Below are 72089 nucleotides of genomic sequence, written 5' to 3'. Positions count from 1 at the left end.
CTTGGACAGAGGTTACGTCAACGTCAACAACGTCCTGCCAATGTCCAAGAACTTGCTGCTGCGTTGAAACAGGAATGGGACAATCTGGACCAAAATGAACTTAGACGTCTCATTAGGAGTATGCCACGTCGGATCAATGCTTGTTTGGCAAACAGAGGAGGATTTACCCGTTACTGACTTGGTTGTGATGCTGTGGTAACTTTGCTGTTTGACCCCGGGTATCATTTTACCCTTATAATGGTCAGTCTGTGCCTTACTTAGTCTAATGATCATTTAGAATAAATCGATGAATGTGAACTTCATTTCATTTTGTCATTTGTTTCTTCGTCAGTTTCATTAGGTGACTTTAATAACACTTAAAAATCAAATATCCCCTACTTTTTTTGAATAGTATATTATAAATCATAGTTTATACTTACAAACGTATGATCTTAAGAGTAATCATATCCTCCTCCTCGTCATCCATCTGATATTCTGGTTCCTCAGTGTTTGTATCATCATTATTATTTTCTAACGCGGCCATTCTTTCCTTCAGTTGCCGGACTTGGTCTTTTAATTCACCTACCTCTTCCCGCAGGTCAACTACCTCTTCTTGAAGTTGATTGGTCTGTTGGAAACTATTACCGTTTCCAATCTGTACCCCGACACCATCACCGTTAACATGGTATGTAATGTTTGAAGTATACATGTTGTTGGTTACGTTCTGAATAATATATTATAATATATACATAAAACATTTTATAACAATAAATACTATCAGTGGGTGTGATGGGAGAGAGAGAAATGGGGTTTAACGTCCACTCGACACAGACCAGGTCATCTCGGGACGAACATATGGTTTAACTTTATTTCAATAATTCGCTTGCGCGTAGGGGTCTTCAACAGTGTGGGGGGGGGAAACCGGAGGACCCGGAGAAAACCTACGAGGTTGGACAGACAATCCTACTCCTTGTCACGTACAACCTGGGATTCGAAACCGGGTGTGGTGGGCGTATGTTAGGTTCAGTCCCCACATCTCAGCACGCAGGGATAAGAAAGAAAATGTGGCTTGTCGTTCGAATGATGGGCCAAGAGGCTAGGCTACTCTACTTCTGACCTCTGTTCACGGACAAGCGTGGGGTCACGTCCACGACTTGCACAATTAACAGGTCTATGCGTTAGACAACCTCTTGCTTGAAGATTACTTATTTTGATCCTTGGTGTGATAAAATTCTATATTTCTGGATTTCTGTGTTAGTAATTCTGTTTAGACTAGACCGTAAACTCGATCTACGGACGTCAAAAATTTAATATAAGATGAAGGGGGTGGATGTCCATTGTGCAAATTTGCCCGTTCCTGCTATAATATTTCCAAAAACAGATAATGCAAAATACATGAAAATATATTGAAAATGTCATTCAAATTACTGTATTCTGAGCGAAGTTATCAATGTTTGTAGTTTTGACAAGTTGTGTGCATTCATTGTTTGTAATCGTAATTTTTAAATTAAATCATTAAATGGCAGAACCGTTCTAATCTACATAAACTCGGGGCCACCCGATGGTCTAGAGAATCGATTATGAACTTGTCATGTAAACAAATGTCTAATTAATAGTTTATATAATATTTAAGGCCCAAAGAAAGGCCTGCAATAAGCAGATATAACTCTGGAATAATGCCTCTTTAATTTTAAGTTTCACTTCACGTTTACGTGTATAATGTCATAATATAATTTACTCGTCAGACTGGTCTTTTTTATACATAATATAATCTACTGGTCAGACTGGTTTTATATATATATATAGTTAAACCTAGAGAGAAAACACATTCATAAATAATACATAACGGGAATTCCCACAACTTGAACTAGTTTCAACCAGTTACTGTGCAATTGATTACGTCATATTATAAATTTAATTCAATCTGTAGCAAGAATTGTTTTGTAGCTAACGACTTTATAATTAGATTAGAAAACCACGAGAGTAACATACGGTTTGTTTTTATTTACCATAGTCACGTGTGTGTGTGTGTGTCAGGAAAGGGGGTTTGGATGGCCGAATGGTTAGCACGTGCGTGTTGTATCATGAGGTCTGTCATTGAGTCAACTGGCGTGGGTGCGATTTTCTCCGGGTCCTCCGGTTTCCTCCCACTGCTAAAGACCCCTACGCGCAAGCGAATTTTTGAAATATAATTGGACCATGTGTTAGTCCCGAAATGGCCGAGTTTGTGTTGAGTAGACGTTATATACACCATATATTATCACAGTCTACAGTAGATATCGCATGCGTGGCAACTTTCATACCTTTACATGAAACAAAATCTACACTAAAGAATTATATTTATTTATTTATTTATTAATTTATTTATTTATTTGGGCGTGTAAGAAAGGGTTGCGTGATTAATAAAATCTTCTACTCATCGTTTTTTACGGAAGCGTATAGGGGTCACGCAAAATTTTGTAGAAGACCTCGAGATCCTGCGATCCTGTGATACTTTCTCGAGATCTCAACTTAATGTTCTCGAAATCGCCTAATAATTTTCTCGAGAATCTCCCATCCTGTGTTAACGATCTCGAGAATTCGAGTTAACTTTCTCGGGATCTTGCCATCCTATGTAAATTTTCTCGAGATCTCGGGTGTTTTTATGCGTGCGCGTAGATTTAACGTATTCTCAGCGCCCCACAACCAGTCGTTTCGTAGTTTACCCCCCCCCCCCCCACAACACTTTCCCAAAAACCTTAATAGCACGACAGAGCCTACAGATTTTAACGGATTTGTTTCAAATTTAGTGTAAAGCATTGGTGCCATGGGAGGGCGGTCCCTGTCGCTTCTAGCGCACCTTGTCGTTCTGGAGTTGTCCACCTTTTCCGAAAAAATTGTTAACCCAATAGAGCCTACAGTTTTTAACTGATTTTGTTTTTCAAATGTGGTTTGAATCACTAGGACCTCTCGATTTTCAGTACTTAGCAAACTTCTGTTCGAGTGTTACCCTCTTTGTCCGTATTTTTTTCAAATGTGACGATGAGAGGAAGGACCCTATCGATATACAGCATTCTTTGACTTTCTGTTCCGTAATATACCCCCCCCCCCCCCACACACACACACACACCCTTCACCTCCCCGGAAGCCTTGTTCACGTCATAGAGGCTTCGCTTTTACAATTTTGTGTGAAGCTTTGGGGTCATTCATATTCAATGGTTAGCGATCTTCCGTTCCGGAGTTATACTCTCCATTCTTTAAAAACCTCGTTTTTAAATGATTTTCGATATTCAGTGTTCCGCGACAAAGATGACTGACCCCTGTTGATTTTCAGCAATATAAGGTTTTCTGTCCTAGAGATATAACAAGCACGTGAACACGATAAAGATTGAATTTCTTGATGAATGCTAGATCCTTATTCAATTTATTAAACAACCAAGTTTTCCTTTGCATAATTTGCTGTTAAGGCATAGATGCTGCGTGGGCGTATCTCCACACTTTGCGTGGCTATCGTTAAAATTCCTATTTTCCGGTAAACCTTGTGAACGCGTTAGAGCCCAGAGTTTTTCAAGATTTTTAATTTAAAATCTGCTCCGAAGCAGAAGCTTTATTATAAAACAAGATATGGTCTGAAAACCATGCAAAAAATGACATTTTCAATTAAACGTCGCCCACACATTAAATTGGAATAATTTAACAAGCATGTCTGTAATTCAAAGCTTCACACATTAAATCTAACGTGGCGGGGTTTTGAATTTCATATTTGGTGTGAAGTATTGGGGCCATAAGAAGATGAACCCTATCGATTTTAATCATATTTCACATTTAGTGTAAATCATGGGTACCCTATCGATTGTCCGTTTATTCTTTCATTAGTTAGCAGTTTTCCTTTTGTAAAAAATGTTAAGAGTACTTTTTTTTTTATCAAATTTGGTGCGAAGTATTGGGCGAATGGTGGCTTCACAACGTGGAGATACTATCATGTAAAGTTTTATATAAACCCGGTATCTCGAGAAAATTTACATAGGATGTCAATATCTCGAGAACATTAACTCGAATTCTCGAGAAATTTTACACAGGATGTCAGTATCTCAGGAAAATTATCAGGGGATTTCGAGAAGATTAAATTGAGATCTCGAGAAAATTACCAGGTGATCACGGGATTTCGAGAAAGTATCACAGGATCGCAGGATCTCGAGACGTTCTATAAAATTTTGCATGACCCCTATACGCTTCCGTAGTTTTTGATATAAGAAAATATCAACACTCGTCGATAAATTTAAAAAAAAACCAAACAAACTTGGCACAGCCTCGTTCATTTTAACATATTTACTTGAGTTGATATTTTTTGATATAGATTCTTTATCTATCCCTGAAATCACCCATGTTAACACGGTTATGTCTAAATATTCGCACGCCAGATGCCTCTCATAACGCGTGCGCTTTAGATCAAAAGGTCTGTCGTTTAGTCACGTGGTGTGGTTTAGTTTCCCGATTGTTCCGAACGTGACATGGTGTAGGGTCGCCTGTCCAACATGAGCTTTTATCTTGAGAAAACGTGTGGTGCTGTCTATACAAGTCCAAAAAATGCCTAAACCGCTTGAACCGATCGTCACTACTAATGGTGTCTTTACTAGGATTGACGCTCGTTTCTTTAGAGAGAGAGAGGGGCGGAGGTAAGGTCCACTCGACTTTTCTTTCTCGTGTTGACAAAGTCAGGGGCGTACATAACGATTTTGTTTGGGGGGGGGGGGTGTTTAGCCAAAATGCGACCGACTGATGCCCATAATCCTAGTACGAGTGACGCAGTCAGGAGCTGAGCACCACAGGTGCGAGTTTTGTAGGGGCCATGTGCAGTAGTCAATTAGAAAAAATCTCGAGATCTGCCCCTGTCAATTCCGCCTGTTTTGCAAGAGTTGACAGAACTTTTGTATAGGCTGACGCCCCACAGAACAGTGCCAGTGGTACTACTAACATAACTAGGCAGATCAGTATAACCGTGAATATGATAGTGCTGAGACAGTATAAGACAACAGAGAAGTGGAACAATGATGTTATAATGGAATCGAGCGCCGCAGGCGCGAAAAAAATTCAGATGTGTAACCGAGCTTTTAATTTTTGGGACTGGGCCTGACAATTTTATTTAATGTCATGGCAAATGGATCCAAATTCTCGTTAACGAGAGGATAAGAAATGGGACAGAATCTTGAGGCCTATCTGTCAATGTCGCCTGTTTTGTGAGAGTAGAACTAACAATTCTACAGTCTTTTGAACCACGACTCACTCACTATTCGTACTACTAACTGGGCGATTCACTGTAACTGTGAATATGATAGTGATGAGATAGTATAAGACAGAGAAGAAGTTGAAGAATGGTGGCATAATGGAATTGAGCGCCGATATGTAACTGAGCTTTTAATTTTTGAGGACTGGGCCTGAGGGCACTTTACCTCAATGGGGCGCTTACTTGGTCTCTGAAATGCCCTGGACTTTGGGGAGAGATTTTGCAGAATTCTGATGGTCAGAAAACACTCCATTAATTCATTTAGTCTGAGACCGACTGCGGTGAGCACTTTGTTTTTGAGACCGACTATTTTTTTGCCATAGGGCGAAAAACATTTTTTTAAACATGATAAGTTGACAAGGTTATTTTATACTAAAGTTTTGCGTGAGTAGAGTGACGTGTGCAGTGAGCACTTATTTTGATACCGACTGCTCATATCTTACGACCGACTGCACTGATTTTGCGACCGACTAGTATTTGGGATCTTTTCTGGCATTATATGTTTATCTCATTAATTCATTAAGACAGCGATGCATGCTTTTGAGACCGACTGCAGTGGCTGCACTTATTTTGAGACCGACTATTTTTCCACCTGGGGGAAATTTTGTTCTTAGACCTACATACTCACAACAGAATAACAGTGAAACACATCATTTTTTCAAACATGATAAGTTGACATGGTTATTTTATACTAAAGTTTTGCGTGAGTAGCGTGACGTGTGCAGTGAGCACTTATTTTGATACCGACTGCTCTTATTTTGCGACCGACTGCACTGATTTTGCGACCGACTATTGTTTTTCCTGGGGGGGGGGGGGGGGGTACCCCCCCCCCACATTTACGCCCCTGGACAACGTTAATATCTGTACTGTAAATAATTGTAAATAAACACAGCTATATCCCCTAAATTACAACACAGCCGCCTTCTATCGATATTAGGGGGCTTGTATGGTTCTTAGAAAATGGGCGAGGCTGTGCTAAATAAAAGGTAAATAATTTTTTGTGGTCCCCATTATGGAAAAACCAATCTATTTATAGTAACTGACTAAGCGTGATAATATCGGGAATTCCCACAGTACGAGCTTGTTGAATGTCAAGGTAGATCTATACTGGGTGTATAATTTTATCAGTATTAGTGTTTAAACTAAACTTATAAACATGTAACGGTAAATCTCGTTCCAAGTTATTCTATGTCCTAAATAACTTGCGATCTGAAAGTTGAGGACCAGTTGCTATACTCAACTTTTCACAATAAAACAATGATCCACTAAAATATGGACTTATATTGCATTGACTGACTGACTGACTTATCTACAAAGAGAGAGAGAGATTGAGAGAGAGGAGGTGGTGGTGGTGGGGGGGGGGGGGTAACGTCGACTCAATACAAACTAGGTTATTTCGGGATTAACACATGGTCCAATTATATTTTAAAAAATCGCTTGCGCGTAGGGGTCTTTTGCAGTGGGGGGAAACCGGAGGACCCAGTCACCCGGAGAAAACCCACAAGGTTGGACAGGCGACCTTACTCCTTGTCACGTACCGGGAAATCGAAACAATGCCAGTTGACTCAATGACAGACATTATTATATAGCGCGCATGCGACTCGGCTATCCACCCGGGCGGGGAAGTGAGTGATTGGTCTAACTGGTACGTATTAGATCGTAAGGTCTGTCATTGGGTTAAGGGGCGTGGTTTCTATCTTAGAGGATTATTAATTAATGAAGATTATACCCATATATTATCACTGAAATGACTCATGTTAACTCTGTATTTACACGTCATTTTAGTGCTTGAATCAGGCTGTCCAACACGAACTTTTCTTTTGAGTTGGATCAACTTGTACATAAATGTACCTTAACCCTTATAAAAGGTCGTCACAACTTATGGCGTCTTTACTAGAATTGTGTGAACGGAAAATACGACTTTTCTATCGTGTAATGATAGTTAATATCTGTACTCACTTGATCAGACATATTGATTAGATAATATTGTATATGGTCACAGGTATATCTCCTAAACTATAACACAACCGTCTTCTATCGATGTTAGAGAGCTTTTAGTTCTAAGAAAAGGGGTGAGTCTGCGCTGTACAACAGGAAATAGAGAACCCCATTATTGAAAAACCCATTTATTTATAGTAACTGACTCAGTTATTTCACTCAACGATATGATATTACTATTGCGTATAAAATCAAATACCGTGAAATCCCACAGCACGAGCCAATCTCCCAAACAGAGTTGTCTACCCTTGCAGTTCACACTAACGAATGGGTAAGCGTTTTTTTCCATCCACTGGAGCCAGGTGTTATTACGTCATATGTGGATTGTGATTTAGGATAAGGGTTAAAATTTCGTGAAACAGGCCCCTGGTCACAGTATCGCATATCAATATCAACCCATTTCCATTCTGCTTTAATTAAACTATTTCAAAATTAAAAGTTTTAGATACTTTAGTATAATAAACTCGACGTATAAACAGTTGATAAAAGTAGATCATCTGCTCCACAAGTACAAACAGCAAGTTTTAAATATTGATATTTATATTTGATGTATAACGTTGTACTCACGTGATTAGACATCATTTATAATGTGATTTGGGTTGTTAAAAACGTCAACCAGGTGTCTTGAATTATCTACACTACAACCTTATAGCGATGTCTACTCGCTCTGTGACACTAAAACTTGGGCGACGCTGCACAAATCAAACGGGAAGTATTTATTTTTTGAAGCCCCTCATGGAAAAACCCATTTATTTATAGTAACTATTTCAGTTTCATTGTAGCCTAGATTGTTGAGACCTACAGTTCCAGATATAAAAAGTGTTTATATGATAATAGAGTCTACAATATGTATTACGTCAGTATTATAATTGATAAAGAGAAATGTCAAGGTTAGAAAAATGATGAGATCAACCCATCATGTGCATTTTGGACACGTTGGCGTAAACGTACAAAAGATCGAGCAGGTGAAAACTTTGCTATCCGGGCAAAACACAGCTGCATTATACCAGTAACCATAACAATAAACAATAAACAAAATTACCAAAGTATTGCGCTTGTCTACGAGAAATTAAACCCCATTTCCTAACCATTCATTTTACTCCATTCATTTTTAAATAATTTCCTGATGGTATTAACAAACAAAGTCTCGATTACCCAATCTTCAATTGCATTACTAACTGTCGATCAGGTTTAAATCCGTTGAAAATCACAATTTTTCCCTCCGATGTCCCAGAGAGTTGATGGACTTGGCATGTGAATACATGTCTACATGTGATTAATGTGAGAGACAGAGACAAATAGGGTTTAACGTCCACTCAACACAAACTAAGATATAGTTTCATTTTATTTCAACAATTCATTTGCGTGTAGGGGTCTTTAGCAGTGGGAGCAAACCGGAGGACCCAGAGAAAACCCACGAGGTTGGGCAGGTGACCCTACTCCTTGTCACGTACAACCGGGCATTCGAAACCATGCCAGTTGACTCAATGACAGACTTTATTAAAAACGCCCCACACGCGAACCATTTACCCCCCCCCCCCTTAGTGATTAATGAACCATTTGAGACCAAACTAAAGACCTGTAATAGGAAATTTTAGCTCCTACAAAATACATCTTTTATAGGTCTAGATCAACATTGTTAGGTTTGTTAATTGCTCACTGCCACACCAATAGGTTATTTTTGGTTTCCCGTCCGCTGAAAAACGACTATTGAAATAAACATGCAGCATATGTAAGTACCGAAGGGACCCGATTAGTGTCCAGTAAATGTTTTGTTCTCTCCCCCCCTCTCTCTCTCCCCCTCTCTCTCTCTCTCTCTCTCTTACAGGAGTTCATTCAATGGACACACTTGCAATGTATCCCAGTGCTTGAATATTCAATATTAGAGGCGGGGCGGGGCTGGATGGCCGAATGGTTAGCATGTTCGCGCTGTATCATAAGGTCTGTCATTGAGTCAACTGGCGTGGTTTCGATTCCCTGGTTGTACGTGACAAGTAGTACGTGGGTTTTCTCCGGTCCTCCGGTGTCCTACCACTGCTAAAGACCCCTACGCGCAAGCGAATTATGGAAATAAAATTGAACCATATGTTAGTTCCGAAATGACCTAGTTTGTGTCAAATGGACGTCAACAAGAACACGTAACAAATTAACAGAGGTTACCGATAAACTGGAGTTTTCACTTGGTGAAATAGAGATTCTCACCAAACAACTAGAACGAGAAAAGCTTTCATTTGAGGCTTCGTAAGTATAATTTGGTCATTAGGTTCCACAAAAACATGATATTCAGGAATCCATGATTCGTGTCCATAGAGTATCAGGGGGTATGTCACAGTAGTTACAGAACCCTTATACATTTCAACCATAGTACAATTTGAGAGGATGAATATGATTGGGTCTTGAATCTTGATATCATTTGAAACAATGAACATTGTTGAGTCTTGACCATTTGAAACAATGAATGTGATTGGGTCTTGGTATCATTTGAAACAATGAATATTATTGTGTTTTAATACCATTTGAGAGAATGAATATGATTGGGTCTTGATTTGAAACAATGAATATGATTGGGTCTTCTTGGTACAGTTTGAGAGAATGAATATGATTGGGTCTTGATTTGAAACAATGAATATGATTGGGTCTTCTTGGTACAGCTTGAGAGAATGATTGGGTCTTGGTACCAAATGAATATGATTGGATTTGTTTTCAGGTAAAACAGTACAGATGTCAAACAGACAGAAAGATATTGAATCAAAATGGACAGGTAAAAATATAATATATATTATAAATCACATGACTTACTTTGATTTACATCACAACACCTACATGTAGATAGGAGTTACTAGCTAGTTAACCCACCATACTGTACTACAGTAATTTGATTGATTTTTGGGAGCCGCAGTGAGTAAGGCGAAGACTCACTAACCTCAAAATCCCAGATGTATTGGTCGAAAAAGCTCCTCAATAACATTTGGTGTGCTGTAATGAGGAATTTCCAAAAGTTACCCGTAGTAAATGGGATGAAAACGGTTGGGAACCCTAGCCAGGCAGGATACGCCCACATTTTGCAAGAGATGGATAGAGAACAAGCAAAACAAAAAGCGATTTTTCGTACAATCAGGGGCCATAATTCAGGAAGTTACAGTCCGATATGCGCAAATATCGAAAGTAACCAAGATCGTTGGGTTATAAACTTACATTTCAAGTTTCATCACAATCAGTAGAAAATTGTGAACGAGGGACGGCCATTTTGATTGACACAAACTATGTCATTTCGGGACTGGCATATGGTTCAATTTTATTTCAGTAAATTGCTATCGTGTAGGGGTCTATAGCAGTGTGACGAAACTAGAGAACCCAGAGAAAAACCCATTAGGTTGGACAGGCGACCCTACTCCTTGTCATGTAGAACCTCTGTGATTTTATCAGGGGTGGCACCTGCAAGGCCAACAAAGAAATTATGTCAAGTCCTGCAGATGGGACATAAAAGCGTGGTCCATTCATGTACCTGGGGGGTTGGATGGCCGAATGGTTAGCATGTGCACATTGTATCATAAGGTCTGTCATTGAGTCATCTGGCGTGGTTACGATTCCCTGGTTATACGTGACAAGGAGTATGGTCTATCCAACCTCGTGGGATTTTCTCCGGGTCTTCCGGTTTCCTCCCACTGCTACAGACACCTATGCGCAAGCAAATTATTGAAATGTTAGTCCCAAAATGACCTAGTTTGTGTCAGGTGGACCTTAAACCCTTAAACCTTAAACCCTCTCATTTTGTGGACCCCTACAGGTCACAACTTTTATTAGATTTTGATGAAACTTAATATTTGTCCCAAAGATCTTGGTTCCTAACGATATCGACACAGGTTGGACAGTAACATTCTTCATTATGGACACTGATAGTACGAAATTTTTTTTTTTTTTTATCTATTCTCTGTCCATCTTTTGCAAAATGTGGGCTTATCTTGCATGGCAACCACTTGTTTTAGTTTGTATTATGTTGAGAAGATAATAATCTCCAATCTGTTTATTTATTTTCATTCTTTTACAGAAACAAAGACAAGGTGTAAAAATCAAGAAGTCAACATACAAGATAAAGATGAGGAAATAAAAAGGTTACGAAATCTGTTGATGGAACAAAGTCATAAATACAAACAGAAAGTCGGGGAAATTGATGTTGAAAAACAACAAGAACAATACATAGCTCAAATGATGGAAGAAAAAACAAGTAAAAAACTGGGAACTTCGAGGAAAATTGGATCGAAAAGATGATTTCAGATTTCCTCACAACCATAACAACCTCAAACTCTTAAATAAGTTATTTCACCATTGCCTTTATTACTATCCATGGTTCTAATGGTCATGGTAAATTACACTCGTGTTCAGTGTTTACTTGGAGAATACCAGCCCTAACCGTCCCTAACCCTAGAAGAAATGCTGCCATGCTGGGAAATGAGGTTTAATGTCCTACTGCACCAATAATAGAGATAGTCATACTCAATGCAGTGTGCTGTGAGGGAACTTTTTTGTCTTTGACAGCAGTGTTTCAACCATTTTCTTCAAACTGTTGAAGATTCATCAATATGTGCGCTGATGTGGTTTCCTGTCGAACGACTAGATGCATTGTCGTTGACAAGACTCACTGTCCTGCATCAGAGGATCTTTCTTGACCAATTTGAGGAGAAAACCAGCTGCTGACATACATTTCCTTTTCTGATGCCAGTCATTGTTTTTCTGCATAAATTATGATTGTAACCAGTCATATATGTGTAATGTACTGAATAGTTGATCACCCAGGATGTTTCTCAAATAGATAGGGTCTGGTCAAAAGAGGCTACAAACTGGTGAAATGAAATGGGATTTAACATCCCACTGTTCAGCCCCAACTCTACAAACTGGTAGCCATGTGAATTATTTTAAGATATATACATGTATTGCTATTGTCCAGTTTAAACAATATTTGATTCAAGTGAAACCCTGTGTATATTCTTTCAGTGGTGTCCTTCCTGGATATACCAGTGTTTCTTGTGTATACGACTGTGATGTGGTGTATACCAGTTTGTCTTGTGTATACCACTGTGCAGAAAAATAAAATGTTAAAACACGATTTCATTTCCTTTCTTGAAATTTCCATTGTGTGATGGATAAAGTTTTCTGTTCATCATTAATTAGAGTATGGTGATACAGCTACTTTAATATGATTATGTTTGATATACTGTGTGTGAGAATTATTGAATGGAAATTATAACAATGTGCCATGTCTTATATTGCCAGAGTTATTACCCTTTGTGCTTTGTCTCCTATTTATATTAGAGAAACATTGTACAGGTACTTGATTTACTGTGATAATTTATTAAATGGAAATTATAACAATATGCCTTGTCTCCTATTGTCAGAGTAATGGCCCTTGATTTTCAACAATTTCTGACACATAATCCCTGTTTATGCATGGCCGCGATAAGCGTGCCGAGAACGGCACGGTATCAGGACGCAATACATTTCAAGAAATTGACGCGTTTACATTACTTTAAAATAACCAGCCTCGGAACCGTGCCAGGCAAATGTGGAACTCTTCACAGAAAAGTATGACAACAATTATGGCGATTGATTTAATTTGGACATCCATTTTGACAGGTTCATTTGGGGCATGCACAGTAATCCGTACTAAAACCGTTCTCGTTCTCAGACCGGTTAGCGTTTAATTACACTATGAAAATTTAAGTGTGTCGTGCCTGGTACTGTGCCGAGACTACCTCACTTCAGTGGGCCAGATTGGTACGGTACCAGTCACGGCACGCTTATGTTTGACCTGTCTACACAATAAAAACAATGAACCGTGCCGTACCTGTTAACGGCTTTACCATACATTTTTTAGATGTTTTTACTATACAGGGTTTCGGGAGGTTTTACCATACAGGTTTTATTAGATTTAAACTAACAAGTTTTAACATGCATGTACCCTCTGGTCAAAACGGTAGATCAGAGGCCAGTTGGTTTTACACTATCCAGTTAATCTTAGGTCCCTTTCCAGGATTTATTTATGGGGTTACCCAAGTCTGGTGGAGGACATTTGTTGGGCAAGATAGTTTAAGCATCTACAAATTGTGCATATTATAATAGTGTTTTTTCTGGGTGGGTGGGGGTTCCCTTTTAATAAAATTGAAACAAATGTTAGTCTCGAAATGACCTAGTTTGTGTCGAGGAGACTTTAAATCCCATCCTCCTCTCTCTCTCTCTCTCTCTCTCTTTCTCTCTCTCTCTCTCTCTCTCTCGGGATACTCGTGTATTTACTATATAGATCAATGTAGATATTCTGAAGATCACGTCATATGTTTCAACTTCACAACACATCATTTTCGTCTATGGGTTTTCGTTTCTTCCGAAGAACTAAGCTCACTTTATATAATAACCATGTCACCTATGACAAACAGGAGCCGACTCGATAATCCCTAAAGTTCTTCTTCAGAGCCATTATCGTGAAACGTGTCTCAATTTAGTTCGATGACAAATAAGGAATAAATCATCTGATGTGAATCAACTTGGGTAAAATGGTAATATTTAGATCTATAAAGATTGCGGGGGGCCATTATGGTGGCTTTCAATATTTCATAAAAGACAAACAATAATACATACACTGAAACATTTATATTCAACACTTCTATATATCGTGAAATTCAGAATGTTGATAATTCGCACTCATTGTCTAAAGATTTTTTTTTTATATTCATCTCCTTTCGTTTTTAACAACCTCGTATACGAGATCACGAATTAGATATCAGGCGTGTTGCATTACAATAATCCGACCACACCATATCGCCCCATACCCACACATCCGCACAGTGCACCTGCTAAATAAGCCACGGAATAGTCATTAGATCAATTTTTAAAATGATATATAATAAAACTCGTAAGTTAGTCGTACTAACGCCTGTCACCTAGGACCAGATGTATATGAATATATGTATCGAATTATTCTTGTACAATCTCTGACATAAGATCAGGGGTCACAATCACCCGTCCATTAGGCTACCACATATATCTAATTTATTTTCTCTGACACCCCACCAAAGCCCAGCTTAACCGGGGCGGGGCCTTGGGTCTGACTAGAATCAAGGGGCCCCTAACGCAACGTGTAGATTATTTTACATCCTTTTGAATGGCACGCATGCGTAGCACACAATTAAACGGTTTGTAATACAAGAATAATTACATACGAAATCTATTCAGTTCCAAACGGCATACAATGAGCGGAAATGACATATAACGGCGATTAACGTGAAACTTTCATCTGGAATTTGAATTTGTTCTCTTTTTGCCATGAACCGCGGGGCCCTTGTCCTGCCCCCACCCCCTCAGGCCCATGTCTAAGCTGTGTTTTGCACCCCACACAGCTAGGACCACATGTATTGGATTATGTATCTAATTATTTCGACAACATATATGAGAATATGTTTCTAATTCTTTCTTTGACAACCCACACCCTACCCCACCCGACGTAAGACCACATGTACTGGCATATGTATCTAATTGTTCTTGCTGTTTTATCTGTGTTTTTTTGTGCAGTTCCCCCGGCACTCTCCAGAGAGTTCACAATAAACTGAATACAAAATATAAAATATCCATTATAATATGACATTGTGATTACGTATACATGGGATTGTATAAATATCAGTACATAAAACAAGACATATATGTATATAAACTCTTCCTGTTTTATAATCAAACAAACTACCGCCAGTAGACTGTATCACCATCACCTACATCATGATGTGATAATGGTAGATCGCTGTTGTTGTTGTAACGGTGGTAGATCATCTTCATCTGTTTTAAACTGTAGATACTAGTAAGACAAGGAACACCAACATCTCTACCACACTTCCTTCTATACTCCTCCTTTATTATAGATACTAGTTGACTTACAGGTTTATCTTTACTAACACTTATAGTCATCTTACCTCTACCACCACTGTAAATACAGGTAAATATATATTATATTATACCTACTATTGTAAATACAGGTAAAATATTATATTATAATACCTACCTCTATAGATACAGGTAAATATGTTAAAATTGTTAAAACACCTACAGATATATGTAAATATAATACAGGTACCATTTTATACACATCACTGTAATACCAGTTAAATATATTGTATAACATGTAGTATATACTGTAATATATCGAGATATATCTACTAGTACAGCTATATTATATTGTAAATCATAGTTTATACTTACTGACTACAGATCTTAAGAGTAATCATATCCTTCTCCTCGTCATCCATCTGATATTCTGGTTCCTCAGTGTTTGTATCATCATTATTATTTTCTAACGCGGCCATTCTTTCCTTCAGTTGCCGGACTTGGTCTTTTAATTCACCTACCTCTTCCCGCAGGTCAACTACCTCTTCTTGAAGTTGATTGGTCTGTTGGAAACTATTACCGTTTCCAATCTGTACCCCGACACCATCACCGTTAACATGGTATGTAATGTTTGAAGTATACATGTTGTTGGTTACGTTCTGAATAATATATTATAATATATACATAAAACATTTTATAACAATAAATACTATCAGTGGGTGTGATGGGAGAGAGAGAAATGGGGTTTAACGTCCACTCGACACAGACCAGGTCACCTCGGGACGAACATATGGTTTAACTTTATTTCAATAATTCGCTTGCGCGTAGGGGTCTTCAACAGTGTGTGTGTGGGGGGGGGGGGACCGGAGGACCCGGAGAAAACCTACGAGGTTGGACAGACAATCCTACTCCTTGTCACGTACAACCTGGGATTCGAAACCGGGTGTGGTGGGCGTATGTTAGGTTCAGTCCCCACATCTCAGCACGCAGGGATAAGAAAGAAAATGTGGCTTGTCGTTCGAATGATGGGCCAAGAGGCTAGGCTACTCTACTTCTGACCTCTGTTCACGGACAAGCGTGGGGTCACGTCCACGACTTGCACAATTAACAGGTCTATGCGTTAGACAACCTCTTGCTTGAAGATTACTTATTTTGATCCTTGGTGTGATAAAATTCTATATTTCTGGATTTCTGTGTTAGTAATTCTGTTTAGACTAGACCGTAAACTCGATCTACGGACGTCAAAAATTTAATATAAGATGAAGGGGGTGGATGTCCATTGCGCAAATTTGCCCGTTCCTGCTATAATATTTCCAAAAACAGATAATGCAAAATACATGAAAATATATTGAAAATGTCATTCAAATTACTGTATTCTGAGCGAAGTTATCAATGTTTGTAGTTTTGACAAGTTGTGTGCATTCATTGTTTGTAATCGTAATTTTTAAATTAAATCATTAAATGGCAGAACCGTTCTAATCTACATAAACTCGGGGCCACCCGATGGTCTAGAGAATCGATTATGAACTTGTCATGTAAACAAATGTCTAATTAATAGTTTATATAATATTTAAGGCCCAAAGAAAGGCCTGCAATAAGCAGATATAACTCTGGAATAATGCCTCTTTAATTTTAAGTTTCACTTCACGTTTACGTGTATAATGTCATAATATAATTTACTCGTCAGACTGGTCTTTTTTATACATAATATAATCTACTGGTCAGACTGGTTTTATATATATATATAGTTAAACCTAGAGAGAAAACACATTCATAAATAATACATAACGGGAATTCCCACAACTTGAACTAGTTTCAACCAGTTACTGTGCAATTGATTACGTCATATTATAAATTTAATTCAATCTGTAGCAAGAATTGTTTTGTAGCTAACGACTTTATAATTAGATTAGAAAACCACGAGAGTAACATACGGTTTGTTTTTATTTACCATAGTCACGTGTGTGTGTGTGTGTGTGTGTGTGTCAGGAAAGGGGGTTTGGATGGCCGAATGGTTAGCACGTGCGTGTTGTATCATAAGGTCTGTCATTGAGTCAACTGGCGTGGGTGCGATTTTCTCCGGGTCCTCCGGTTTCCTCCCACTGCTAAAGACCCCTACGCGCAAGCGAATTTTTGAAATATAATTGGACCATGTGTTAGTCCCGAAATGGCCGAGTTTGTGTTGAGTAGACGTTATATACACCATATATTATCACAGTCTACAGTAGATATCGCATGCGTGGCAACTTTCATACCTTAACATGAAACAAAATCTACACTAAAGAATTATATTTATTTATTTATTTATTTATTTATTTATTTATTTATTTATTTATTCATTTGGGCGTGTAAGAAAGGGTTGCGTGATTAATAAAATCTTCTACTCATCGTTTTTTACGGAAGCGTATTTTGTAGAAGACCTCGAGATCCTGCGATCCTGTGATACTTTCTCGAGATCTCAACTTAATGTTCTCGAAATCGCCTAATAATTTTCTCGAGAATCTCCCATCCTGTGTTAACGATCTCGAGAATTCGAGTTAACTTTCTCGGGATCTTGCCATCCTATGTAAATTTTCTCGAGATCTCGGGTGTTTTTATGCGTGCGCGTAGATTTAACGTATTCTCAGCGCCCCACAACCAGTCGTTTCGTAGTTTACCCCCCCCCCCCCACAACACTTTCCCAAAAACCTTAATAGCACGACAGAGCCTACAGATTTTAACGGATTTGTTTCAAATTTAGTGTAAAGCATTGGTGCCATGGGAGGGCGGTCCCTGTCGCTTCTAGCGCACCTTGTCGTTCTGGAGTTGTCCACCTTTTCCGAAAAAATTGTTAACCCAATAGAGCCTACAGTTTTTAACTGATTTTGTTTTTCAAATGTGGTTTGAATCACTAGGACCTCTCGATTTTCAGTACTTAGCAAACTTCTGTTCGAGTGTTACCCTCTTTGTCCGTATTTTTTTCAAATGTGACGATGAGAGGAAGGACCCTATCGATATACAGCATTCTTTGACTTTCTGTTCCGTAATATACCCCCCCCCCCCACACACACACACACCCTTCACCTCCCCGGAAGCCTTGTTCACGTCATAGAGGTTTCGCTTTTACAATTTTGTGTGAAGCTTTGGGGTCATTCATATTCAATGGTTAGCGATCTTCCGTTCCGGAGTTATACTCTCCATTCTTTAAAAACCTCGTTTTTAAATGATTTTCGATATTCAGTGTTCCGCGACAAAGATGACTGACCCCTGTTAATTTTCAGCAATATAAGGTTTTCTGTCCTAGAGATATAACAAGCACGTGAACACGATAAAGATTGAATTTCTTGATGAATGCTAGATCCTTATTCAATTTATTAAACAACCAAGTTTTCCTTTGCATAATTTGCTGTTAAGGCATAGATGCTGCGTGGGCGTATCTCCACACTTTGCGTGGCTATCGTTAAAATTCCTATTTTCCGGTAAACCTTGTGAACGCGTTAGAGCCCAGAGTTTTTCAAGATTTTTAATTTAAAATCTGCTCCGAAGCAGAAGCTTTATTATAAAACAAGATATGGTCTGAAAACCATGCAAAAAATGACATTTTCAATTAAACGTCGCCCACACATTAAATTGGAATAATTTAACAAGCATGTCTGTAATTCAAAGCTTCACACATTAAATCTAACGTGGCGGGGTTTTGAATTTCATATTTGGTGTGAAGTATTGGGGCCATAAGAAGATGAACCCTATCGATTTTAATCATATTTCACATTTAGTGTAAATCATGGGTACCCTATCGATTGTCCGTTTATTCTTTCATTAGTTAGCAGTTTTCCTTTTGTAAAAAATGTTAAGAGTACTTTTTTTTTTATCAAATTTGGTGCGAAGTATTGGGCGAATGGTGGCTTCACAACGTGGAGATACTATCATGTAAAGTTTTATATAAACCCGGTATCTCGAGAAAATTTACATAGGATGTCAATATCTCGAGAACATTAACTCGAATTCTCGAGAAATTTTACACAGGATGTCAGTATCTCAGGAAAATTATCAGGGGATTTCGAGAAGATTAAATTGAGATCTCGAGAAAATTACCAGGTGATCACGGGATTTCGAGAAAGTATCACAGGATCGCAGGATCTCGAGACGTTCTATAAAATTTTGCATGACCCCTATACGCTTCCGTAGTTTTTGATATAAGAAAATATCAACACTCGTCGATAAATTTAAAAAAAAACCAAACAAACTTGGCACAGCCTCGTTCATTTTAACATATTTACTTGAGTTGATATTTTTTGATATAGATTCTTTATCTATCCCTGAAATCACCCATGTTAACACGGTTATGTCTAAATATTCGCACGCCAGATGCCTCTCATAACGCGTGCGCTTTAGATCAAAAGGTCTGTCGTTTAGTCACGTGGTGTGGTTTAGTTTCCCGATTGTTCCGAACGTGACAAGGTGTAGGGTCGCCTGTCCAACATGAGCTTTTGTCTTGAGAAAACGTGTGGTGCTGTCTATACAAGTCCAAAAAATGCCTAAACCGCTTGAACCGATCGTCACTACTAATGGTGTCTTTACTAGGATTGACGCTCGTTTCTTTAGAGAGAGAGAGGGGCGGAGGTAAGGTCCACTCGACTTTTCTTTCTCGTGTTGACAAAGTCAGGGGCGTACATAACGATTTTGTTTGGGGGGGGGGGGTGTTTAGCCAAAATGCGACCGACTGATGCCCATAATCCTAGTACGAGTGACGCAGTCAGGAGCTGAGCACCACAGGTGCGAGTTTTGTAGGGGCCATGTGCAGTAGTCAATTAGAAAAAATCTCGAGATCTGCCCCTGTCAATTCCGCCTGTTTTGCAAGAGTTGACAGAACTTTTGTATAGGCTGACGCCCCACAGAACAGTGCCAGTGGTACTACTAACATAACTAGGCAGATCAGTATAACCGTGAATATGATAGTGCTGAGACAGTATAAGACAACAGAGAAGTGGAACAATGATGTTATAATGGAATCGAGCGCCGCAGGCGCGAAAAAAATTCAGATATGTAACCGAGCTTTTAATTTTTGGGACTGGGCCTGACAATTTTATTTAATGTCATGGCAAATGGATCCAAATTCTCGTTAACGAGAGGATAAGAAATGGGACAGAATCTTGAGGCCTATCTGTCAATGTCGCCTGTTTTGTGAGAGTAGAACTAACAATTCTACAGTCTTTTGAACCACGACTCACTCACTATTCGTACTACTAACTGGGCGATTCACTGTAACTGTGAATATGATAGTGATGAGATAGTATAAGACAGAGAAGAAGTTGAAGAATGGTGGCATAATGGAATTGAGCGCCGATATGTAACTGAGCTTTTAATTTTTGAGGACTGGGCCTGAGGGCACTTTACCTCAATGGGGCGCTTACTTGGTCTCTGAAATGCCCTGGACTTTGGGGAGAGATTTTGCAGAATTCTGATGGTCAGAAAACACTCCATTAATTCATTTAGTCTGAGACCGACTGCGGTGAGCACTTTGTTTTTGAGACCGACTATTTTTTTGCCATAGGGCGAAAAACATTTTTTTAAACATGATAAGTTGACAAGGTTATTTTATACTAAAGTTTTGCGTGAGTAGAGTGACGTGTGCAGTGAGCACTTATTTTGATACCGACTGCTCATATCTTACGACCGACTGCACTGATTTTGCGACCGACTAGTATTTGGGATCTTTTCTGGCATTATATGTTTATCTCATTAATTCATTAAGACAGCGATGCATGCTTTTGAGACCGACTGCAGTGGCTGCACTTATTTTGAGACCGACTATTTTTCCACCTGGGGGAAATTTTGTTCTTAGACCTACATACTCACAACAGAATAACAGTGAAACACATCATTTTTTCAAACATGATAAGTTGACATGGTTATTTTATACTAAAGTTTTGCGTGAGTAGCGTGACGTGTGCAGTGAGCACTTATTTTGATACCGACTGCTCTTATTTTGCGACCGACTGCACTGATTTTGCGACCGACTATTGTTTTTCCTGGGGGGGGGGGGGTACCCCCCCCCCACATTTACGCCCCTGGACAACGTTAATATCTGTACTGTAAATAATTGTAAATAAACACAGCTATATCCCCTAAATTACAACACAGCCGCCTTCTATCGATATTAGGGGGCTTGTATGGTTCTTAGAAAATGGGCGAGGCTGTGCTAAATAAAAGGTAAATAATTTTTTGTGGTCCCCATTATGGAAAAACCAATCTATTTATAGTAACTGACTAAGCGTGATAATATCGGGAATTCCCACAGTACGAGCTTGTTGAATGTCAAGGTAGATCTATACTGGGTGTATAATTTTATCAATATTAGTGTTTAAACTAAACTTATAAACATGTAACGGTAAATCTCGTTCCAAGTTATTCTATGTCCTAAATAACTTGCGATCTGAAAGTTGAGGACCAGTTGCTATACTCAACTTTTCACAATAAAACAATGATCCACTAAAATATGGACTTATATTGCATTGACTGACTGACTGACTTATCTACAAAGAGAGAGAGAGAGATTGAGAGAGAGGAGGTGGTGGTGGGGGGGGGGGTTACGTCGACTCAACACAAACTAGGTTATTTCGGGATTAACACATGATCCAATTATATTTTAAAAAATCGCTTGCGCGTAGGGGTCTTTTGCAGTGGGGGGAAACCGGAGGACCCGGTCACCCGGAGAAAACCCACAAGGTTGGACAGGCGACCTTACTCCTTGTCACGTACCGGGAAATCGAAACAATGCCAGTTGACTCAATGACAGACATTATTATATAGCGCGCATGCGACTCGGCTATCCACCCGGGCGGGGAAGTGAGTGATTGGTCTAACTGGTACGTATTAGATCGTAAGGTCTGTCATTGGGTTAAGGGGCGTGGTTTCTATCTTAGAGGATTATTAATTAATGAAGATTATACCCATATATTATCACTGAAATGACTCATGTTAACTCTGTATTTACACGTCATTTTAGTGCTTGAATCAGGCTGTCCAACACGAACTTTTCTTTTGAGTTGGATCAACTTGTGGATAAATGTACCTTAACCCTTATAAAAGGTCGTCACAACTTTTGGCGTCTTTACTAGAATTGTGTGAACGGAAAATACGACTTTTCTATCGTGTAATGATAGTTAATATCTGTACTCACTTGATCAGACATATTGATTAGATAATATTGTATATGGTCACAGGTATATCTCCTAAACTATAACACAACCGTCTTCTATCGATGTTCGAGAGCTTTTAGTTCTAAGAAAAGGGGTGAGTCTGCGCTGTACAACAGGGAAATATTTTTTAGAGAACCCCATTATTGAAAAACCCATTTATTTATAGTAACTGACTCAGTTATTTCACTCAACGATATGATATTACTATTGTGTATAAAATCAAATACCGTGAAATCCCACAGCACGAGCCAATCTCCCAAACAGAGTTGTCTACCCTTGCAGTTCACACTAACGAATGGGTAAGCGTTTTTTTCCATCCACTGGAGCCAGGTGTTATTACGTCATATGTGGATTGTGATTTAGGATAAGGGTTAAAATTTCGTGAAACAGGCCCCTGGTCACAGTATCGCATATCAATATCAACCCATTTCCATTCTGCTTTAATTAAACTATTTCAAAATTAAAAGTTTTAGATACTTTAATATAATAAACTCGACGTATAAACAGTTGATAAAAGTAGATCATCTGCTCCACAAGTACAAACAGCAAGTTTTAAATATTGATATTTATATTTGATGTATAACGTTGTACTCACGTGATTAGACATCATTTATAATGTGATTTGGGTTATTAAAAACGTCAACCAGGTGTCTTGAATTATCTACACTACAACCTTATAGCGATGTCTACTCGCTCTGTGACACTAAAACTTGGGCGACGCTGCCCAAACAAACGGGAAGTATTTATTTTATAGAAGCCCCTCATGGAAAAACCCATTTATTTATAGTAACTATTTCAGTTTCATTGTAGCCTAGATTGTTGAGACCTACAGTTCCAGATATAAAAAGTGTTTATATGATAATAGAGTCTACAATATGTATTACGTCAGTATTATAATTGATAAAGAGAAATGTCAAGGTTAGAAAAATGATGAGATCAACCCATCATGTGCATTTTGGACACGTTGGCGTAAACGTACAAAAGATCGAGCAGGTGAAAACTTTGCTATCCGGGCAAAACACAGCTGCATTATACCAGTAACCATAACAATAAACAATAAACAAAATTACCAAAGTATTGCGCTTGTCTACGAGAAATTAAACCCCATTTCCTAACCATTCATTTTACTCCATTAATTTTTAAATAATTTCCTGATGGTATTAACAAACAAAGTCTCGATTACCCAATCTTCAATTGCATTACTAACTGTCGATCAGGTTTAAATCCGTTGAAAATCACAATTTTTCCCTCCGATGTCCCAGAGAGTTGATGGACTTGGCATGTGAATACATGTCTACATGTGATTAATGTGAGAGACAGAGACAAATAGGGTTTAACGTCCACTCAACACAAACTAAGATATAGTTTCATTTTATTTCAACAATTCATTTGCGTGTAGGGGTCTTTAGCAGTGGGAGCAAACCGGAGGACCCAGAGAAAACCCACGAGGTTGGGCAGGTGACCCTACTCCTTGTCACGTACAACCGGGCATTCGAAACCATGCCAGTTGACTCAATGACAGACTTTATTAAAAACGCCCCACACGCGAACCATTTACCCCCCCCCCCCCCCCTTAGTGATTAATGAACCATTTGAGACCAAACTAAAGACCTGTAATAGGAAATTTTAGCTCCTACAAAATACATCTTTAATAGGTCTAGATCAACATTGTTAGGTTTGTTAATTGCTCACTGCCACACCAATAGGTTATTTTTGGTTTCCCGTCCGCTGAAAAACGACTATTGAAATAAACATGCAGCATATGTAAGTACCGAAGGGTCCCGATTAGTGTCCAGTAAATGTTTTGTTCTCTCCCCCTCTCTCTCTCCCCCTCTCTCTCTCTCTCTCTCTCTCCCTTACAGGAGTTCATTCAATGGACACACTTGCAATGTATCCCAGTGCTTGAATATTCAATATTAGAGGCGGGGCGGGGCTGGATGGCCGAATGGTTAGCATGTTCGCGCTGTATCATAAGGTCTGTCATTGAGTCAACTGACGTGGTTTCGATTCCCTGGTTGTACGTGACAAGTAGTACGTGGGTTTTCTCCGGGTCCTCCGGTGTCCTCCCACTGCTAAAGACCCCTACGCGCAAGCGAATTATGGAAATAAAATTGAACCATATGTTAGTTCTGAAATGACCTAGTTTGTGTCAAATGGACGTCAACAAGAACACGTAACAAATTAACAGAGGTTACCGATAAACTGGAGTTTTCACTTGGTGAAATAGAGATTCTCACCAAACAACTAGAACGAGAAAAGCTTTCATTTGGGGCTTCGTAAGTAGAATTTGGTTATTAGGTTCCATAAAAACGTGATATTCAGGAATCCATGATTCGTGTCCATAGAGTATCAGGGGGTATGTCACAGTAGTTACAGAACCCTTATACATTTCAACCATAGTACAATTTGAGAGGATGAATATGATTGGGTCTTGAATCTTGATATCATTTGAAACAATGAACATGGTTGAGTCTTGACCATTTGAAACAATGAATGTGATTGGGTCTTGGTATCATTTGAAACAATGAATATTATTGTGTTTTAATACCATTTGAAACAATGAATATGATTGGGTCTTGATTTGAAACAATGAATATGATTGGGTCTTCTTGGTACAGCTTGAGAGAATGATTGGGCCTTGGTACCATATGAATATGATTGGATTTGTTTTCAGGTAAAACAGTACAGATGTCAAACAGACAGAAAGATATTGAATCAAAATGGACAGGTAAAAATATAATATATATTATAAATCACATGACTTACTTTGATTTACATCACAACACCTACATGTAGATAGGAGTTACTAGCTAGTTAACCCACCATACTGTACTACAGTAATTTGATTGATTTTTGGGAGCCGCAGTGAGTAAGGCGAAGACTCACTAACCTCAAAATCCCAGATGTATTGGTCGAAAAAGCTCCTCAATAACATTTGGTGTGCTGTAATGAGGAATTTCCAAAAGTTACCCGTAGTAAATGGGATGAAAACGGTTGGGAACCCTAGCCAGGCAGGATACGCCCACATTTTGCAAGAGATGGATAGAGAACAAGCAAAACAAAAAGCGATTTTTCGTACAATCAGGGGCCATAATTCAGGAAGTTACAGTCCGATATGCGCAAATATCGAAAGTAACCAAGATCGTTGGGTTATAAACTTACATTTCAAGTTTCATCACAATCAGTAGAAAATTGTGAACGAGGGACGGCCATTTTGATTGACACAAACTATGTCATTTCGGGACTGGCATATGGTTCAATTTTATTTCAGTAAATTGCTATCGTGTAGGGGTCTATAGCAGTGTGACGAAACTAGAGAACCCAGAGAAAAACCCATTAGGTTGGACAGGCGACCCTACTCCTTGTCATGTAGAACCTCTGTGATTTTATCAGGGGTGGCACCTGCAAGGCCAACAAAGAAATTATGTCAAGTCCTGCAGATGGGACATAAAAGCGTGGTCCATTCATGTACCCGGGGGGTTGGGTGGCTGAATGGTTAGCATGTGCACATTGTATCATAAAGTCTGTCATTCAGTCATCTGGCGTGGTTCGATTCCCTGGTTATACGTGACAAGGAGTAGGGTCGTCTGTCCAACCTCGTGGGTTTTCTCTAGGTCCTCTGGTTTCCTCCCACTGCTAAAGACCCCTACGTGCAAGCGAATTATTGAAATAAAATTGAACCATATGCTAGTCACGAAATGACATAGTTTGTGTTGTGTCGATGTTAAACCCCGTCTCTCTCTCTCTCTCTCTCTCTCTCTCTCTCTCCATTATGTACCCATTGGCTCTGCATGCTTAATTATAAGAATAAGGATTATCAATTTTTATACATCCACATGTGATCGACCCCTGTCAGTCTCGGTTCCTAAGGATATTGACACATGTTGGGTCATAAAATCCTTCATTATTGACCCTGACTGTACGAAAAATTGCTTTTTTAAAATCTTATTCTGTCCATCACTGGCAAAATGTGGACTTAGTTTGCATGGCAACCACTAGTTTTATTTTGTATCAAAATTTCCTAAGTATTGTTTGACAAGATATTGAACTCCATTCTGTTATTGGATATCAATTCTGTTTATTCATTCGTTTACAGAAACAGAAGACAAGGTGGGTTTAGCTTCCATGGCAACCCCTTGTTTTATTTTGTATCAAGGTGGGCTTAGCTTCCATGGCACACGCTTGTTTTATTTTGTATCAAGGTGGGTTTAGCTTCCATGGCAACCACTTGTTTTATTTTGTATCAAGGTGGGCTTAGCTTCCATGGCAACCACTTGTTTTATTTTGTATTATGTTGAGAAGATAATAATCTTCCTTCTATTTATTCTTTTATAGAAACAAAGACAAGGTGTAAAAATCAAGAAGTCAACATACAAGATAAAGATGAGAAAATAAAAAGGTTACGAAATCTGTTGATGGAACAAAGTCATAAATACAAACAGAAAGTCGGGGAAATTGATGTTGAAAAACAACAAGAACAATACATAGCTCAAATGATGGAAGAAAAAACAAATAAAAAACTGGGAACTTCACGGAAAATTGGATCGAAAAGATGATTTCAGATTCTTCCATTTTCCCCCAACCAAATCAACCTCAAACTGTTAAATAAGTTAGTTCACCATTGCCTTTATTATTATCCACGGTTCTAATGGTCTAGGTAAATTACACCCATGTTCAGTGTCTACTTGGGGAATACCAGCTCTAACATTAGAAGAAATGTCGCCATACTAAACCTAACCCTTTTTAAAAGAAATGCGACCATGCTGGGAAATCAGGTTTAATGTCCTACTGGACCAATAATAGAGATAGTCATACTCAGTGCTCGCAGTGTGCTGTGAGGGACATCTTGTTTTGACAGCAGTGTTCCACCTATTTTCTTTGCATTCAAACTGTTAAAGATTCTTCAATATGTACGCTGATGTGGTTTCCTGCCGAATGATATGATGCATTTTCCTTGATAGACTAATCATCCTGCACCAGGATTGTTTTTGGCCAGTATCTGGACAAAACCAGCTGCTGACATACATTTGCGTTGTTAGTCATTGATTTCCTGGATGAATTATGATTTACACCTGTCATATATTTGTAATGTAGTCAGTAGTTGATCACCCAAGATATTTCTCAAATAGATAGGGTCTGGTCAAGAAAGGCTACAAACTGGTGAAATGAAATGGTGTTTAAAGTACTTCTGTTTTGCCTGAACTCTACAAACTGGTAGCTATGCGAAAAATAACTAGTTTAAACAATGTGTACATTCTTTCGGTGGTGTCCTTCCTGGTGTATACCATTTGTGTCCTTGTGTATACCAGTGTTTCTTGTGTATACCATTGTGATGTGGTGTATACCAGTGTTTCTTGTGTATAGTAATGGCCCTTGATTTTCAACGATGTCTGACAAATAGAACAGCTACATCAATTAACGGTTTTACCATACAGGGTTTCGGGAGGTTTTACCATACAGGTTTCAGACGGTTTTACCATACAGGTTTCAAGAGGTTTAAATGTACATGTTTCATGAGGTTTTGACATACAGGTTTCATGAGGTTTTAACATACAGGTTTCAGACGGTTTTAACATACACTATGCTGTAGATGGTAGATGTTACAATACACAAAGCCCAGCTTAACCAGAGTGGAGCTTTGGGCCTGACTAGAATCGCGGGGTCCCTAAGGCGATGAAAAGATTATTTCATATCCTTTTAAATGGCACGCATGCGTAACACACAATTAAGAGTCATTCCATGAGAAAACCATGCAGAATCATGCAGAATCGGGAAGATGGGGGGGGGGCGGCAGATCGAGTTCATCTCGGGGGAGGGGGGTAGGAATTTTATGGACTACTCCAGACTATTTCACAGCCAGAAGAAAATTTAACCGTTATTGAGATACAGCCTCAGGCTTATTTTTGGCCAATTTTTCCCTTTTCAGGTCATTTTTGGTCAATTTTAGCCACCTATTTTGGCGAGTCTAGGGTTTGGGTGAGAATGGTGGTGGTTGGTGATTTTAGTGGGGGTCTTCCTGTGCCCCAATGTAAGACCTTAAAGTCGTATCTATTCTCTGGGAGTAATGGTCAGCAAAATTGTAACAAATGGCCAAAAATGAAGAAAAAACTCAATTTTCTGCGGTCTCGGACATGGCCATCTTGGATTGGATACCAAGCCTCATCAAAGAGACCAGTTTTGCTTGAGTCGGTTTACTGCTGCTACCAGCGAGCATGGATGAATGATTTGGTGAAGATACGGAGAAGGCTGGCTTACCCTGAATGAAAGTAATTGGCCATTTCATAGAGAATCAGAGATTAACAATAGGGAAAATTCACAAACTTTGGCTTATGATTTCGCATTGGATAAAAAGAGGTGACAGAGATTTTATTATAATTCTTATATCGATACAGGGTGTTGAGCTGTGCATAAAACCATTTCGATAGTTTGACCTACCCCGCATCATGAAAAATAGGGCTAATCTTCGAAGGTGTATATTTTCTATTTTATTCGCCATGTGTTACAATTTTGCTGACCATTACTCTCTAAGCCTCTCGGGCCTATGTCTAAGCTGGGCTTGACAATACATGTACCCTCTGGTCAAGACGGTTGATCAGAGGCCAGTTGGTTTTACACTATCCAGTAAATCTCAGGTCCCTTTCCGGGATTTTTTTATGGGGTTACCCAGGTCTCGCGGGGGACATGTGTTGGACAAGATAGTTTATTCGTCTACAGATTGTGCATATTATAATAGTGTTTTTCTGGGTTGGTGTGGGTCCCCTTTTAATAAAATTGAAACACATGTTAGTCTCGAAATGACCTAGTTTGTGTCGAGTAGACTTTAAATCCCATCCTCCTCTCTCTCTCTCTCTCTCTCTCTCTCTCTCTCTCTCTCGGGATACTCGTGTATTTACTATATAGATCAATGTAGATATTCTGAAGATCACGTCATATTTCAACTTGACTACACATCATTTACGTCTATGGGTTTCCGTTTCTGCCGTCACATCTGACAAATGGTAGCCGATTCCATAATCCCCAAAGTTATTCTTCGGAGCCATTACCATGAAACTTGTGTCAATTTTACGCGTTGACAAACAAGGAATAAATCATCTGATATGAATTAACTTGGCTAAAATGATAATATTTAGATCTATAAAGACAGCGGTGGGAACATGATGGCTTTCAATCTTCTATACTAATATTTGTGACTGTCGTTTGTCTGTCTGTTCGGGGTTGGCGGCTACACTAGGTCTGTCCCGAGTCTGAAATTTGGGGTATAGGGGTAGCGCGGACCGGGGAGTAACATAGGCCAGGTGGCGTTAGCCTACCGCTTCCGGTTTCGGGGTTATGACCCCCGAGCGAAGCCGGGCATTCTTCTATTATTTCATAAAAGACAAACAATAATACATACACTGAAACATTTATATTCAACACTTCTATATATAAAGTGAAATTCTGAAATTCTAAAGACTTTTTTTTATCTATCTCCTTTCATTTGTAACAACCTCGTATACAAGATCACGAATCAGTTATCAGGCGTGTTGCATTACAATTATCCGACCACACTATACCGCCCCATACCCACACATCCGCACAGTGCACCTGCTAAATAAGCCACGGAATAGTCAGTAGATCAATTTTTGAAATGATACATAATAAAACTCGTAAGTTAGTCGTACTAATGCCTGTCACCTAGGACCAGATGTATATGAATATATGTATCGAATTATTCTTGTTCAATCTCTGACATAAGATCAGTGGTCACAATCACCCGTCCAGTACCACATATATCTAATTTATTTTCTCTGACACCCAACCAAAGTTCAGCCTAACCAGAGCGGGGCTTTGGGCCCGACTAGAATCGCGGAGCCCCTAACGCGACGAATAGATTATTTCACATCCTTTTGAATGCCACGCATGCGTAGCACACAATTAAACGGTCTGTAATACAAGAATAATAACATACGAAATCTTTTCAGTTCCGAATGGCATTCATGAAATGACATATAACGGCGATTAACGTGAAACTTTCATCTGGAATTTGATTTTTTCTCTTTTTGCCATGAACCGCGGGCCCCCCTAATAAACCGCGTGGGTCCGTGTCTAAGCTGGGCTTTGCACCTCACACACCTAGGACCGCATGTATTGGATTATGTATCTAATTATTTCGACCCCCAACCCCCACTTAGGATACCATATATGGGAATATGTATCTATTTATTTCTTTGACAACCCACACCCCACCGGACCTATGATCACATGTACGGGAATATATATCTCATTATTCTTGCTGTTAGGGGGGTTGGGTGGCCGAATGGTTAGCACGCTCGCGCTGTATCATAAGGCCTGTCATTGAGTCAACTGGCGTGGTTTCGAATCCCCGGTTGTACGTGACAAGGAGTAGGGTCGCCTGTCCAACCTCGTGGGTTTTCTCCGGCTCCTCCGGTTTCCTCCCACTGCTAAAGACCCCTACGCGCAAGCGAATTATTGAAATAAAATTAAACCATATGTTAGTCCCGAAATGACCTAGTTTGTGTCGAGTGGACGTTAAACCCCATTTCTCTCTCTCTCTCTCTCTATTCTTGCTGTTAACTTACGGGTATGTTTGATCGGTCATTAGAACCATGAGTATAAAACAATTTGATCTTGAAATAAATATTGATCACAATAAATTGAATACAAAATATAAGATATCCATTATAATATGACATTGTGATAACGTATACCCATATACCTGGGATTGTATAAATATCAGTACATAAAACAAGACTTATATATGTATATAAACTCTTCCTGTTTTACAACCAAACAGACTACCGCCACCCCCAGACTCTATCACTATTACGTACACCATAATGTGATAATGGTAGATCTTTGTTGTTGTTACAGCGGTAGATGAACTTCTTCTGTTTTACACTGTAGATACGCAGAATATGACAAACATCAACACCTTTACCATACTTCCTTCTATACCCCTGCTGTATTATAGGTTCTAGTTCACTTATAGTTTTATCTTTACTAACACTTATATCACTTATATCACCATACCCACTGTAAATACAGGTAAATATATATTGTACCTACTATTGTAAATACAGGTAAATATATATTATATTATAATACCTACCTCTATAGATACAGGTAAATATATTACAATTGTTAAAACACCTATAGATATATGTAAATATAATACAGGTACCATTTTATACACATCACTGTAATACCAGTTAAATATATTGTATAACATGTAGTATATACTGTAATATATCGAGATAAAGGTAAATATACATGTTATATTTATAGCACGGCTTTCATGTTAACGAATGAAGCGTGCTATAAATGACTTGTAACATTGACAACTGCTCAACATGCTTATTGTTATTGCACAGAAAACCCACCCCACTTTTCTATATGATTTCTACTAAAACTAGTGTAAACCAGCATAAGTGTGCAATAACATTGAACATGTCTAGTTATTGCACGGTTAAGTTCCACCCAATCTACTAGAGGGAAAACAATCTGCTTATTCAACGAAAAGAACAAAGGAAGATTTCCCATCCATGTTACAAATTATATTATCAAACATGTAGTACATGTAAATATATATTATATTATAAAACATAGTTTATACTTACATACACCTGATGTTCAGAGTAATCACATCCTTCTCCTCCTCCTCCTCGTCATCCATCTTATATCCTGGTTCCTCAGTGTTTTTATCATCATTATTATTTTCTGATGCGGCCATTCTTTCCTCTAGCTGTCTGACTCGGTCTTTTAATTCACCCAACTCTTCCCGCAGGTCAACCACCTCTTCTTGAAGTTGATTGGTCTGTTGGATACTATTACCATTTCCAATCTGCACCCCGAGACCATCGCCGTTAACATGATATGTATTGTTTATAGTACACGCCAGGATGTTGTTGGTTACGTTCTGAATAATATATTATAATATATATATAAAACATTTTATAACAATAAATACTATCAGTGGGCGTGGTGGGGGGTATGTTAGGTCCAGTCCCCACTTCTCAGCACGCAGGGATAAGAAAGAAAATGTGGCTTGTCGTTCGAATGATGGGTCACGGGGTTAGGCTACTCTACTTCTGACCTCTGTTCACGGACAAGCGTGGGGTCACATCCACGACTTGCACAATTAACAGGTCTTACATCTATGCGTTAGATAACCTCTTGCTTGAAGATTACTTATTTTGATCATTGGTGTGATAAAAATTCTATACTTCTGGATTTAATATAAGATGAAGGGGGTGGATGTCCATTACGCAAATTTAATCAAATTATACTTAAATCGTAGAAGTCGAGTATTTTAATATTACTTCTGCGTACCACGTAAACAATATGAAGGCAATACTGCCAATTCTTAAAATTAGACAAAGGTTCTTTTAAATAAGCATAATGAAAGATTTAGATAAAGAGCTGGCCGTTCGTGCTATAATATTTCAAAAACAGGTAATGCAAAATACATGAAAATATATTGAAAATATCATTCAAAGTAAACTCGTGGCCACCCGATGGTCTAGGGAATCGATTATGAACTTGTCATGTTAACAAATGTCTAATTAATAGTTTATACAATATTTAAGGCCTAAAGAAAGGCCTGGCTAGGCAGATTTAACTCTGGAATAATGTCTCTTTAATTTGAAGTTTCACTTCACGTTTACAGATGTATAAAGTCATAATATAATTTACTCGTCAGGCTGGTCTTTTTAATACATAATATAATCTACTGGTCAGACTGGTTTTATATATAGTTTAACCTCTATATAACATATATTGAGAAAACACATTCATAATACATAACGGGAATTCCGACAACTTGAACTAGTTTCAACCAGTTACTGTGTAATTGATTACGTCATATTATAAATTCAATTTAATCTGCAACGAGAATTGTTTTGTAGCTACAATTTTTTAATTTGATTAGAAAACTACGAGACAACATACGATTTGTTTTTATTTACTATAGTCACGTGTGTAAAGAGAAGCAAGAGAATTGTGTCAGGAAGGGGGGGGGGGCAGAAGTGGGTGATTGATTAGTCTTAACGGGTGCGCTTCCGATCATAAAGACCTTCATTGCCCCACAAATGATGTGCTAGATATTGATAACGATACGAGAATACTTGTCGAAACGTCGTGCTATGCCTATAAACTAGTGATTGTATTTCCATATAAACTGGGGATCACGTGGCTAAGTCGCTAGCTCGCTAGCCTGGAGGTCGGGTGTTCGATCCCTGCATTGGCCGAGAAAGTTCATCCAGATTTTCCGGCGTGGTTCTCCCTTGTCAGTGATGCAGGACGGAGGGGCTGACAAGGAAAGCTGTCTAGTCGTTCGGATGGGACGAAAAACCGAGGTCCCGTGTACACATTGGCGTGCACGTAAAAGATCCCTTGGCAGTTGGAATTCGATATAAGAGTAGGCCGTAGTGCCGCTGTCCGGGCAAAATTTCCCTCATAGCACACTGTATGGCGTATGCCCGTCTTCATTAGCCCAGGTTAGGAGCATAACAGTAGGACGTTAAACTCCATTTCATTTCATTTCATTTTCCATATAAACTGTGTTGTGTTTTTAATATGAAGCTATCCATGCGTAGTTAACTCTAACCTCCGGCCGAAGAGGTCAGAATAGTTAAACTGGTTTGGCTTATAGTACGCGTGAACGCAACACGATGCTGTCTTAAAAACCCCAGCGATTATGAACTGGTTTAAATATAAGCCCTGAACGGGCTATTAGAAAATGGGCGGGGCTGTGATAAATAACAGGTAAATATTTTTTTGAGGTCCCCATTATGGAAAAACCAATCTATTTATAGGAACTGACTAAGCGTGATAATATCGGGAATTCCCACAGCACGAGCTTGTTGAATGTCAAGGTAGATCAATACTGGGTGTATATTGTAATCAATATTAGTGTTTAAACTAAATCAAATCAACGCCAGTTGACTCAATGACAGACCTTATGATACAGCGCACACGCGCTAACCACTCGGCCATCCAGCCATCCACCCTCGGGCGGGGAAGTGAGTGACAGGTCTACCATAGGTACGTGTTAGATCATATGGTCTGTCATTGGGTTAAGGGGCGTGGTTTCTATCTTAGAGGATTATTGTTAAGGGGCATGGTTTCTATCTTTGAGGATTATTAATTAATGACGATTATACCTCATATATTATCACTGAACTCACTCAGGTAAACTCTGTATTTACACGTCATTTTAGTGCTTGAATCGGGCTGTCCAACATGAACTTTTCTTTTGGGTTGGATCAACTTGTGGACAAATGCACCTAAAAACCCTTATAAAAGGTCGTCACAAATTATGGCGTCTTTACTAGGTGTAAACGGACAATACGACTTTTCTATCGTGTAAAGATTGTTAATATCTGTACTCACTTGATCAGACATTATATGATATTGTATATGATCACAGCTATTTCTCCTAAACTATAACACAGCCGTCTTCTACAAATATCAGGGAGCTTGTGGTTCTAAGAAAAGGGCGCGCATCTGGGCTGTACAACAGGGAAATAATTTTAAGAGAACCCTATTATTGAAAAACCCATTTATTTATAGTAACCGAGTCAGTTATTGGGGTCAATAAAAACTACTAATTTGATAATACTATAATTATTATACTGGCCAAATTAATAGCAATTTTTTCTAAAAACGTTGCAGAATTAACTCACTAAAATTGAAGTATGAATAAAATCATACACCGTGAATATATTTAACTGAATATTCTTACACATAGCCATATTGACATCTACTTCACATTGCATGGTTGGTCGACGCAAAGCCGTGTATAGATAAAGTTGCGACTTACTGTGAAGCCAGGAATTTCATATGACGTCAAGTGTACAAAGACGCCATCTTGGGTCCCAAGTAACTCTACCAACTTATTATCTATTTATATGCCCTATTATATTGTTGGATGTCATAGATTTCAGCGAATAAGTGTCTATAGAACATAAAACATACATTTTTTAAACGAAAGGTATAGCTGAACATACTATTATTAGTATTATACAACAAAAAGCGCACATTATTGTAATATAGCCTTATTCTATAAGAAAAATCGAAATAAAAGATACACTAGATAAAAGTGCTATTAAACATATTTAACTTGCATTCGCTTTTAAAGGAGCTAAATCGTTAATATTTGGGACCTAGAAATTGTCACAAATGGGTCGCACTAACAGCGACATTTGTTTCAGGCATATTTGTTTCATCGGTGACACGTCTGGTGTCATGTGAATGCAACAACAGCCTGGTTGATTGATTTGTTGATTGGAGTTCAGATGTCTTCATTAAAATGGACCACTTTCAGGTTGCCGTATTCACGGCCTGGCAAGACCGGCTTGAAATTTCTAGAAATTTTCTGGGGAAGACAGGCCCCAACAAATCCCCCGACGGTGCGTTTCACGACTTCGGCACTCGACGGTGGCCTTGAAGAGACGTCGAAAACCATTTAAAAGACATAGTAAAAATCATATCTTACGAGATTATCGCTGGTCTTGTCGGAAAATACTATTTTAAATTTGACAGTCATTTTGAAAGAAATGCCCGGCGCCATATATGTGAAAAATACATTTTTTAATTTTTGTCAAATTCGGTTTTCGGCACATTTCGCCTCTATGACCAGTTTGTGTTTGAAAAATTTAAAAAGAAATTATTTATTCCCCCACCACTAAAACACACTGATTACGAAATATCGCTCTCAGAAACTTCATGGTTTCTTTTGCAATTAGTTTGGGGTAAGACGTTATCACTCCCCGCCTATGTATAAATAATATCAATCTGTCTACCACACAAATATAACAGATACAAATGCATGTTAATCCACAGGTAGACAGACAGGGCCTCCTTTGAAGGGACTCGGTGATGGGAACGCGGTTGGTTTAGAGTTTGTCTGACCCCTTTGAATATTTGCGTCTCATCTCCAATGAAAACAATCATGTTGCTCTCATGCTGTTCTCAACCAGAATCAAACATATATCGTACCTGAGATTTGTTAGCATGTTCCACACAACCCAACATTTATCGGCACCGGGATTGTTTCTAACGCTTATTGGGAATACGCCACGGAAACTACAATAAAAACTTATTTACAAAAACATTCTAAAGAGTGAAAACTAACATATTTCAAGCTTTACTGTATTTAAAGAAATAATTTAAATCAGCCGGCTGAAACCCCGACTCCGCTATTTGTTTAATCATTCTTTAGGTATAGTGCCAGTTTCCACCGAAAATGATATAGCAAACAAGTGTTCAATCTATAAAAGCATACATTCCTACAAAATGTTTCTTTAGTCAAGTGAAACAATAAATTCATAACTATGCGAGGTTGGGGTGAGTAAATAGAGCAAGTTCACCTCGATGTTTACAAATACGTAAGACGATATGAACATCAACTAAAAAGATATATAATGTGATTCGGCTGTAATGTGATATATGCGTATACGCAGCATTGATAATTAAAATCTCTATTCAAGTTAAACCAACTGTATCTGTATCTGTATTTAAGTCTTACGTCGAGCTGAATACATTTTAGGATTTATTGTCATTAAAACATCTATTGGTGGTTAACAGTGTGTAACTAAAAACTAAAATTGGATCTTCTTATTGCCAATGATATTATGTACCTTGAATTATTTATCACGAAGTCTATCGCATCCAGATATTTAAAGCGCGTTTACAATATATTCATTTTTTGTTATTTCAGGATGGATATATCGTAAAATTCATCTTCATTTGACGAACTACACCCAAACTACAGTGTAAACACGGTTTGGAGACTGTATCTGAACTACAGGGTACATCGAACTACAGTGTACATCGTGCTTTAGAGACACTATCTAATATCCAACAGGAAACATGACGATTAATTTAATATCCGTCAATTTATGTAGCTGCGATTTTGTATTTTCAACCACGTGAAAAATACATTTCTCTAATTGATGTTTGTCAAATTCGATTTTCGCACATTTCGCGTACGTAATCACGATATAATGGCCGAACATTACGTACATCAGATAAACTACTTTTAAAGCCCAAAACTGTTCAACTAGTCTCTTATAGTCAGCTCTCTTTTAGTTATCAAGCACCTGCTTTATGGGATAATCTACCATTTAGTTTAAGATGTTGTACATCTCTCTATTCTTTTAAAAAACAACTTAAATCACATTTATTTAATGAGGCTTTTAACTGACTGTATACAATAGTTAACATGTCCTTAAACCACAGCTATGATGTCATCCTTTGTTTTTAATCCATTATAATGAGGAATGGATTGTTGTCTAAACAAACAGTCCATTATTAATGAAAACAATCCATTATTAATGGAAATAGTCCATTATTTTTAGACATTGTCCATTATTAGTGAAAAATACATTAATAATAAAGTGTAGTCATTATATATTAACCAACTGAAAATAAATCAAAACAACCTGTCCATTTATTACTAATTTCCCTTTCAACATTTACAAAATTTTAAATAAATTGAAATTTCCGAAGAATAGATGTTAATTTCCCGGGAATCACTGGACACTTTTGAATTATTTTGTTTTGGACATGACAGTTGACACAATTTTGGACACTTTTCAGCTACAAAAATGTTACGCAAGTCCGATAGTTGATTGTCGCGTGTCCGTTTATATGCACTTGAACGATGTCCAGTTTTTTTTCACAATGATCTGTTCATCTACTCCTGCAGCAAACAAACGTGTAGCTGCGATAGCTCTCAATGAGTGGTTCGTATAGTTCCCTTTGAATCCAGCCACCTGGCAGATGCGTTTTATTGTCTGCTGTAATAAATGAATACCCATAGGCGAGTCACCATACCATACATTAGAATCTGGTAGCTTCCAAGGTCTCAGATAAAAAGCATCAGTCGGTCTGAAAACTAGAAATAATCTAGTTTTTAACATGATTTTCTAAATCATCACCAGTATAATTGAAAGAATGGTTGTTTTGTTTCTGTGGCTTATTAACATACAATAAAATTTGGTCAATTTATTTTACGAAAAGTTGATTTTACGACCCATTTAATCAAAGGCCAATCAAAATGCTTCTGAATTTAGAATAATTGTAATGTGTACATATTCATCAAATGATTCTAGACTGGGTAATAAAGAGCGAAATAAACAACCATTTAGTAGTAGCCTACCTTAAATTCTTGTATCTTGTAATTTTTTTTTAAAGACGTATTGTAGATTTTGCAGGTTTTGATACGCTCGCTCTAGTGACCTTAGGTTGTATTCTGCGTTGGTTCAGGCCACCCCGAACGGTTTTTGACACATCTTCACAATATTGTATGTATTTCCTTCTCTCACTCTCAGTGTTAATAGAGAGTTGAGAATATTGGCCAAAAGTACGTAAGCTCTTATGCTCCTGTCCACTCTTTTCTGCTTGGGCACATAATCCATCGTTAACTAACTTTTGTAGCTCCAATAGTTGCAACGGTTCAGCAAATCTGGAATTACTACGATTATTATGGGCTTTGTATTCCACTTTAGAGTCAGGGTTTGTATCCACACCCGATATATCAGAATAAATATTTTACCCTATATTAAAATTTGGATGGTCAATTCTTGGATTTGCATTCTCCCCCATATCCAATATGTCACTCCATACATTGTCATTGTCATAACTAGGAACTGGGTAATAAATATATCCTCTCCACTGGAAGACATGACTGTATTGATATCCTTGTTTTGTTTGTATTAATTGTTAACAAATCACTCAGTGGCAGTCACATGACTGCGGTGTTGGTTTAAGTAACTGTCCATTATTTCTGAGGTGTTACAAGACACTATTGTTTTAAGATGTCTATTATTTTAGACAAAGAGTGGCTATGGTTTAAGTTAGATAATAGCCTCAGACTGTCCATTATGTAAATACAAAGAAAAACCTCGGGGCTAACGACCCTCAGTTGTTCTTTCTATATACATAATGGACAGTCTTCGGCCATTATCCATTACATAATCTTGTTTATTTATGATTACATTGTCACTTTGTAAAGTGTCCCTGAACATGTCTTATGAAAGGGCGCGCTATAAATATGCTGTAATAATAATAATAATAATAATATTACCAAATTTGGCGGCCATTATGAAAGAAACGCCCGGCACCATATAAAAAATACTGTTTTTTTTTAATTAATGTTTGTCAATTTCGATTTTTCGTCACATTTCGCTTGCATAACCACTCTGTGTTTGAGGAATTTAAAAAGAAATCATTTATAATCCTACGATTAAATAGTAAAACACACTGATTACGAGATATCGCTCTCAGAAAATTCCCCGATTTTGGGTATGATTTTGTTTGATATATTTATCATTGAACCAAACTGCATTGGTTTCTTTTGCATTTTTTTAGGGTAAAACGTTATCCCTCAACGCCTAATACTGCAAGAAAAAAATAATTTTGGTATGTAAACCTGTATGAAGCTATGACGTCATAGCTTTTATGGCGTCATAATTGGGACCCAAAATGGCGCATGGAAATGAGTTGTCGTAACTTTCCCTATATAGGGCTTTGGGTCGACGTAATTGATGACGTCATGACGTCGTAGCGATCGATGACGTCATCGATGTCCGTCATGGGTTTTTTTGCCGTTTTTGGAATACAGTCATTAGGGAATTTCTCTAATACAAGAACATCATTTACGTTTCGGGGATATTACAGGACAAGCACACTCAAAAAACAATGATTTCAATGGTCGTGCATGACGTCATTAGGACTGTGTGACGTCACAATGACGTCATATCGCCGAAACAGGTGTTGTACGCCAAAACGCTTCAACTTGATCAATTTCCATGTTTTTGGTGTCGAATTATATCTTTTCTGGGACTACGAATCGAACTACGGTTTTTAAAATGTTCAGAAATCGACGTAAATTTATTTTTTCATCGATAGTTGGTCTACAACGATGAGCACATGAGAGAGCCGACTGTGATTTCAGGGATTCATGCGTCCCGAAAATGACTAAAAACGATTTTTAATTTCATAGAAATTATATTACATAAATATAAAAACTACATGTACAATTACAGTGGACTATTCAACTAATTATTCAATGCGGCGTCCATTTATTTCATCCGTTAGCCCGTTCTATTACATGTAGTTTAGTACTTCGTCTGACCGCCTTTGGTCTTCAGGAGAGCTTCGATCCGTCTTGGCATTGATCTGATCAAGTTTCTGCACTCTGATCAAATCGCGATTATCTCAGAGTGGAACCACACCTTGATTAGTCTGACAATCAAATCCACTTTTGTGGTGATTGGTACCGTGTGAATTTCGTCTTTGAGGATCTCCCATAAATTTTCGATGGGGTTCATATCGGGCGAGTTGCCAGGCCACTTCAGTCGAGTCCTGCTGAAAGATGTACCGTCTTACTCCGACTATGGATACCATTGTCCCTACAAAGTTTCAGCCATGTAACTTATGACCTAATTTTAGGCCCCCTGGGGGCTACTTTAAGGTGCTGCTGCGGCTATACGCCCCAGCAGTGCCCGATCTGACCAATTGATTTTTACTCCTACCGACACCTGCTACAAATTTGGGGGATCAAACCTTTTGTAACTGATGACCATATTATTTTGTCATTAGCTCCTGGACTATAAAGTCATAATATAATTTACTCGTCAGACTTGTCTTTTTTATACATATAATCTACTGCCACTGGTCAGACTGGTTTTATATATAGTTAAACCTAGAGAGAAAACACATTCATAAATAGTACATAACGGGAATTCCCACAACTTGAACTAGTTTCAACCAGTTACTGTGCACTTGATTACATCATATTATAAAGTTAATTCATTATTCAATCTGAAGCGAGAATTATTTTGTAGCTAACGATTTTATAATTAGATTATAAATCACGAGAGTATAGTGTAACATACCATTTGTTTTTATTTACTACTAGCAGGATACCCGGCTTCGCTCGGGGGTCATAACTCCGAAACCGGAAGTGGTAGACTAACGCCACCTGGCCTATGTTACTCCCCAGTCCGAGCTACCCCTATACCCCAAATTTCAGACTCGGGGCAGACCTAGTGTAGCCGCCAACCCCGAACAGACCGGCTTCGCTCGGGGGTCATAACTCCGAAACCGGAAGTCGAAGACTAACGCCACCAGGCCTATGTTACTCCCCAGTCCGAGCTACCCCAATACCCCAAATTTCAGACTCGGGGCAGACCTAGTGTAGTCGCCAACCCCGAACAGACCGGCTTCGCTCGGGGGTCGTAACTCCGAAACCGGAAGTGGTAGACTAACGCCACCTTGCCTATGTTACTCCCCGGTCCGAGCTACCCCTATACCCCAAATTTCAGACTCAGGGCAGACCTAGTGTAGCCGCCAACCCCGAACAGAAAGACTTCGCTCGGGGGTCATAACTTCCAAACCGGAAGTGGTAGACTAACGCCACCTGGCCTATGTTACTCCCCGGTCCGAGCTACCCCTATACCCCAAATTTCAGACTCGGGGCAGACCTAGTGTAGCCGCCAACCCCGAACAGACCGGCTTCGCTCGGGTGTCATAACTCCGAAACCGGAAGTGGTTAGACTAACGCCACCTTGCCTATGTTACTCCCCAGTCAGAGCTACCCCTATACCCCAAATTTCAGACTCGGGGCAGACCTAGTGTAGCCGCCAACCCCGAACAGACCGGCTTCGCTCGGGGGTCATAACTCCGAAACCGGAAGTGGTAGACTAACGCCACCTGGCCTATGCTACTCCTCGGTCCGAGCTACCCCTATACCCCAAATTTCAGACTCGGGGCAGACCTAGTGTAGCCGCCAACCCCGAACAGACAGACAGATACCTGGCTTCGCTCGGGGGTCATAACTCCGAAACCGGAAGTGGTAGACTAACGCAACCTGGCCTATGTTACTCCCCGGTCCGAGCTACCCCTATACCCCAAATTTCAGACTCGGGGCAGACCTAGTGTAGCCGCAAACCCCGAACAGACCGGCTTCGCTCGGGTGTCATAACTCCGAAACCGGAAGTGGTAGACTAACGCCACCTTGCCTATGTTACTTCCCCGTCCGAGCTACCCCTATACACCAAATTTCAGACTCGGGGCAGGCCTAGTGTAGCCGCCAACCCCGAACAGACCGGCTTCGCTCGGGGGTCATAACTCCGAAACCGGAAGTGGTAGACTAACGCCACCTGGCCTATGCTACTCCTCGGTCCGAGCTACCCCTATACCCCAAATTTCAGACTCGGGGCAGACCTAGTGTAGCCGCCAACCCCGAACAGACAGACAGACAGATACCCGGCTTCGCTCGGGGGTCATAACTCCGAAACCGGAAGTGGTAGACTAACGCAACCTGGTCTGTGTTACTCCCAGGTCCGAGCTACCCCTATACCCGAAATTTCAGACTCGGGGCAGACCTAGTGTAGCCGCCAACCCCGAACAGACCGGCTACACTCGGGGGTCATAACTCCGAAACCGGAAGTTGTAGACTAACGCCACCTAGCCTATGTTATTCCCCGGTCCGAGCTACCCCTATACATCAAATTCCAGACTCGGGCCAGACCTAGTGTAGCCGCCAACCCCGAAAAGACCGGCTTCGCTCAGGGGTCATAACTCCGAAACCGGAAGTTGTAGACTAACGCCACCTGGCCTATGTTATTCCCCGGTCCGAGCTACCCCTATACATCAAATTCCAGACTCGGGGCAGACCTAGTGTAGCCGCCAACCCCGAACAGACAGACAGACAGACAGACAAACGACAGTCACAAATATATATATATAGATAGTCACGTGTATAATAAAGAAACTAGAGAATTGTGTCAGGAAAGGGGGCGGGACAGAAGTGGGTGACTGATTAGTCTAACGGGTGCGCTTCCAATCATAAAGTCTGCCATCAGGTTAAGGGACGTGATTGCTATCTTAGCAGATTATTAAAATGAAGGGTGGGGGGACGAATGGTTAGCACTTGCGCGTTGTATCATAAGGTCTGTCATTGAGTCAACTGGTGTGGTTTCGATTCCCCGGTTGTACGTGACTAGCAGTAGGGTAGGGTCGCCTGTCCAACCTCGTGGATTTACTCCGGGTCCTCCGGTTTCCCCCCACTGCCAAAGATCCCTACGCGCAAGCGAATTTTTGAAATATAATTGGACGATGTGTTAGTCCCGAAATGACCAAGTTCGTGCCGAGTGGACGTTACCCCCCCCCCCTCTCTCTCTCTCTCTCTCTCTCTCTCTCTCTCTTAAAAATTAAAATGATGATTATACACCATATATTATCACAGTCTACAGTAGATAACGCATGCGTGATAACTTTAAATGACATAAAATCTACACTAAAGAATTATATTTATTTATTTGTGCGTGTTAGAAAGGGTTGCGTGAATAATAAATTATACTAATCATCGTTTTTGCTATATGAAAATATCAACACTCGTCGATAAAGTTAAAAAAAAAAAAAAAATCGGCACAGCCTCGTTCAATTTACCATTTTGACTTGAATTGATATTTTTTGATATCAAAAAAGACTCGTAGGAGATTCTCTATTTATCCCTGAAATCACCCATGTTAACACGGTAAGGTCTAAATATTCGCACGCCAGATGCCTCTCATAACGCATGCGCTTTAGATCAAAAGGTCTGTCATTTAGTCGTGTAGCGTGGTTTCGTTTCCTGATTGTTCTGAACTTGACAAGGTGTAAAGTCGCCTGTCTAACATGAGCTTTTATCTCGAGAAAACGTGTGGTGCTGCCTATACAAGCCCAAAACCGCCCTAAACCCCAACTAGTGGCGTCTTTACTAGAAGGGGGTGGGGGGTAACGTCCACTCGACTTTTTTCTCTCGTGTAGAAAAAGTTAATATCTGTACTCACTTGATCAGGCATATTGATTATATAATATTGTATATGATCACAGCTATATCTCCTAAACTATAACACAACCGTCTTCTATCGATATTAGGGAGCTTGTTGTTCTAAGAAAAGGCGCGAGTCTGCGCTATACAACCGGGAAATATTTTTTAGAGAACCCTATTATTGAAAAACTCATTTATTTATAGTAACCGAGTCAGTTATTGGGGTCAATAAAAACTACTAATATGATAATACTATAATTATTATATTGTACATTATATCGGGAATTCCAAGAGCACGAGCTTGTTGAATGTCAAGGCTGGTCTATACTATGTGCATATTGTCATACATCAATATTGCATATCGGGCATTCCCACATCACGAAAGTTGATACGACATTTAGATTTGATACCCACATAGATTCTACCAATATTTTATATTCCTCGAGAGAGGAGAGGGAGGGGGTAATATATTTGTGTAAAGAGGGTAGGGGGCATAATGTTTTAATTTCTGCAAGGCGGTGGTGGGGGATTTTATTTTTCTTCAGTAGGTTCATACTTAATCTTTCTACGGAGGCGAAGGAGAAAATATTTATTTTATACCCACTGACACAGCCAAGCTTCTGAATATTGTGATTATAATCCGTCAAACTAAATCCAATACACAATAAATAAAGATTTCTTTCTCGGGGAGGGGGGGGGGTAATGTTTTGTTTTCTTTTGTTAACACTGTTTACGGCAAACAAACTTGAATATTACGTCACAGCAAATAGATTCATTTGTGTTTCAATATTTCTATCATATTTTGAGTTTTCTGTTATAAAGATTATAAAAGATTAAGACCGGAATGCTGAAATAAAATATTACAGACTAAGAAATGACAAGCATTCAACATTGACGTTTATACGCAGAATTACCCGTCTGTATCCCAAATTGATGGCAAACCACAAGTTCTCTGTCTCTTTCTGAATTAACATTTTCTGACAGGTTGTGGTCAATATACATGATCTGGACTCAGACTAGCAATTATTTGCCCATTGACTTCAATGTTAAATGGCTGTAACATCACAGGCTGTAGCTTTTTGTTCAACATTCCGTTGGTTCCAATCTTTATAGGCACAATGGGGACAACATTTGGCAATCTCCTCATCATAATTTTGTAGGGGGTTGACCATTTAGATTTTTTGCTACGCGGATTTGAAGTTGACTGGGGTGAAAATCTCACTTCCGACATAATGATTACTCTGCAGAAGGACACTTTACATCCCCTATCCCTCCGCTGTAATATCATCAGTATTACCAAAAACTGCTATGAAATTGAAAATTTGATCCCTTTTCTCCAATTCTAGACCAAAAAGTCAACCCATTTAGAAGCGTAAGGATAGCAGAGTTAACAGGTTGCTTGGTTACGGTGATAAGTTGGTGTATCTCAAAATGTTTGTGGCCAACCTCATACAAACGTTTGTAGGAAGACATGGCCATTTGTTTCTCTGTCTGTAGTGAAAAGCATCTAGGCCAACGAAAATTTGGGGAAAAGTCGGAGCTGGGCAAAGCGATAGAATTAACATTGACGTCAATGGGGAAATTAATGGTGGTCTGCTTCCAAATGTGTTTAATGGAGTTGCCTCCCTTCTTATAAAAAATCTATTCACAGATAATTGTCATCATATACCAATGAGAGAGAGAAATGGGGTTTAACGTCCACTCGACACAAACTAGGTCATTTCGGGACTAATATATGGTTTAATTTTATTTCAATAATTCGCATGCGCGTAGGGGTCTTTAGCAGTGGGAGGAAACCGGAGGACCCGGGGAAAACCCACGAGGTTGGACAGGCAACCCTACTCCTTGTCACGTACAACCGGGGATTCGAAACCACGCCAGTTGACTCAATGACAGGCCTTATGATACAGCGCGCGCACGTGCTAACCATTCGGCCATCACCCCCCCCGCCCCCATATACCAATGTGTCAAATGATTTGTATTTCTGTTATAATTAAACTATTTAAAGATTAACAGGTTTAGATAATTTAATATAATAATGTGACTCGAAGAATAAACAGTTGATCAAAGTAGATCAACTTCTCCACATACAAACATATTTATAATGTGATTTGGGTTATTAAACACATCAACCAGATGTCTTGAATTATCTACACTACAGGCTCTAAAACTATGGCGACGCTGTACATATCAAACGAGAAGTATTTATTTTATAGAAGCCCCTCATGGAAAAACCCATTTATTTGTAGTAACTATTTCAGATTCATTATCGCCTAGGCTACCTTCGGATGTAGACTATGGTCGCGACTACAGTCTGAACTAGCACCCAAACGCAAATGGCCCTAGCCATTGACTATTCAATATGGTGGCGACCATGTCAGTTGTTCCGCCTGCTATATTTTCTCCTATTTACTCATGTATTTTTAAAAACTGGTTATTTTTCCATACTTTCCATGAAAGCAAGCTTAAAATAGGTTACAAATAAGATTAGTCAATATCAGAATAATTTTCATTGGAATTATGTCACCCAACTAAATCATTTCACACGTACAGTTTTTTGTCGTGTGCCTATATATATTCAAATAAGAAGATCATAATCTGTCAAATTCATCAAAAAAGACGGAAAAAAAAATCATATTTAGCATCAATACTACAATTCCCATTCACTAACTTTCAGGCGTTAGCGTGGGCCCTATAATACCGACCAAGGTGTAAATAACGCAACGGCAATCGGCAATTTTATTATATTTTTCAGAAAATCTTCTCAAGTGTCAGTTTTGTCAGCCATCTTTGAACTATCCCAACCGTGCTTTATCGCATGGTACGGCTGGTCACGACCACTGGTTGAACAATGTCATTCGCCTGCAGATGGTTCGACTATACTGTAGTACGAAAATCCGTGCAACCGAAGGTCGCCCTGGATTGTTGAGACCCCCAGTTACAGCTATTACAAAGTGTTTATATCGGCGTTTCCCAACCTCTGGGTTGCGACCCAACTTTGGTCGCGAGCACTTTTCGTGGGGTCGCGGACTAGTCTGAGAACTTTAAAAAAAATATGCTATCTTTTCATGTAATTTATCTATACATCTTCAATAGAAGGCTTGATCTCGCTTGAACTCCGTACATCTTATCAAGGCCTTCACGTAACACTCTACAATCTACATTTTTCGTCAATAATTTCGATTGGTCTAGGACCCAGCTCTAGACCTCTCAGATTCCTCGATAGAAAATATCATCGCGGTGGGGATCACGTGGCTAAGTGGGTAAGGCGCTGGCTCGCTAGCCTGGAGGTCAGGTGTTCGATCCCTGCATTGGCGGAGAAAGTTCATCTCGATTTTCCGGCGTGGTTTCCCCTTGTCAGTGATGCAGAACGGAGGGCCTGACAAGGACAGCTGCCTAGTCGTTCGGATGGGACGAAAAACCGAGGTCCCGTGTACACATTGGCGTGCACGTAAAAGATCCCTTGGCAGTTGGAATTCGATATAAGAGTAGGCCGTAGCGCCGCTGCCCGGGCAAAATATCCCTCATAGCACACTGTATGGCGTATGCCCGTCTTCAATTAGCCCAGGTTAGGTGCAGAAGAGTAGGACGTTAAACCCCATTTCATTTCATTTCATCATCGCGGTGAATACCAAGTCTTGCGCTGCTGGAAATTTCCAAAACAAAGAGACTTGCCGCTGCCAATTTTCGTGCAAATAAATACTCCTCTAGTCTCAAAAACAGTTTCGATTGTTTTTCCGTGAGTTTTTCAACTGAAAAAAAACCCTTTAACGGCTGTAAACTTATCTATTCATTGAACATCTTCAGTCACTGATCGATGAGTTCGAACACTACTTCCCCGAGCTCGACGTCCAGTCATTCACCGCGGTCCGAGACCCATACAGTGCACCATTAGACGCCATCACCGACGATGATATCGCTCAAGAGGAGCTCGTGAGACTGCAGCAGGATTCCGGAGCTAAATCACTGTACAAGTCCTTGTCTTTGTCCAGTTACGGGGGATCACGTGGCTAAGTGGGTAAGACGCTGGCTCGCTAGCCTGGAGGTCCGGTGTTCGATCCCTGCATTGGCCGAGAAAGTTTATCCAGATTTTCCGGCGTGGTTTCCCCTTGTCAGTGATGCAGGATGGAGGGCCTGACAAGGAAAGCTGTCTAGTCGTTCGGACGGGACGAAAAACCGAGGTCCGGTGTACACATTAGCGTGCACGTAAAAGATCCCTTGACAGTTGGAATTACGATATAAGAGTAGGCCGTAGTGCCGCTGTCCGGGCAAAATTTCCCTCATAGCACACTGTATGGCGTATGCCCGTCTTCATTAGCCCAGTTCGGAGCAGAACAGTAGGACGTTTAACCCCATTTCATTTCATTTCATTTGTCCAGTTACTGGTGCAAAATGCTTGAATCCTATCCACGTCTATCCAAGAATGCAACACGGCTCCTCATGCCGTACCCGTCGTCATACCTATGCGAACAGTCGTTTTCTACAATGGTTGTGATAAAAACAAAATTTTGGAACCGGCTTGAAATAGAAAGGGACATGATTGTCGCGCTGAGTGGCGTTGAGCCACGCATTGAAAACCTGGTCGCTGAAAAACAGGCGCAACCGTCACACTGATTAAAAAAATCAATAATTTGTTATCAGACTTTTAATAAGTAAACAATAATAAAAGTGATGTTTCATAATAAAATGTGACTTTGTTCTTCGAGGGGTCGAGATCTGATCCTGGGTCTGGAATGGGGTCGCCACCCAAAAAAGGTTGGGAACCTATGGACTAGAGTACGAAAATCCGTGCAACCGAAGGTCGCCCTGGATTGTTGAGACCCCCAGTTACAGCTATAAAAAGTGTTTATATGATAATAGAGTCTACAATATGTATTACGTCAGTATTATAATTGATAAAGAGAAACGTCACGGTTAGAAAAATGATGAGGTCGTCAACCCATACTGTGCATTTTGGACAAGTTGACGTAAACGTACAAAAGATGGAGCGGGTGAAAAACTTTGCTGTATATTACATATATACATGTAATATCAGGATAAATTCAAAATCATTTGAAATGCAATAGCAGTAATGATTTAACCAGTAATGATTGACACCAATATTGTCCTTTAAACTATAACTCTTCTTTACAAATACAGACCCATTCAAACCAGACTACCATATTCAGAAACTTCAATATGTACGGATCTCAGATGCAGGACTCTTTATCAAAACTCGTACACACTACATTGCCCCCCCCCTTGACAATAAATAGCTTAGTTGAAACTCTAAAATCTTGTCCGTCTTCATTAGCCCAGTCAGAGCAGAACAGTAGGGCGTTAAACCACATTTCATTTCATTTCATTTCACCTTGTGTAGTATCAATATATATGTGCCTTGTGCTGTTACTATAGAGAAGAGGAGTAGCTTTATATATGTACCCCGTGTTGTTACTAAACGGATGGGTTGTATCCATATATATATACATATATACAACTGGCGGTAGTTTGTTTTTACTTTGATGTCCATAGCAGTTATATCTCATAACAACCTGTCATGACATCATCATAGGTTGATATATTCGTTCATATCAACCGCTGATGACGTCATGACAGGTTGATATTTCATATCAACCGCTAATGACGTCATCCCAGGTCAATATATTCGGCTCATATCAACTGCTGATGACGTACATGATCGAAATAATACCAAAAAACACAGAAATAAATTTGTATTCTTTTGACAATTAAAATTTGTTATGGTACAGTTTCTAACATTCAGGACCGAAATAGACGGCGTACTAATCGACATACATGTATTTAGATAGGTTATCCATGTCTAAGACATCTTTCAGAATTTTCTTTTCGTCCACATTGCGATTATTTCTCCACACACTACAAGACTTGAAAGTATTTATCGCCCAAGAGTTACTTTGTAAAGTAGTTTTGGGTACAGTCCACTTAAAACAGTCGGTCAAATCCTTCTCTGAACATACCGAAAACCTTCAATCATGGTTCAGCTGTCAGAATTCTTGGGAAAGAATGCCTTTTGGTCCAAATTTTCTGCAGGGTTTGGATAGATCCTCGTCGATATTTGCATTCACATCTATTCCATCGTCAATATGTTGGCTAAAAAGGACTGATTATTCGTCTGACTTCGTATTACTATCCATTTTGTTTTCGCTTTCAATTCAATACTCCAAAATGGCGACGTATAAAGAAAAACATGCACGTAATTGCACGTGATTACTTCGGTAATTTTCGCTATTTGGCGGAAACTATCGAGCAATTATCCAATCGTTGTTGCCTTTTAATGGAAGAGCCCATTAAATTTAAGGGTGGAATGGCGTTGTATATGTCGGATATAAACCTACTCTCCCTCGGATTGATATGGTAGAGAAGCCCGCGCGTTCTCTACCATATCAACCTCGGGTAGGTTAATATCCTTTAAAATACAGATGTGACGTCACCCTTCGATGTTGGCGTACCATTATTTCAAATAATCGTACGGGCAACTTGCCTATCGTACCTTGTCAAATATTAAACTCGAGTGACGTATTTCACTGTAAACGCACGTGCGGAGTGTCTGTATTTTAAGATGTTTAATGGTCTCGAGCTGAGACATTGCGTAATATATTGTAAAAACACTCGGACCTGACGGTCCTCTTGTTGTTACAATATATTACTTAATGTCTCGCTCTCGACCATTAAACAATACTTACTTATCACCCAATAATACATTCTACAATAGATATCCCTAGTATCCCTTGTGTGATAAATTTCATAATCTACTGCAATAACTCCTTAGGAGATATCGCTTTACATGAATTTGATTGGTCAATCAAAAAGGAACTACTTTTTTTATTTTTAAAGAACAGTTCATATTTTTTTATTAAAAATAACTTCTTATTAAAAAGGAACTAGTTTTATTTAATTGGCTTTGATGGAAACACTGGGTCAATATAAATGACTTTGCAATGGTTGAATTGCATCAATGTAATGTAATCAGATTCAGTAAAAGTGAAATCTATAGCAAAGAATTATATTTATTCATTTGTGCATGTAAGAAAGGATTGAGTGATAAATAAAATCTCCTACTCGTCTTTTTTGATATCAAAAATATCAACACTCGTCGGTTTTTTTTGTTATTGTTTTTTTTTTTTTTTTTTTACTTTATCGACCTGTGTCGATATTTTTTGATATCCAAAACGACTCGTTGGGGATACTCTATATATACCGTGTACTGTTAATATACAGATGAGGCTTAATCATATATCTGTACCCTGCATTGTTACTATAGAGTTGGAGAGTTACCGTATATCTGTATTTTACATTGTTGCTATTAAGCGAACATTATTGAACGCTAATAGAGAGGCTCAGATGCACTCCGTGATCGAGAACGAGGGGATTCCCTTTTGCACGCTACGTCATCAGTTCTCGGGGGCTTCCCCCGCGGCCGCAGACGAACCAACTCGTGAAAACGTCTTGGATCCTCTGAAGTTGTATGTGTGTGTTGGGGGGGGGGGGCGAATGGTTAGCACGTGCGCGCTGTAACATAAGGCCTGTCATTGAGTCAACTGCCGTGGTTTCGAATCCCCGGTTGTACGTGACGAGGAGTAGGGTCGCTTGTCCAACCTCGTGGGTATTCTCCGGGTCCTCCGGTTTCCTCCCACTGCTAAAGACCTCTACGCACAAGCGAATTATGTAAATAAAATTAAACCATATGTTAGTCCCGAAATGACCTAGTTGTGTTGAGTGGACGTTACACCCCATTTCACTCTTCCTCTCGTTCTCTCTCTGAAGTCGTAAGTGAATTTCGCGGTGGTTTAATTCTATTTTAGACAATTTTTTATCATAATTATACCGAAACACATCCCTTTCAAATATACCAGTCTTTATTAGGCACTGTTTGACTGGTCGAATAAGAGCGAAATGACAGAATGTATCGACGCTTTCAAACAGTGCACTTTTTACTCTATTCAATTTTCAGGAAATATGTTTTTTCGTTTATGGCTACTATATTTTATTTTGATGACTTTATACCCGACTTTAAACCTGGTGGACGTTGTTTAGGATGACCGCTTAAGCACTGTTACTGTTCAACTACGTATACAACTTAGCTAGGCCTGAATGCGAATTTTCTGAACCGTGAAAGTGTGTCATGTCTTCCGAGAACGACTACGACTTCACCCCGTTCTTGTTCTCGGAACGCATCTCTCTATAATAACATAATAGAATCGAGTGTTGATCAACCACAAAGTAAAATGGTCGATTACGTGTGCTTTGTGAAACGTTATTAAATGAAGTAAGGTTTAAAGGAGCTAAATCGCTAATGTTTGGTACCTAGAAATTGACACAAAAGGGTCGTAACGCATATAATAATGTAATAGGAATATATATAAACTGATTTACATTCAATCGTTTCCATTTCTTCTCTAATTTCAAATCAGTTACGTTCGGCGAAATATGTCTGAAGTCTCAATCGAATCAAAATTTCTAGCGTCTGGTTATTCTAGTCTACATAGTATTTATTGCGCATACTCTCCCGATATGAATATGCCGTCGCCGTTTGACATGACTTGTTGAATGTCTAGCCTCGTTCTTCGAGTCCCTTGTTAGAATGGGCCTGAAAGCATTATGGTACACGATTCGTGTACCAATGGTAAAATGTGTATTTTGTCTTAAATATTGAATATCATAAGCCCACCTGTTCCCAGTAAGATCACAACACCAATGTTGATTTAAAGGAGCTAAATCGCTAATATTTTGGACCTAGAAATTGGCACAAATGAGTCGCAACACATATAGTAATGTAATATGAATTTATATAAACTGTTTTACATTCAATCGTGTCCGTTTTACTGTGAATCGTCATCAGTTATGTTCGGCGAAATACGCCAGAAGTCTCAACCGCAAGTCAGTTTCTAGCGTCTGGTTATTCCAGTCAACACCGATATTATTTATTGCGCATGCTCTCCAAATAAGAATATGATATCACCGTTTGACATGACTTGTGGGATATGTCTAGCCTCATTCTTTGAGCACTTTCTTACAAATGGCGCTGAAACGCATTATGGTACACGATTCGTGTACCAATGGTAAAATCTTTATTTTGTCTTAAATATTGGATATCAGAAGCTCATCTTTTCCAGGTAAGATCACAACACCAATGCTGATTTAAATTGCATAAAAATTCGTGTTTTCAATGTCGAAGATTTTGGATCATATTGAGTTACGGACTTAGCTACTTTAAATTGACAAATAATTCGTGTTTTCAATGTCGAAGATTTGGATGATATTGAGTTAGAGACTTAGCTACTTTAATGTCCCAGTTTTATGCACCAATCGTGCTACGTCACGCAGTGGGAAATTTTATACTGGCTGCGTTGTTACGATATAGATGTGTATCGTGCTACTAATCTCATCCAGACCCTATATGGGGGGGGGGGGTAGCGTCTACTGGAAAAAAATGGTCAACAATTATTTCAATAATTCGCTTGCACGTAGTGGGAGGAAACCGGTGGACCCGGAAAACCAAACGAGGTTAGGCAGGCGACCTTAATCCTTGTTGCGTACGGGCGGGGAATCGAAACCACGCCAGTTGATTCAATGGCAATTCTTATGATAAAGCGCGCACGCGTGCTAACCCCCACCCCACTCATCCCAATGACTACATGCTTTTCTTTGCCAGACCATCCAGACCATTAAGCCTGGTCGGTGCACAAAAGTAGCTAACCATTCGGCCATCCACCCCACTCATCCCAATGACTACATGCTTTTCTTTGCCAGACCATCCAGACCATTAATCCTGGTCGGTGCACAAAAGTAGGACGTTAAACCCCATTTCGACTGTAATTGAGATTTGTCTGTGGCCGTATAATATATTTGTTCCAATGAACAGCATCACCATCATTAAAATGTGTTTATTAGCCATAGTTAGAAACCGGTACAACGTCATGTCCTCATCTTAGTCTGACGCCAATGAAAGATTTAATAACAAGAAGCTGCAAGTATTGAGATCACTTCCGACGAGCGACATTTTCGTCTCTTTTGCCATTAGTTTCTGTCTATTTTTGGGAGGAATCTGTTTCTTACTGTAAGCCGACATTCTATAACGGTCCTCACTTCTCCACAAATATCAACAATACATCGACGACGGTTTTATTTACTGCTATGACGAGCACGTGACCGTCTCGAGCTGAGCACGAGAAGCAGACTGGCATTGGATGTGCTGGAAGTAAGAGACTTAATATTCGATTTCTTCACTCAATAGAGGGGGAAATGAAACGAGAGAATGTAGAAATCACCAGAAACCGATATAGTCGGTGCCATTAAAACTTGTTACACGATTTATAACGTGCAGTATGGAACTTGGTTGTGATACTAAAAGAACTGACGAACGTCGCTATCGGGAATCGGGTGGACGTCTGTAGTATTGTCTGCTACAGCTACTAGTATCTCTTATATAAAAAGGAATCATATTTTATTCCATTTAGTATGATCTGATTTTTCTATGTTATTGATTCCAATTCAACGAGCTACTACCAACCAACCTGTAGTTCTATGTGTCTATGTACGTATGGTAGGGGTATTCTACTAGTTATGGCGCTACACTGAAATCGATTGATTTTTACGACTACAAGACTTCGTTAGAAGGGGAATAGAAACATTTAACGTATCACATGACCAGCTTCACACTCAACGTACAACATACCATCAAAAACAACATTTTATTAATGGTACAATTTCTTCCCAGATTTCTCAATGACTTTATAAGAACTGTGCTGGTTTGTGGGATATTTTGGATGGTACCGTTTTGACTTCTTGCGATCTACACCGGATGTTTATCACGAATTCGGAACATTTCTGTCTGTGTCTAAGTTATTTAGGACTGTGATTCGTTTGGAACGGATGATGTAGATATTTGTCGTCGCTATATTTAGATGTTTCTAAATGTGATATTATTCCTGGGGATTTTGCCGGAAGTGTCATGAATTGATTTCATAGATCTTTTTGAATGTGGTGTTTGCAATTCCGCGACATTTGTTGCTGACAGGAATCGGTTGTTTTGCCCCATGAATTCGGAAATGGATTTTAGCGGACATGCATAAACCTTAAACTGTATCGGGATCACTAGAATTTATGTTTCTGTTTTCAAACCAATGGAGCTTGTTTGTCGACTGGGTTTCGTTTCAGGAAACTTAGCAACAACTGACGAGTTTATTTTTCTGTGAATAATGTTAGTGTTATGTTTCTACCTTCGGGGTTGAGGCAATTATCACCAATCATCAAGGTTCTTTTATCAGTGGACAATGATTTCTTAACTATACCACACAATCAGTGGAAGTATCAGTGCAGAAAAAAAAACAACGTGAATAAACGCACGGGGCTGAACTAATATCTTGTTAATTGTATAGATTTGATTCATTAATAATTCAAAGCTACGGTAGTCTTGTGTAAAGTGATTTAAACAACCAGAACCCAGAACCTAACGTTTTCTACACAGAAATACAATTATTTAATAATTTATAAAATTTCACGCCATTTGGACAATCAATTGGTTATCTGTCTTTAGCGCTTTCTCTTGAAGTATGACTGTGGTAGTCATCTGGAACTGGAACAGCGGATAGGATCTATTGTACTTTAATTCATTAGGTGACTGCCCTGTATTACAGCACTGTACAAATGACGTGCATGACCTATTGAACTTTTAACTCGTACATCACGTGATTTGGTAATCTGGAAGTATTTGTATATGCTAGTAGATTAGAATGGAATAAATTATGCATAGGCCCATGCTGTGTGTGTTTGAAGTGATTGGATTATCACCTAATGGTTCTCAGCTGTGATTAGTTGACTGGGTCAGGATGAGAGACAGAACAGCATCCAGTGGCTCCAACAAAGGTGTCAAGAAACGCCAACAATCAACATACGTGACAGACGACCATGACAGTGATATATCCCAGGTAAGACGGACATTAAAATAAATACCCCTTTCTAGATGACCCCATGACATTAAAATTAATACCCCTCTCTAAACGATATTAAAATAAGTACACCTTTCTAGATGACATTCTAGATGACATTAAAATAAATACCCCTTTCTAGATGGCATTAAAATAAATACACCTTTCTAGATGACATTCTAGATGACATTAAAATAAATACCCCTTTCTAAACGACATTAAAATAAATGCCCCTATCTAGATGACATTCTAGATGACATTAAAATAAATACCCCTTTTTAGATGACATTAAAATAAATACCACTTTCTAAATGATATTAAAATAAATACCCCTTTCTAGAAGACATTAAAAAAAATACCCCTTTCTAGAAGACATACCCCTTTCTAGAAGACATTAAAATAAATACCCCTTTCTTGTTTCCTCGTACCATACAGCCAGTCCTGTCTTATCCCAATCCCTCGCATTGTACAGAAATATGTTTGCCTATAAACTTTGTATTGCTTAAACGAGACGTATATAACCCTATACAATTTAATTGATTGATTTTGTTTATGTATCTCCGATGTTACCCGCAAAGAAATGCAGTCTCGATAATTCAGCGCCCTCATTTAGGCACCGGAGTTTGTGAACAAACCCTTGTTTAATTTTCACTGACAAGAAAAAAACTATAGTTCCTAAGTTCCTTGGTGTAATCATTACAGTCACAGTGTCGGGTTAATCCGTACAGTTGGATGATTACGAATGATTAGGGCTAGGAATGGTCCCACTACTGATGTATTCCGCCTTGCTCCAGCCACAGTAGTGGATCGTTCTATGGACCCCCTTTGAGCAAGTTTTGTAGTCATTTGATGACAAAAAAGTTACTGGCCTAAAACTCCCTTAATTTCCAATTAAACTGGTCTCAAGTTCTACTGCACATAGCTTAACCTGTAATAAACCAATTACTATTGAAATAAAGGTGATGCCTTACCACATACATTTATAAATTTAATAAAAATAAATTCAACGGCTACGCGATATTTCTGTCGTTTTTTTAAATGGCCGCCAAACCAGAATTAAAACACACACATGATTAAACGCCATTTCGGTCACTATTTCAGTGTCCCACTCTTCACTATTTGTAACATAATTTTGAATTTTACATTTGAAGCCATGTTTACTCACCCGATTAGATTTTGTTACATACTTCGAGAAGGTATTTGTTGAGTAATAAAACCTTCTAGTAGTTTATCGAGGGCTGGCCGTCCTTACCGCACGGTACAAATAAAACCTTCTAGTAGTTTATCGAGGTTCGGGTGCTTCCGGAGTCCAAAATGGCCGCTTTATATAAATGAGAATTTTGGGGATAACTAACTCGAATCCTAACCCTAACCCTTTTTAAAAGACTGAACTTGGGTCTAATTTAGTTTTTACTTCTCTTAAAACGGTTATTGTTAGGGTTCGGGTTAGTATTCCCCTAAATACTCATTTGTATAAAGCGGCCATTTTGGTATGAGTTCTGGCTTGTTCTGGAATTTGTTGCTTCTACTGGTGATAATATTTGTACCGTGCGGTAAGGACAGCCAGCCCTCGATAAATTACTAGAAGGTTTTATTACTCAACAAATACCTTCTCGAAGTATGTAATAAAATCTAATCGGGTGGTTTACTTGCACAAATTGTAGCAGCAGACGAGACAAGTCGCCGTTACAATATTGCAGCTAGATTAGAACGTGTGCATAACATCATCATACAAATTACGTCATCTCTGCAATCGTCGACTTATGCGTTGATCCACAAACATATTTGCTAGTTTTACCGGATTGCCGAGATTGCAAGTTTAGCGGGACTGTAAGATAGTAGACTGGTTCAGCGGGACTGTAAGTTAGTAGAATCGTTTAGCGGGAATGCATGCTAGTAGAATGGTTTCGTGGGACTGAAGAAAAGTCCTAGGAATTAATAGAGGCACAATTCCTGTCCGCCGAGCAGAGCTATGTGAACATATATGTATATGTTTTTGACATTGCCTCTCCAGATCATCTGTAAATTCATCGCCCCATGGTTTACTAATTCACATGGTTTAATTATTCAGAAGGTTTTATAATTCACTTGGTTTTATAATTCACATGGTTTAATTATTCAGAAGGTTTTATAATTCACATGGTTTAATTATTCAGAAGGTTTTCTAATTCACTTGCTTTTATAATTCACTTGCTTTTATAATTCACTTGCTTTTATAATAAAATTCACATGGTTTTCTAATTCACATGGTTTTATTATTCACAAGGCTTTATAATTCACTTGGTTTTATAATTCACATGGTTTTATAATACGCATTGTTTTATAATGCACTTGGTTTTATAATTCACTTGGTTTTATTTGTACACATGTTTTAAAAAACATTTTAAGGGGGGTTTGGAATGGGGCCAAGATCCATTTCTTAAACCGGGTGTTTAACATAATACAGTCAATATTTTTGCGATATCTACTTTCAGTTTGTGTGTGCTTCTTCAGTGCCCATGGCTTTCTTCCTTATGCTTAAATAGACCAAATCTGTGTAGTTTAAATCCAAGTTTTGATATGATTATCTCGATCATGTTAGGGACTTCGGAATATATACTGTTACACTTTTGCATGGAACGATCTTAGGACCAGGAGATCGACCCATATGTTGGTCGAAAGGCGTCTCGTTCTTTTCCAGCTTGGTTTCCCTTTGTCAGTTGTGCAGGACGGAGGGTGTCTAGTCGTTCGGTTGGGACGAAAAATCGAGGGCATGCGTACCCTTGGAGGTTATATGGCGATGCAGAGTAAATAGAGACACCATGGGATAACAATTTACCCAATATCACGCTACATAGCGTATGGCCGTCTCCATTAGCCCCGGCCCCGAATTCACAGAGCATTCTCAGATTTAATATCAGGCTGCATAGCGTATGGTTGTCTTCATTAGCCCCGGCCCGAGTTCACAGAGCATTATTAGTCTTAAAATAAGAATTTAGTCAAAATTGTTCGCCTTATTTAAACTAAAATATAAAGCCCTTTATAAAACTTTTGTTGTTTAAATGTATCAAATAGATCAGTAAGGAAGCATGTGCAAAGTTGTGTCCATCTGGATCAAAGATATTTCTCATAAACAGTGATAGAAAGTTTAGTAAATTCCTAACCTAAGTCTGAAAATGCTTTGTGAACTCGGGGCCCGATGATGCAGGAATTGAGAACGTTATACCCCATTTCATTTCATTTCACGTTTCTTCCAGTATAATCCACAGCACTGTACAGCTAAAGTCTTGACAATCAAAACATAAAGACGCCTGTTGACCTTGACTATAAGATATTTCATGATAAATAAATGACATATCAATTCTGCTGAAACGAGAAAGCACGTGTAAAAACGCGCCCAGTGAGAATTCAGTGAACTAATTACACTGCCACTCGTCCAATAATCAATAAAGATTTAACCAAACGTAGAGAATCAAAATGGCGTTTAATTAGAAATGTATCGAAGAGAAACGAGTCGATTTTAGACATACGATATAGCAAGATAATTTATTAGTACCGAATGTGTTGCTCTTAATATTTCTGGCGTCGTACTTTGCTGACTTTAAAATGTTCAGTGACGAATGAATGGTTTTATTTCAAAATGTACTCTGGTGAATGAATGGTAATATTTTAAAATGTTCAATAGTGAATGAATGGTAATGTTTTAGAATGTTCAATAGTGAATGAATGGTAATGTTTTAGAATGTTCAATAGTGTATGGTGATATTTTAAAATGTTCAATACACTCCCCTCCCCCACCCCCGTCGACACCCCCTCAATGCTCTGATTATAAGTTATGATAGGTGTTATCCGTGACCGCAGTAGGGATCGGGATTAATTCGTGGTTGGATTTAAATATTAAAGCCGATTGCAGATTTCGCCAAGGTCGCGAGATGTAAATAGGATTAGGGCACGTGATTGCTGACGTGATTATGGGTTAGCTTTAATAATTTAGGGAAGAGTTTAATTCTCCAAATAAGCACTGACCTAGGATGATGAAAAAATTTCGTCAGTGATATTTCCTAGTTTCATATAACAAAACACATAATCTACGTTCAATTAATATACAAAGTTGATTTGTAGTACTAGTCGCTTTTATTTTCTTATTTTTTTTTATGGTGTTGGTGGCACTGATGGTCTTCTGGTATTTTTATTTCGCAGAAAAAACTTTCCCTCGTGGCACAATGCTTGGCGTAAGCACAGCTTCATTATCCCAGGTGGAGCAGAAAAGTACGAAGTCCAACACCCTATTTCATTTCATTTTTAATCAAGGTCAAATGTTCTATCATACCCGTCTTTATTAGCCCAGTTGGAGCAGAACAGTAGGACATTAAACCCCATTTCAATTCATTTTCTATCAAGCCGTCGTCACGCATGCCCGGATCTTGCTTATCTTAAGAGAGAGAAAAATGGGGTTTAACATCCACTCGACACGAACTAGGTCATTTCGGGACTAACATATGGTTCAATATTATTTCAATAATTCGCTTTCGCGAAAACAAACGCGGTTGGACAGGTGACCCTACTCCTTGTCACGTAGAACCGGGGATTCGAAACCACGCCAGTTGACTCATTGACAGGCCTTATGATACAGCACGCACGTGCTAACCATTCGGCCACCCAACCCCGCGCTTATCTTAAGATGTTTCCAGATGTTAATTAAGTGACCGTCAGAATAAACGAAACCCCGCCAGTTGACTCAATGACAGGCCTTATGATACAGCGCGCACGTGCTAACCATTCGGCCACCCAACACTGTGCTAAGATGTTTTCAGATGTTAATTAAGTGACCGTGAGAATAAACGAAACGAAAAGAATATCTAGTTTTATAATCAGATCTGTAGATTGGGTGTCATATTAATCAAGCTCTGGTGCTGTATATCTTCTATCTTCAACGTTTGATGTCAGACACAAGACTCCATTACAATATGTCACATTGACTGATGGCCTAATATTTGTAAGTTCCAAGAAAGAGTGTGTATGTATGCATCTGAAACTATAAGCATTAATCAACCGCTATCACAACCAGTATCAAACATACATTATGCAAGAGCTAAATCTGCCTATTGCAGGTCTTCCTATGGGCCTGAAATGTTATGTACATTATTAATTAACTTATCCAGACCATAATCAACTATCGATGGCATCGCTAGGCTGCGAGGTTTATTGGATTAGGTTCCGATTTGCTGTTCGACTTCCATTCATAATTAAATCATAAAATGGATAATCGAGACTATGTTTTTATCCTATCGACTTTAGTAATGATGATCGAGACTAGACCGAAAAATCAATCGCTAAAATCTCGATTCATAGTGGATCAATTTGACTGAAATTTTCAGCAAATTTCCTTTACAGTATCTAGTTTTTAACTATTACAGTGCGAACTGCCAGCTCTTTATCTAATCTCCCATAATGTATCTTTAATCAACCGCTATCGCAACCAGTTTAAAACCAATAAAGATTATCAAGGAGCACATACACATGCACGAAGCAGAATAGCCACACATGCTTGGCACCATTTATCATTTTTGATTTATATTGCAGACATAATTTTTATCTGTAACGAAGTGGTGAGATAGTACGTAAAACCTGCGCTGTCCGAAACAACAGAGTTCTTGATTGAAAACAACACAATCTGATTAAAACACAGATCCTATTTCGTTTCGTTTTTTATAGTTCAAATTTTCGTTTTACTTGTCTTTACCACACAAGTATCTGGAAGAGAAGTTATATAACCCGCGTTCTGGATGATGTGAGGGGTTAGCCAATGAAACGATCTGTAAAGGAACGTCATAGGGTCAAAATCCGCTAGTATGAATTCTGACACGACATTTCACAACAACCAGTAGGATCTTCATACAGTAGAGGCCATCAAAAATATAAAACACGAAACGAAATATAGATCTGTATTTTAATAAGATGGAAAACAACACCAATGGGTATTATTGTTTTTACTGTCTTGGCCACCGTGGCTCCCTATGCATGAAATGGGGATTAACGTCCTACTATTCTGCCCTGACCGGGCTAATGAAGGCGGTACTCTATTATGACCGGTTGACGTAGTTAAAGGGTAAATTACTCTATCCTTTAGATCATTAAAATATAAACAATATATGTAAAGCACACATTAATACTAAAAGCACATGTTAAGCACACATTAATACTAAAACCATATGTAATATGAATTATATAAATTGATTTATATTCATTTTAAGAAATATTTATTGTAATTTCTAATAAAATTTTGTTTGGTGAAATACATAAACAGTCTAAATTCATTTTTCAAAAATATTTATTATAATTTCTAATCAATAATGTTCGATGAAAAACGTGAAAAGTCCAAATTCAATGACAGTCCTTGACGTTTTATTAGTCAATTATAAACGTTTTTTTTTTTATTAAAGCTGCATTATGTAAATTTTGATAAAGGGCTGGATGTTCTTGTTATAATAGTTAAAAATGAAATGGGGTTTAACGTCCTACTGTTATGCTCCTATACTGGGCTAATGAAGACGGGCATACGCCATACAGTGTGCTATGAGGGAAATTTTGCCCGGACAGCGGCACTACGGCCTACTCTTATATCGAATTTCAACTGCCAAGGGATCTTTTACGTGCACGCCAATGTGTACACGGGACCTCGGTTTTTCGTCCCATCCGAAAGACTAGACAGCTTTCCTTGTCAACCCCTCCGTCCTGCATCACTGACAAGGGAGAACCACACCGGAAAATCTGGATGAACTTTCTCGGCCAATGCAGGGATCGAACACCCGACCTCCAGGCTAGCAAGCCAGCGTCTTACCCACTTAGCCACGTGATCCCCTATAATAGTTAAAAGTTGGTAATGAAGAGGGAATATGTTGAAAATTTCAGTCAAATTACTTCAATCTGAGAGGATTTATAGTATATGTTAAATAATTATTAAAGATTCATTATGTAAAAGAGAGAGAGAGAAATGGGGTTTAACGTCCACTCGACACAAACTAGGTCATTTCGGGACTAACATATGGTTTAATTTTATTTCAATAATTCGCTTGCGCGTGGGGATCTTTAGCAGTGGGAGGAAACCGGAGGACCCGGAGAAAACCCACGAGGTTGGACTGGCGACCCTACTCCTTGTCACGTACAACCGGGGATTCGAAACCACACCAGTCGACTCAATGACAGACTTTATGATACAGCGCGCGCACGCTAACCATTCAGCCATCCAACCCCCCTCATTATGTAAGATTTAGATAAAGAACTGACAGTTCTCGCTATAATAGTTGCAGAAATAGATAATGAGAAGGCAATACACGTATGTTTTAAATTTCAGTCAATTTACGTCATTCTGAGTGGAGTTTTAGCCGAAACAAGAACAGTGTAGTCTCAATGGTCATTGCTACCGTTGTTACGATAATAAACAATGTCACGATCGTCCATTTTTTGTTTAAATCATTTACTAACAATCGTGGTAAAATCCGTTGAAAATCAAAAGCATCCGATGGTTTAGATCGTAATGTGAATAAATGTTTAATTAATAATTTATATCAGTGATGGGAGTTTTACTGGAAGCAAATCATTGTGGTGGTACGGGGGGGGGGGGTCTTTATATTTAAACGTTATATTCTTTTTTAAAATATAAATGAAAATGAAAGAAATGTGTTGAGGGTTTTTTCTTGGGTTTTTGTTTAATGTTTGCCACTAGTCTACACAGATTGCTCGCTACTCTGCGCAATTCGCGCCTCGGTGGGACTCGTATGATCGTATATCAAACGAGTGAGGAAATTACCTTGATCCGAGATAAACGTAGCGATGTCGAGTTGGCTTTGTGTTGAGATTGTTCAATATACGACGCCATCTTGGTTTTCTCGACTGTTAGGACAACCAATTAGATTACTGGAAGCTCCCTGGGGGGTAATTCTATAAAATAAATTCGTTTAGACCATTACCGACTCTACGCATTCTACTATTAATGGAGGTGTATATACGTGCTTGTTTTCAGCTATACGTTCTCTAAAAACTTTGATAAAACTGTAACCAAAATTTTAAATTATTAAATAGGCGCACAGGATCAGGCACTCGATAAAAAAGAAAATTCTGGAATTTATTGATGGAAGTATATCGATTCATGCTCTGAAAACATGTTGTTTGTGTAAGAAAATGCATTATGTTTGTGCCCGCAAAATCATATTTAGGGATTGCAGGTTGAGGATTAACAGCAACGGAAAAAGTGTTTCTGACTGATTGACAGTCAAACTGACGCATTTGAAATTTATAGTCCCCTAATATGGGATCCGCGGTGACTCAGTGAGTAACATGTTGGCTCGCTTACCTGGAGATCCCGTGTTTAATACCAGTAATGGTCGGTGGTGTCAGTGGTGTAGGACAGAGGCATGGCAAGGAACAACGTATAGTCGTTCGCATGGGACGAAAACCGAAGACTCTCTCTTCTATTTCTTCCCATATCGATGCAAATCAAGAGAGCAATCCCGGGTTTGTGGGTGACTATCCCAGTGGATTGTCATTGAAATAAAAATCTCTCTTGTACACCCCCCCCCCCACTCTCTCTTTCTCTCTCTCTCTCTCCCTCCCTCTCTCTCCTGATAACTGTGTTGGCAATTTACTCGCTCGCCGACATATTTAATCAATGTGTACAGTAAAGGTATTTCATAAACGATAAGCCGCTGATGATCAATGGACTAACTATGCCACACCCTAATTAAATATTAATAATGTAATTAAAATCTAATTAATCGTCAAACTTCAAAGTATTTGTTTCGTATTGGGATTTTTAATCTGACATACAAATTATATGATTAAAGTGTAGGTTACAGTTGCATCAGGTATATCACGGACGACCCAACATACCCGTGGACTGTTGAGAAAATAACTATGATTAAAGTAGCTAAGTCTCTAACTCAATATCATCCAAAATCTTCAACATTGAAAACACGATTTATTTGTCAAATTAAATCAACATTGATGTTGTGATCTTACCGTAAAAAGATGGGCTTTTGATATCCAATATGTAAGACAAAATAAACATTTTACCTTTGGTACACGAATCGTGTACCATAATGCGCTTAAGCCCCAGTTGTAACAAGAAACTCGAGGGACGAGGCTAGACACATTGCACCAAATCAAACGGCGTATGCAGACTGGAATAACCAGACGCTAGAAATTTGCACTCGATTGAGACTGCTGGCTTATTTCGCCGAACATAACTGATTTGAAATTGGAGTAAAAACGGAAACCATTGAATGCAAATCAGTTTATATACATTCATATTACAGTATTATATGCGTTGCGACCCACTTTTGTCAATTTCTAGGTCCCAAATGTTAGCGATTTAGCTCCTTTAACCTTTGATGTTTTTGGGCTTCATTTGGACATAATATCAGTTATATCTGAACAATTTACAATGAAGACAGATTGTGAACTCACAGAAGAAATTAACATACTACAATCTAATAAAGAATTCGATCATTTATTTTTGGACCCAATCAAAGAAGTCTAACAATTTTAAACATACACTATGCAAGAGCTAAATCTGCCTATTGCGGGTCTTTCTTTGGGCCTGGAATATTATATAAACTATTAATTAGACATTTATTAACAAAACAAGACCATAATCGACTGTCGATGGCATCGGATACTCGAGATTTTAACTAGATTAAAATGGTTTCACCATTTAAAAACTTAATTTAAAAATGGGTTAGCGAGACTAAGTCCCGATTATACCAGTGCCCTGGTTACCACTGTGCACGCATCTTGTCAAAACTACAAACAATGATAACCTGGCTGAGAATAAAGTAATTTGAATGAAATTTTCAATATTTTCTTTTTTCATCATGTATTTTTGAATTATTATAGCAAGAATGGCCAACTCTTTATTAAACTATAAACTAATGTATCTTTAAGTTATTGTGTTACTTAGTGATAGCCAGGCCTGGAAATAGCGGTTTTAGATGTACCTGACAAAATGTCAGGCACTAATAAAATAGCACCTGATATTTTCAACTTAGTGCCGGACATGTATTAATAATATCAATGAAAAAAGACGAAATCAGTGCCGGACAAAATGACAGGCACCAGGGGTTTTGTGCCTGACAAAGTCTGAATCCGTGTCTGACATTGTCTGTGACAGGTGCCTTATTTCCAGTCTTTGTGATCGAGTTATTTATTTATATCTGGAAACACTAGTACTTTCTTTTCGGATATAAGGATGAAGACCACCATCTTCTTTCAAGCGAGAACGCGGTGGCTCGGTGAGTGAGAAGTTGTCTCGCTAACCTGGAGTTCCCGTGTTCGATCCCGTTGTTGGCTGAGAACTTTTATTGGGATTTCCCAGCGTGTTTTCACCGTGTCAGTGGGGGCTAGCAAGGGACAACGTATAGTCGTTGAGGTGGTACAAAATGTCGAGACCCCGTGTACGTAAAAGAACCTTTACCAGTTGTATTCGATATAAGAGTTGGTCCGTAGAGTAAGACGGACAAACGCTCTACAGTGTGCTATGAGGGGAATTTTGCCCGGACAGAGGCGCCATGGCCTTTATACTCTTATTTCGAATTGCTACTTTGAATGGATATTTTACGTGCACAGTAATATGTACAAACGACTATAACGTTATTCCTTCAAACGCATTCCGTGCAGCATCAATGACAAGGGGAAATAAACTTGGTAAATCCAGAGAAACATTCGCGCGACCAACACAGTGATCGAATCCCGGACCATCTCCTGATTATCTAATCGACGTGGCTCTCTTTGGTCATAGCTGGAACTGACAAGTCTTTCGGATGGCACGAAAAACCAAGGTCACGTGTACAAATTGGCGTGCACGTAAAAGTTAGAATTCGATGTTAGAGTAGGCCATAGCGCCGCGGTCCGGACAAAATTCCCCTCATACCACACTGTAAAGTATACCCTTCTTCATTAGCCCAGTCGTAGCAGAACAGTAGGACGTTAAACCCCCATTTCCATTCTAGTCGGCGACAATGTGATCTTAGTGTGAGTTGGCCTTGTGTCTAATTAGATAGCATTCGACTTCCGTCTCACGACAGGGCAATATTTTATAGTTTGTATTACGATATTTAATACTACACGTTGATTGAACAGTTCATGAAACCATGGATACAACAAAAGTATTAAAACATCATGGGAGTACATCAATGATATATATGAATGGCCATAGAGGAGGTCTCGTCTCACGAGATCTCACAATGAATGATTTTGTCTGCAAGTCTGTCCTGATTATAGCCCGGGTCATCCAGAAAAATTAACACTCTCCCTGGACGTGAACGATAATGACCTGGATAACCGAGTATGTTGAGTTGATAACTAATCTAGTCAAATCACATACTTCAAGTCCTTCAACACGAAATAAAAACATACTTTTTATAATTCCATCACATGACAGACACCGGCCAATTTAACAACACGGGTTTTTTGTCAACACGCTATTTAACTACAGACAAACCATAGAATACCCTGGACATGTTACACATTGAAAGTTCCGGAATCGAATTCCATTGATCTCACGAACCGTACTCTTGTGAGGAATGAATATTTTGTTTACCAACTAGTCAATAGCCTTGAATGTCCAGATGTTGAATCCCAGTGTGGGCCGATAAGAACTCTGGAATCTGCATGCTCGATACCCTCTTGTCAGAGGTAGCGGGTGGGAAAATGGGGAAAAAAACAGGTCCCCATTTGTCAGGGGTAGTGCATGGGAAAACAAACCGAGGTCCCCACTTGTCCGGGGTAGTGCATGGGAAAAGAAACCGAGGGAGGTCCCCACTTGTCAGGGGTAGCGGATGGAAAAAAAACCAAGGTTCCCACACACCACCGAGGTCCCCACTTGTCCGGGGTAGTGCATGGAAAAAGAAACTGAAGTCCCCACTTGCCAGGGGTAGCGGTTGGGAAAACTCACCAAGGTACCCACACATCACCGAGATCCCCACTTGTCAGGATTAGCGGGTGGGAAAACCCACCAAGAAACCCACTCGTCAGGTTTAGTGGTTGGGGAGAACAAACCGAAGCCCCCACTTGTCCGGGATAGCAGGTGGGAAAACAAACCAAGGTCCACACACACCACCGAGAACCCCACTCGTCAGGGGTAGCTGGAGGGAAAACAAACCGAGGTTCACCCGTGTACTACTAAGATACCAGATTAACGGACTTCAGAAAACAAACAAAACACCGCTGCCGGGATAATTACAAAAACTCCCAAGTCTGCTCACTAAAATCACGACACTGGCCCCCTATTGAATACCGGGTAAAATTCAAAATTCTGTGCATGGTCTATAAAGGCATGGATAATGCCGCACCAGACTACCTTACTGATCTCATAAAACGGCAAGATTCCGAACGTCGTACACAATCGACGAGTAAAGAGATCCTAAAATTGCCTGCATCAAGCCTAGTTACCTATGGTGATCGAATGTTTAGCATTGCTTCTCCAACTTTGTGGGATGACAAACACTTGAACAGTTCCATCAAAAGTGCCAAAACATTACTTGACTTAAGGAAAAAGTTAAAAACACACCGGTTTCAACAAACTTATCCAATGTGACATTGGAAGCGTTTAAAGCACGCCTCGGCATGGGATAGGCGCTATATAAATAAGTTAGATGGAAGCGGACGTAAAACTTCTTTTTCTCACTATTATTACTAATTGCGTCCCATGTAAAAGAAACCTTGGCAGTTGGAATTCGCATTGAACACGCGGCTATAACGAAAGGAAGAAAGTATTGTGTCGACGGGATGTTAAACCCCATCCATATAATAACCCTTGACACCGAAGTCGAAACTGTCATATCAATGGGGCGCAGATGGAATGGTAGCTCTTTCAGAACACCGAGAAGATCAAATTGATGAAAGTATTATGAACCACATTGTTCATAAGATAACTGGGTCACCATATTAATTTGCGCAATCTGGCCCCACATCCCAGACGTCCAAAAACATACAGATATGTATCGGGGATGTAAATATGTTGCGTGATATTCCACCCTGTAGTCCTTCGGGTATTGATTCCATTTCTGGGGTAACGGGTTCGATACCCGACAACCAACAGCATCCTGCCGCATCAAACATTGAATACGGCAACTTTTTGAAGCGTGGGAGTGCTTCGTCTCTCGGAAACAAACTATCCCTAATACTAACTGGCTAGAGTTATTGCTGCACCTCGAGCAGCTTCCTGTCACACAAATGTATGATGAAATTAACCCCGACTTTATCTCCATGTGGACATTCCCAGCTTCCGCCCTCAATATATTTCCAATCCTCTGGATTATATCTCCGGCAGCAACAAGTAATGACATTATTCCTCTTGATACATCCCACTCCCAATAGTCCTAATTAACCAGACACGGTGTTTATTAGGATGTTAATGATGGGCCACATCTCACTGACTACTGATAATGACTGTTCAATGCTAATACTCCTCCAGTCCTCAAATAGATGTTTTCCGACAAGCTAACTTTATCCTCCGAATTAATAGACACCTTTTCACAGATCGCCCTAATCATCCAGGCGCCTATTATTAACACGAGCGATCAGCAATAGCGAGGATCTGGTTAATCGGGAGTCTCCGAGCCTGTCCAGAATAGAACGCGAGGTGAATAAAGTCCAATAATAACTAGATTAATATGAGTTGGTATTATTAGATTTGTTTACAAGTCATACGGTCAGATGTTCCGCATCGCCGTGTAATCAATGATGGTCTGCCATGTGTCAAATCTAATAGAATGGACATGTTGGATTCAATGCAAGGAAGGTGACAGAGAGAGAAAACATGGGGTTCAATTCGCTTTTATGTCAATAATTCGCTTGCTCGTAGAGGTCGTTAGCAGTGGGAGGAAACCGGAGAAGCCCGTGAAAACCCACGTGCTTGGGCAGGCGACCATACCTCTTGTTTGTCACGTACAAGCACAGAATCGAAACCACGCCAGTTGACTCAATAACAGGACTTATAATCTAAAGCTTAGAACATTCCGCCCTCCGCCACTCCGATTTCAAGGCAGGAAATAGGGTACCAAGTCTCATAAATTTGGGTAAATATTCGTGGTGTTTTTAAGGCTTTCGTATAACTAATAATTAGGTGTACTTTTTAAGTTGTATGTAAGTATAACCAGTGTGGGTGTGTTTGAGGTCGAGTTGATCAATGCGCTGACTGTGTTGGGTGTGGGTGTGTTAAGGTCGAGTTGATAAATGCGCTGATTGTGTTGGGTGTGGATGTGTTAAGGTCGAGCTGATCAATGCGCTGATTGTGTTGGGTGTGGATGTGTTAAGGTCGAGTTGATAAATGCGCTGATTGTGTTGGGTGTGGATGTGTTAAGGTCGAGCTGATTAATGCGCTGACTGTGTTGTTTTTGTTGATCATGTGAGATATAATTCCATCACATGACAACAGACACCGGCCAATTTAACAAAACGGTTTTTTTGTGAACACGCCATCGAGGGTGATATCACAGACCAATTGTCTTAATTTTATTACCTCAGCGCAATCGTAGGGGGTCTTGCCTGTCAGAGGAAACTTCAGTACCCGGAGTAACACCCACAAAGTTGAGAAGGCGCCGCTATCTCCAAGCCAAATACACTCACACCAGGGATCGACATCCTGACTACAAGCAAGAGAGCAAGAAGAGGTGACCGACCAGCTAGAGGTCGAAGCGCAACACTCTAAATAACTGGCTGTAGATTATAAGATCCCTTATACCGATACGTCATGGGTTTCATTCAAGTCCTTTTAGCGACAAGCAGTGACAGGTTACTACCCCCCTCCCCCGGTATCCCCTCTACCCCCTCTCCCGGTATCCAGTAGTCCTAGCATTGCGAGAATGATTAATATACTCTCATGCGAGTGACGAGTCTGAAGACGATTTGAACGATTACTTCGTACTGAACAATGGCCGAAACGAAGATATTAATCGAAACACTTTAATAGGCTACACGTTTTATCGCTGAATGATTAGAATAGAGTAGCGATCTACCGGAAAAATATTTCACAAGAAAAAATACTGACATGACACATTATATAATTAACTTCATCTTATCAGGTGACATTATTTCACAAGATAATATTACAGAATCACGGACCTATAGGTCGTCCCGGTACATTTTATAACACTGTTTAACCGGGGGATCGAGAAGGGGCTGCACCCCCTCCCCACCTAATATTCTATATTTATCTATGTTATAGTCCTTAATACTTTGATGTCAGAAGTCGTTTAAACCTTAACAGGATCCCTTGACAGTTGGAATTCGATATAAGAGTAGGCCATAGTGCCACTGTCCAGGCAAAATTTCCTTCATAGCACACTGTATGGCGTTAGATAACAAACCTTAATCTCTCAACCCTCCGTGTTTTGAGATAAGAGATAAGGCAGGCCATTGCCTTCATTGTAGCACATTGACAATATTTTTAATCAAAACAACGATTGGTTATTGTTATTTATAATATTTCTGCCACACCCAACTACAATTAAGCATATAATCCTACCTGAAACGGGTACAAATCCCCTCTTTTTAAATCAAAGTGACAGTAGATTGCCTTTTCCGACATTTTAAATTTACGTCTGTAACACATAAAGGCGGGGCCATGTGTGCAATAGCCAATCAAAGTACCCATCTGATCAGAGTTGCGCAGTAGGTATTACGGCGTAATTATGACCGTCCGAATCAATTTTGATATAAACAACGCTTGATTTACTTTATTGTCAATATTTGCTGATAAATGAATGTTGTTTCAGTAGATTGGACTGCGTATGTGTAATAAGTACTAATAGTATAGAATTAACTTATTTTTAAGATGGTACATACATTAATAAAGAAATTGAGTTTACCACTTGGAACTAAAGGCATCCAATCGTAGCTAAAAACAAGCACATCAGTATATCTCAGCGTTTTTAGTTACGTTCTCGTAGCTATGTATGACGTATGCCCGTCTTGATTAACCAGTCGGAAAAAAACAGTAGGATGTTAAACCGCATTTCCTTGTCATTTTTTGATCAGTTTTTAATTGTGTTATAAAATTG

General features: G+C 39.2%; 1 protein-coding gene and 3 long non-coding RNA genes across 5 annotated transcripts in view; 1 reads left to right on the top strand and 3 right to left on the bottom strand.

The window, feature by feature from the left end:
- Nucleotides 1-7957, bottom strand: part of LOC126816971 (uncharacterized) — a 9701-nt gene extending 1744 nt beyond the window's left edge. The window contains exons 1-2 of one of the 2 annotated variants that reach the window (XR_008787750.1): nt 7808-7957; nt 420-703 (exon numbers count right to left, since the gene is read on the bottom strand). This is a non-coding gene — a long non-coding RNA (uncharacterized LOC126816971). Of the gene's footprint in view, nt 1-419; nt 704-7201; nt 7341-7807 lie in introns of those variants that run through there. The other variant, XR_007678686.2, reaches the window with a different exon arrangement.
- A 5910-nt stretch (nt 7958-13867) lies between these two features.
- On the bottom strand, nt 13868-23018 carry LOC130012284 (uncharacterized). The gene is made up of 3 exons (XR_008787690.1): nt 22880-23018; nt 15479-15762; nt 13868-15203 (listed from the first exon to the last, which is right to left on the bottom strand). It is a non-coding gene; the product is annotated as an uncharacterized LOC130012284 (long non-coding RNA).
- Nucleotides 23019-24477: 1459 nt separating this feature from the next.
- On the top strand, nt 24478-27274 carry LOC126815079 (spermatogenesis-associated protein 24-like; the record flags this gene model as incomplete). The annotated part of the gene is made up of 3 exons (XM_056099334.1): nt 24478-24560; nt 24969-25012; nt 26620-27274. Coding segments are annotated over 3 exons (348 nt in total), but the record flags the coding sequence as incomplete, so codon positions are not given.
- A 2400-nt stretch (nt 27275-29674) lies between these two features.
- LOC126816986 (uncharacterized) lies at nt 29675-34811 on the bottom strand. Its single transcript, XR_007678704.2, has 3 exons — nt 34675-34811; nt 31902-32200; nt 29675-31317 (listed from the first exon to the last, which is right to left on the bottom strand). It is a non-coding gene; the product is annotated as an uncharacterized LOC126816986 (long non-coding RNA).
- Between the last annotated feature and the right edge of the window lie 37278 nt (nt 34812-72089).

This window comes from Patella vulgata, chromosome 3 (genome assembly GCF_932274485.2).
Source record: "Patella vulgata chromosome 3, xgPatVulg1.2, whole genome shotgun sequence".
Taxonomy (NCBI): domain Eukaryota; kingdom Metazoa; phylum Mollusca; class Gastropoda; family Patellidae; genus Patella; species Patella vulgata.
This window is presented reverse-complemented; position numbering and strand designations above follow the sequence as displayed.